Here is a 72,089-nt window from a genome sequence, read left to right on the forward strand (position 1 = left end):
GAAGACTGTTCTATGACATTGTAACCATTTGGGGTCTAGCCTTGTTTCTGTAACTTACTAGCTTTGTGATCTGTTTCTTTATCTGTCAAATGCTGATAAAGCCAACCTTAACTTATGTTGCAAGAACCGAATGAGGTGCCACGTACAGGACACTTTGTATCACCCATAAAGTGTCATACACGCATTAATGACTGGTATTATTGCTTCTACATTGTCCCCTTAATTTATAGGCATCCTCTTTCTTCCACTCTGCTTTACCCAGTCTTTCTCATCTTAGCTCCCTGCAGGTCCCATCCCTCTCTTTCTATTTCTGCCCCCATTCCACCAGCATTTGGTCTCTTAGTACTTTACTTCCTATCGTACCCATATTCTAATTTGTGTTTATATTTTCTCTCCCTTTGTCTGTAAGCTCCATAAGGGTCAGGACCTGTCTGAGTTACTCCTCATATATTCCGTTTCACAGGGCATCTCACATGGTCTCATTCTTTGCTTGAGCTTTGATCTCATTGATGTGGATACTTCCTGTACAAATAAGCAGATAGCAGCCTTTCTCTGCCTTCATGATCTGTGAGACTCTTGTCCAAGTCTTTCTGGAAATCCTCCATAAGTGGAGGATCCTTCATAAAGTCACCAGATATGCTGAGTGTTTTCCTCTATATCTCTTGACATTTCAGGGAGTCCACCTATCACACTATGATTGGTTCACCTCCTTTTCTCCTGGAATGCCTCTTTGGTGGTATCCTTAACACTATTTCTTCTGGACAATCCTTCATTAATAGTAAGTTCCTCAACACGTACCTCTCCTATATCTTTGGAATGACCCTTGACTCTAATCTTGTCATATTCCATAACTCAGCCATATTTCATCATTGGGAAAATATTAAGATTAATAGAAGCTTTTGCTTCAGGGAGAAACTTGAAGTCATCAAAAGCATCATGCAGTTTCCTCAAAACAATTTAATCAGCATCTAATTTTTTTAGGAACCCAATTAATTAACCTTCTGTAGCCTCTGCTCGAGGTACATGTAATGATGAAACAGTTCTAAGCGTTATTCCTCTACTTATGATACCTAGAATTTCAATGATATAGAGCAGGGCTTCTTAAACTTTTTCCACTCAGGACCTCCTTTTGCATTTTGGCAGAGTTTGTTGGTGTTGCATGGCTTGAGAGCATGCACAGTGCAAAATGCACATGCTTTGTGTTCAGAACTAAGGCTGCAGTAAAGTTGGGCAATGCAACCTGGGCAAGCCCTATCAGAAACACCTCGGATTCATCACATATTTGATTTTTAATTAATTTTTGTTCATTACACATTCAGAAAACCTTATTGTTGTTAGACCCCATATGGGGTTGCGACCCACAGTTTAAGAAGCATTGATATTATAAAGAACTCCTAGGTGAGGGAACTTTTATTTTTATTTTGCAACTTATAGTCTTAGAGAGTTGTGTAGGGGCAGTGAGAAGTTATATGATGTGCCCGGGGTTCACATAGCCAGTAGGTATCTGAGGCAAGATTTGAATCTGTCTTCCTAGCTCTGAGGCTACTTCTCTATCCACTGCACCAAGATGCTTTTCTTGATCATACAACCTAGATAATGCCTTTTCTAGATCATAGTCTATACAACAGGAATTGTCCCTCCATTGTTTTCCCTATGTGTAGACTTAGATCAAGCTCTCAATTGATTCTAGGTCTTATTTAGGAGGTTCTACAGTGTTCCAGATCTCAATGCAACCAGCACAGTCATCTGCTAATAAAAGCACCTGAAGGATCTTGCCATCTATAAAGTATTCGTCTTCAACCTGAACTCTGAGCTCATTCCTCAATTATAGTGCAAACACTTGCGTCTCACTTTATGGTATTAATAGACAGGGAGTTGTCAAACAAAGGGTTCACTCTACTAGTACAGCCTTTGACAACCTAGAGTTAGCCCCATGCCCCAAGGAGGCACCAGAGGAGGATTTTGTTATAATAGTATATCTCATTCTCCAAAAATTTCCCAGTCGGCATCCATGCTGGGATGTGATGGGACTTTTATTCAGTACATGGTAATTTCTTGTATATATTTGTTTGCATGTTTTCTCCTCCATTAGAGTAGAAGTTCCCTGAGGATGGGGACTATCTTTTACTTCTTTTTGTATCCCTGGCACTTAGCACAAAGCCTGGAACATAGTAAATGTTTAATAAATAAGTGATTGAATGTTTAATAACTGTGGAATGAGTGACTGATTCAATGAATATTGAATGAAACTCTTGTCCTACCTCCTCCCTGAAGTCTTTGTTGTTCTTTCACCCTCCTACGGCATGTATTATCTATTACATCATTAAGAACTGAGTTATAGTTGATCATATTATTCAGTAATGGTCTGTGTGTATTAGTTTTAACTGGATTGTAAGCTCCTTCTGGATAAAGACCATGATCTGTGTGTGTGTGCATGTGTTTGCCTACATACATATATATACATACATATACACACATACCCATATACACTACATATATTATATATACATATACACACATATATTAATAATAGCTCCTGTTTGTGTAGTACTTTAAGGTTTACAAAGTATGTTCCTTCTCCATGGCTTTGTAAGCTAGGTTGGATTTTGTTATCTTCTCTGTATTGATGAATCCAAGATCTATGAATTCAGCCCTAGTCTCTCTCTTGAATTGCCACTCTGCATCACTGACTTCCTTTTGTTATGGCACACCAGATATCCCAGAAGCACTTCAAACTCTACATACCCCCAAATGGAATTCATTATCTTCTCTCCGCCCCCCCCAAAAAGGACAACCCTCTTCTGAATTTGCCTGTTAGTACTTGGATACCACCATAATTCAGTAGTTTCAGTCTTGTCTGACTCTTCATGACCCCATTTGGGGTTTTCTTGACAGAAACAAGGGAGTAGTTCATCATTTCCTTCTCCAGCTCATTTTACAGATGAGGAAACTGAGTCAGATTGAAGTGACTTGCCAGGGTCCTCGAGCTCTCACTCTGACTCCCACTGTATGTACAATCTGTTGTCAAATCTTGCATCTGTCCCCTTAAAGCTCTTGTCATCTCTTGTCTGGAATGTCACATTTGTGTACTCATTAGTCTTCTTGCCTTAAGTTTCTTCTCTCTTCAATCTATCTTGCACATGTAAGTAATTCTGACTATGTCTCTTCTCTGCTTAGTAAACATTGGCAGTCTCCTTTTGCCTCTAGGATCAAATAGCATTTAAAGACTCCAAACTGTATTTCCTCCCCTTATTTACACTTCATTTCCCTTCATGAATTCTTGGATTTAGCCAAACTGGACTTTTTTGTGTTGCTCACATACAGCACTTCCTCTCTCTACCTTTGCATAAATAAGCTCTCTCCTCACCTCCTGGCTCTTAGAAGCTCTCCTTTCCTTCACTTCTAGGGGCACCATCTACATCTTTCCTCAGCCCTCTGCTGAGAGTGCAGTGGCCCAGAATTACCTTGTATCTATTCTGTTTCCAGTTTTACTATGCCTACACACCTATTTTCATATCTTCATTGGCTTGATTAAAAGTTCTTTGATGAAAATGTACTCTCACTTTCATCTTGTATGCCTAGTGCCAGGAACATAGTAAATACTTAATAGATTTTTATGGATTTGTTAATTATTAAGATTGATTGGGCAAGCTTTTATCTCCATTTTATAACTGAGGAAACTGAGAATCCAAGAGTTGAGGTCGTTTTTTCATTACTGTGTAAAGCTAGGACTTTTGCCCATATTTTCTGATTCCATATCCAATCCTTTAGAATATGCTATACTGTCAGGCAGAAAATATATGCTGTTAATATCTGTCTAGCTTAGGAGTAGGATAAATGGGGGTTGGGGTCAGAGTGGAGGGAATAATGTATAAAAACTTGGAGAGACATAGTTTTTGGGTAATCATTTTATTAATCATGCAAGCAATAATTAATAGAAAGGGGAATCCACTCAATGCTTGTATGCTCTTGGGAGAGTGGGCTGTCCTGAGGGTAACAATGGACTTCTGATTGATTAACAAATAATGAGAGAATGAATATATAATGAGAGGTGGATGGGGTACATGACTAATGAGGCACTGGGGGATGTGCCTGATTATGTCACTTCTAAATGATCTCCAGCCTTGGTGTGTTCATCTTTCATTGCCAAAGAAGACCATGCCATCAGAGAAATGATGACATGACTTGTACTTGACTTTGTTTTTTTGAGTGAGGGAGGGCTGTGCAGGTCACCAGCCTCACTTCTCCTCCAGAACCATCTGAATCCAGTGATCAGATATTCATCAGATGACCCAGGATGAGGCAATTGGGGTTAAGTGACTTGCTCAAGGTCACATACCTAGTGAGTGTCAAGTGTCTGGGGGGAGATTTGAACTCCCAACTCCTACACTGGTACTCCATCCACTGCACCACCTAGCTGCCCTACCAGCTTTGGACAATCTAGATAAAGGATCTATCCCCACCCAAACCTAAATAGATTACACTGGGCTTCCCAACCTGAGTGGTCTGAACAAGACTGAGGAGAGTTAATCCAATCCCATTATCAGGAATGTCCTTCACATGCTGGTTTAGCCTAGTATATAATGATGATAGAAAGGGGGAAAAACCTGGATCTCCCCAGTGATTGGTTATTTAACAATCATTTCTCTCAGGGGTTAGGATTGTGAGGGAGGGGAGCATCTCCAGTCATCCTGATCTATGTCTGGTCACTGGACCCCGATGGCTCCAGAGGAGAAAGTGAGATTGATGATCCCTGTTGCATAGTAGGTAGCAGTTGCATTGAGCCTTAAAAGGAGCTGAGGATTTTTTAAAATATTAATTTTTTTTATTTTAGTCAGAATTCATTTCCGTAAGATTTTGAGTTCCAACTTTTCTCCTCATCTCCGCCCTCCCCCGGGGAGCTGAGAATTTTAAGGGGCAGAGGTGGGGAGTGATGCATTCTGGAGAGAGTGCAGCCTGCATAAAAAACCTGTGCAAACAAAAGTAGACAATCTGCCGAGCTCAGGGAACTAGTAGGGCAGTTTGGTAGGTGATCTCAGAGAGTTACTAGTTGTGTGAGCCTGGGCAATTCACTTTACCTTATTTGCCTCAGAGAAGGAAATAGCAAACCACTCCAGTATCTCTGCGAAGACAAACCCAAATGGGGTCATGACGAATCGAATATACCTGAAAAAACCAAAAAGTCTGAAAGTACTGAACAATAACAGTGGCAAAAGTGAACTAAAAGGAATATTGTAAAAGAAATCTGGAATTTGGTAGTGGTGGAGGACTTCAAGGGCCTGGTTGAGGAGTTACTATTTTAAACACAAGGGGCAATAAAAAATTACTGGAGATTTTCAGGTAGAGGAGCAAGATGGTCAGAGCTATGCCTTAGGAAGATTCTTTGGCAGCTTTGTGGAGGCCAGATCAGAGTGGGGGGGGCGGGGTGGAAGCCAGGAGATCACTTAGAAGGCTGTTAGGAGAGAACTGATGAGTTGTTGCTGTCTGTCCATCTTCCTAAAGAGGACCATGACATCAGAAGGATGATGCCATGACTTACAGGTGAATTGGATTAAAGTGAGGGAGGGTTGTGCAAGGTTACCAGCCTCACTCTTCCTCCAGAGTCATCTGGGTCTAGTGGCCAGATATAGATCAGGATAACTGGAGATGGACCCTAAATTGATGAGTATATGAACCAGAGAAGTGGCCAAGCCAGTGAGGAGAAGGGAATGGATAAAGGAGTGATTATGAAAGTAGAAATGGTTAGACTTAGCAATTTATTAGATACATGATGGGGGGAAGAGGGAAGAGTCAAGGGTGACTCTGTGGTTGTGAACCTGAGTTACTAGAATGATTGGTCAATGATTTATAGAAATAGGGAAGTTTAGAGAGGGTTATATTTGGAAGAAAGACAGTGTTTTCTCCTTTAGATGTATTGAGTTTGAGATGTCTAGCAAGCATTTGGAGATCTGAGATCAGTTCAGGAGAGAGAATAGGGCGAGATGTTTAGATTTGGCAGCCATTTGCATAACTGATCCTGTGGAAAAGTCATGAGATGACCAAAAGACAGCCTTGGGAGACATCCAAAATTAGGGAGTAGGAGATAGAGTGATGAATCAGTTTCAGTAGGGAAGGTAGAGGCCTGATTAGAAATGATAGAGAGTAGGAGGTGAGAAAGTAGAGTGTAGAGTTGTTTTTTCTAAAAGCTTGCTGTGAAAGGAAGACGAAATATAGAATGATAATTTGAGAGTTAAGTAAAGGTTTCTTTTTTTAAAAAATAGTGTTTATTTTTTCTAATCACATGTAAAAACATTTTTAATATTCATTTTAAAATAAAATTTTGAGTTCCAAATTTTCTTCTTCCTTCTCTCTCCTTCCTCCTCCCTTAGACAGCAATTTGATGTAAGTTTTATATGTGCAATCATGTAAAACATATTTTGATATTAGTCATGTTGTGAAATAAGAAATGGAACAAAGAGAACCACAAAAAAGTGAAAATAATATGCTTCGGTCTGCATTCAAACTCCATCAGTTCTTTCTCTGGATGTGGATAGACCTTTCCATCAAGAGTCTTTGGGAATTGTCTTGGATCATTGTACTGCTGAGAAAAGTTAAGTTATTCACAGTTGATTATCATAAAATATTGCTTTTACTTTGTCAAGTAAAGATTTCTTAAGGACATTTTGCGAGGGAGCAAAGGAAGGAGCCAGTGGACTTGGGGATCAGTCAGTCAGACATTTCTCAATCTCCTACCACCTGCCAGGCAAGTACCAAGCCGTAGGGATATAAAGAAAGGCAAAAGTCAATCCTTGCCCTCCAGGAGTTCATAGCTGAATGGGAGAGATAATATGTAAAAAACTATGTATCAACTAGCGATATACAAGAAAAATTGGATATAATCAACTGAAGTATGGCACTGTTAAAGAAGAAAGAGATAATATTTGAAGAAAGTTTCCTAACGGAGGATGGGAAGGGATAGGACTAAGACATAAGTGGAGGAGCTGGTTGACCTTGGTAAGGAAGAAGGGCCCTATTTTCCTCAAGGCCAGAGGAAGAGTAGAAGGTGAGGTACAGGGGATTTGAGATGTTAAATTGGGAGATGAGGGAGTTCAGGGTGCATAGATGGCCTTGATTTTCCTAGACAAATATGAGGTAACATTCTCTTCTTGGAGGGAGTGGGAAGGGGCAGGAGCAGGAGACATGAGGGGAGATGAAAAAACATATGATGGAACATTATGGTCCTTTAAAAAAGGAGTTCTACATGAGGAATTTAGAGAAACTTGTATATGATAATGCAGAAGCAGCAAAGCAAAATTAAGAAATTATATGAGTGAAAGAGATTCCCTTCAGGGGATTCTCCTCTCCACATTGGGAGCCTTTGTGGGGAACCTTGACAGGAGATACCTGCCTATGGAGCTGTGGACACACCTGTGCAGCATCTGGAGCTTTCAATGAATCTTGAAGTCTCATCCACTAGGAATAAATTGCCTTATTTTTCTGGACTTCCTTTTTTTAGATACACATTTTCTTTTTTATTACACGCTTAACAAATACATGCATTTCAAAATACAAGAGGAACTGGAAAGAGGATTCTATATAAAACTTTGAGCTCTAGTTGTATACAGTTGTTTTTTTAGTGCATATTAAAATGAACATGGTAGTAATAAAGATGACTCATGTTCTCTTCTGAACTTCTACTTTCTTCTGTGAATTTCATGTTTGACACTTTTTGTTTCTTCCTTTTTTTGTATCACTATCACCAGCTCCCCCTCCTTTGTAGCAAATAGGTATAGGCAAGAAAATAATGGTGATTCCTCGAATTTATATAACACCTACTATGTGCTGATCACGTTACAAATTTTATCTCATTTTATCTTCATGACAACCCTGGGAAGCATGTGCTATTTTTATCCCCACTTTACAGTTGAGGAAACTGGGGTAAGCAGAAGTTAAGTGATTTGCCTAAGGTCATACATTAAGTAGGTGTCCAAAGTGTCTTGAGGTAGCTAGATTACATGGTGAGACTGCTGGGTTTATAGTCAAGGAGACTTTAGTTCAAATATGACCTCAGATACCAGTTGTGTGATTTTGGGTCACTTAACCTAAGTCTTTTAACCTTTACTTGCCTCAGTTTCCTCATCTGTCAAATAGAGATAATAATAGCACCTGCCTCCCAAGGCAGTTAAGTGAGATTATAATTGTAAAGTGTTTAGTACAGTGCCTGGCATATAGTGTTATATGAATATTAACTATTATTTTTATTATTAAACTGATACATTTATTATTTATTTTTAATTTAAAATTTATAAATAAATTTATTTTATTATTACTAAATATTATTATTAAAGTAATAAAATTTAATTTAATTATTAAACTAATATAAATTCAGGTCTTTCTGCCTACTGTAGGCTCAACACTATGCACTGCATCAATGAGCTGCCATGTTGGCTACATCTGAAAACATATGTCTCATCCTACACCTCTACTTCATTATCTTTCTGCCAAGAGGTTGGGGGTAAGGGGCATGTTTAATTAATTGTCTCTAGAAGTCTAGATTGGTCACCATATTGATCAGAGTTCAAAAATCTTTCAAAGTTGTTTGTCTTTATTGAATTGTTATTCAATAAATTCTGGTTCTGCTCACTTCAGTCTGCATCAGTTCATACAAATCTTCTCATGTCTCTCTTAAACAGTCATATTTGTCATTGCTCAAGGTAAAAATAATATTCTATTCCATTCATGTTTCTTCTACATCACCTCTTCAAGGTGGGCTGTGGTGTACATACATTACTCCAATAAAGCAATGGCTATATCGCTAAAGGCTGAATTCAGATCAACTGCAATGAATAATTTTGGTGAGATTTTAGGAGATGAGGAGGGAAGATAGGTTCCGAATGTAGTATAATCATCAGACTTGGTTGTTTGGTGGTTGGCCATGCTTATGATAGACAATAAGCTCCTTGAGGGCAGGGATTCTTCACTTTTGTCTTTGTATCCCCAGAGCAGGCACATAGTAGGCACTTAACAAATGCTTATTGATTATTGGCTGATTTGCTTTGTTACAATGGAGGCTTAAGTGTTCAGTATGTTGGAAACAACAATAATGTTAAAAGAAACCCAAAAGACAACAATTAAAAAAAGAAAGCAAAAGACTGGTCATGGGAAAAGTGATGAATTTGGAGTGGAAAGACCTGAATTTGAACCCTGACTCTATGAGGTCCCAACTAGGAGACCTGGGGCAAGTCACCTCTTTGAAAATTGATTTCCTTATCTGTGAGAATTTTGTGAAATTCAGAAATTTCTTTTTAAATTCCAAATTTTTGATGTTGGGGCCTCTGGCTCCCCTATCTTCGCTCCAAAATCCTAGATACCCTCTTTAGATAGTGGTGATTTCCTCTCTAAACTTGGTTGTTACATGCCCAAAACTGTTTTCTGTTTCCACCCTCTCAGCTTCTTTTTACAGGAACCAGAAACAAAATGTTGATAGAATTAATTCCCCCATGTGCTCCCCTCTTCCTCCCATGTAAGTCGATGCATGTGAGGATATTGCATGCATATTTTTGCAGTGAGCCACTTGGGTTCCTTCTAGTTCCAGCAAAAATCCCACCTTCTATGGGAAGCCTTTCCCAATTCCCCTTAATGCTGGTGTTTTCCCTCTGTTCATTATGTCCAATTTATCCTTTCTACAGTTTGTCCACAATTGTTTGCATGCTGTCTTCTTTTAGACTATGAAGTCCCTGAGAACAGGGATTATTTTTTGCCATTCTTTGTTTCCCTAGGACTTAGCGCAGTGCCTGGTACATATTCAGTTTAGTCATTCTAGTCATGTCTGCCTCTTTGTGATTTTCTGGTGTGGTTCGCCATTTTCTTCTCCATCTCATTTGACAGATGAAGAAACTGAGGCAAACACAGTTAAGTGACTTGCCCAGGGTCACATAACTAGGAAGTATCTGAGGCCAGCTTTGAACTCAGGAAGAGTTTTCCTGATTTCAGGCCCGGCCCTCTATTCACCTGGTAGATAGTAGGTACTTAATAAATGTTTGTTGACTTTTAATCTACTCTTGCTTCCCTCTGGGAGTACCCATTTTGACATGGAGAATCACATGGGTTCCAACTCTCAGGAAGTCACATGTCTTGGAGGTGGGTTGGAGACGTGGCCACTTCTTTGGGAGGTTTTGGCTTTGGGGTAAGAACCTGTCTCAGGGTTGTGAAATGACTGACCAGAAACTCCAAAGAACAAGGTGAGGAGGACCAGTTCTACTAGATGGAGTTCACCACCTGATAGGTGTTTCACTTTGTCATCAATGAGTCATACTGACAAAATTTTTGTAGAGGGCTTTGGCCCACATTTTAGGGAATCCTGTTAAAGAGGAGGACAGTTCCTGACCAGCAAATAGCCCCAGTCCTCAAAAACAAAACAAAAAAAACCAAAACCCTGCTGATTAAAGTATTTGCTGATCTTGTTTTAACTAATTTGCTCCTTTTCCAATTCAAGAGGTCCCAGACCAGGTTTTACCCATTCACTTATTCATTCATTTGTCCATTAATTTATTCAACAAATACTTATTTAGTGACTACCAAGCATTGGGTTAGGTGCTGGAGGTACAAAGACAAACATGAAAAATGCCTGTCTTCAAGGCATGGATCCTGTATCTTTGCCTGTCTCCCTCCCTCTTTCCCTTCTGGAAATCAGGGCTGGGAGGGCAAGTGAGCTGGAGAATATGGAATAGAAGGTGGTGGTGATGATGATGCCCTGAGAGAATCTGAGAATTCTATGGAATAAAAGTTTCATTTTTCATCCCTTCCCCACCTCCTCTGCTACCACTGCAGTGGGAGAAGAGTCTCAGACACCCTATCTCCTGTATTGTATCTCCTCTTTCCCCCCATATCTCCTTCCTATCTCCTCCTCCCATCCCAGGTCTGCCACCTTCACCCCAAGCAGGACTGAGGCCCCTTTCCCTTCATTTCATAAGATACACACGGTTACTTCCTTCCCCTCTGTCACAAGCTGGCCATAAGAATCAGAGAATGGTAGCGACAGAAAGTAGAACACAGAATAGAAGGGACATTGGAACAAAGAATTTCAGATCTGGAAAGGATTTTGAGGGATCATCTGGCCCATCCTCCTTTTACAGATCAAGAAACTGAATTTCCTTAAATCTTTGATCTCAAACTCTCCATTCTCTCTCAAGCCCAGGGTGGGGATCTGTGGGCTGGAAACCATATGTAGTTTAGGATGATGAGACTATTGTAAATAAAGGATTGCCAGATCCTACTAGTTACCATGGAATGACTCAATGACCTCTTCTGGTGTCTCTACCTACCAGTAGCCACAGTATTCTAGGCTGACTCTTGCCTCCATGAGGCAGCAGTTAAAGATACAATCTCAGATTCTTATTAGCTGTGTGACATTGGGCAAGTGACTTAACTTCTCTCTGTCTCAACTATAAAATGGAGATGTCACCTACCTCCCAAGGTCTTTGTGAGTATCAAGTGAGATAATATTTATAAAGTGCCAGGTACATGTTAGGTGCTCAATGAATGCTTGTTCCCTTTCTTTCATGTTCTCTGTCCCAGTCCAACCAATGCTATTATTTTTCTACATGGTATAAAAGGGAAATTGAGATCCCGGGGCAAGCAGGGACTCAGGAGTTTTGGTCCCCACCTAAGTGAGGTCTTTTCTCCTTATGTCTCCTCAGGGATCACAAGATAACAGGTTTTATAAGTGAACAGATATTGTAGTCCTGCTCCTCTCATTTTTCACTTGACAGATAAGGAAACTAGGGTCGCGAGTGAAATGGCTTGAAATAAAGTGCAGCGTTCTGCCAAATTTAGAGCTTATCCAAAGGCCAGCTTTTATCCTTTTGTCAAGACCTAGGATTTCTTTGCTGCAGGGAACTCCCTCTATCAAAGCAGACTGGCCATTTCTTCTGCAGCCCCTAGAGGGTTGCCTCAGGGTACCTGATTATGTGGATATAACCTGGGTCCGGAAACGGATCAAAATATAATTAGGAAAGGCTGAATAAATAAAAACGCGGTGGGACCCAGATAATGTGAATTTACGGTTTTCTAAGGGGGTGCAGCAGCGCTCTGCCCGGAGCAGGGCAGGCACTTAGCACGTGCTTGCCTAAGGACTGACCGCGCACCTGGGGACACCCAGACACGCAGAGGAAGCGGGGAAGGCCGTGGAGCCTCCCGCACAGCTCCCCGCAACGTTCTATGGCTGCGCGTCCCCAGGGTCAGCGCAACGCTGTAAAATATTCCCAAGGATAAGCATCGGAAGATGGTCCTGTGACCATACACCCGGTGATCTTTCCGTCAGCCTCTAGGCTCCTGAGTGGTTTCGCAAGCCCAGGGTGCGGGGAAGACCGGGGTCGCCCCTTGGACCCTGGGGCTGGGGGCTAGCGAGCTGCGAGGGCCAAGGATGCATCGATGCTCTCAGTACTCGACGTGTGCTGCCTACTCTTCCTCCCTCCCTCCCACCTCCCGGGGGGTGGGCTCGGGGGGCGGGGTGGGGGCGTGTCCGTCGGCGCTGATTGGCTGCGTGGCTGCGGGCGGTGGGGTTAAGCGCGTCGCGGGGCCGGGGCCGGGGTCCCGCTAGAGCGGCCGAACCCGAGCTTGGGGCCCCGAGCCCGAGGCGGAGGCAAGCCCGCCGACCTTCCCCCCACCCGCCTGCCAGTCATGAGCCCCCGGCCGCCGGGCACCCGCCCCGGCCCTGCACGGCCCCTGGTCCTGCTGCTGCTGCTGCTGCTGCCGCCGGTGCCCGCGTCGGGGTCGGCCCAGGTGCCGCCCCCGCAGCCCCCCGCCCCGAGGAGACCCCCGGTAGTGATCGGTAAGATCGGGCACAGGGCGCCAGGCAGGCCCCCGACCCTCCCCCGGGCCCGGGGGCGATCCCCGCCCGGCCACCGTGCTCTGGGCCCTGGGGCCCCGCCTCTGAGTGCGCCCCCAGCCTTCTCCCCCTGCCCCCTTATTATTTGTCTCCAGTCTGGGACCTCCTCCTGTGTATCCCCTTCTCATGCAACCGCCTTCTCCTTCCCATCCCCCTCCTTAACCTTCCCCGCTCAGGGTTCCCCATCCTCCCGGCTCAGTGTCCCTCTTCCTCCCTGTGCACCCTCTTTACTCCACACACTCGGGGGCCCCGCTCCCTATGTATACCTTTTTCCCCTTCCAGTGTACCCTTGAGACCTCCCCGCTCAGGCTTCCCTGCCCTTAACCTTCTCCATTCAGGGATGCCCTCCCTGTGCACTCCCTCCTCCATATTCGTCCTTCCTCTCCATCCACCACCACGTGTCCCTTCCTTAACCCTTTTGACTCAGGGTGCACCCCCTCCGTCCTCCCCGTGCCCCTGCTTCGGCTCGAGGCCCCCCTTCTTCCCCAGATCACACTCCTTCCTATACACCATCCAGCTGTCTTCCCCATATATCTCCCTTCTCCCCATGCCCCCTTTCTCTTTCCTCTCGCCCCCTCTTTGCCCCTCTTCTCTCAGGCCCTCTCTCCTTTTCCAGTTTCCCTCTCCAATTTCCCACTCCTGCGAACTTGTCTCCCTCTTTATCCTACCCACTTCACCACACACCCACCCAACCCCAGAGGCACCTTCCTTCCCACAGCTCCGGCATACTGACTCTTCATCTCCCCTCCCCCTCCCCAAAGTACCCTACCCAATGCTTCCTCACTCGGAGACCCAACACATACTTAATGTCATCCTCCACTAACAGTCCCCCTGCCTTGATGGCCCATCCAGTGCTCATCCACCAGCAGCCTCCTCTTGTCTTACTCTGCTTTCTGTACTTTACACTCTCACCCCCTTTACCATTACCTCTGCTCACCGTAGCCATTTGGTCTTTTTCTTGGGGCCAACATCTCCAATCTTTACTGCCTTGACCTCCCAGGCTAATCTACCCCCTATTTACTCCAGGGTTCCTTTTCTCCTTATAATAATAATAGCTGTCATTTATGTAGCCAGCACTAGACTTTTTTTTTTTCCACTTTAGCATTGTTTTTTCCAATTGCATGTAAAGGTAGTTTTCTACATTCACTTTTATAAAATTTTGAGTTCCAAATTCCCTCCTCCCCCTCAAGACAGCAAGCAATCTGATACAGGTCATATATGTACAAACATATTGAACATATTTCCACATTAGTCATGTTGCAGCAGTAGACTTCTTATCTCAATCTTTACTTCCATGGATAGTTGCCACACCATTTTACACATAAGAAAACTAAGGCTGCTTGGAATGTAGGAACTTGCCCTGAGTCACACAGCTAGGAAGCATTGAAGACAGGATTCCACTGACTACTTACTAGCTGTGTGACTCAAGGTAAGCCACTTAACCTCAGTTTGCCTCAGTTTCCTCATTTGTAAAATGGGGATGATAATAAAAGCAGTTACCTCCCATATCACTGGGATACCTTGAAACTTAATATCACCCCCTTCCCCCTGCTGTGCTCCTACTATAACCCAAGCTGTGCCTCAGTCCTCACTGTGTTCTGCCCTGGTTCCCTTGCTTTTTCCTTACATGGTTGTACCTCCTTCCATTACCACCTTTGGGTCCCTTCTGGTAACTGCCCCTTCCAGGTGCCTGGCTCCCACCCTTGTCCCCCAGTCTGCTCTGCCTTCCCTGTCTGGAGGGAGGGGAACATTCCATAGCCCATAAGCCATCATTAATTTAGATCAGGAAAGGGCCTCTTGACATCATCCCTCATTCACTACTGCCCCTCATACCCTCTTTCTTTTCAGCCTCACTTTTGCCCTAGACTTCCCTCATCAGATTCTTCTCCATACTCTTTAGTGCCTTCACCTTTTCCATTTCTTGCCCCTTCCTTTCTTTAATACCCCCCATAAAAGGGCGGAAACTGCTATAGATTTGAAGTCAGAGGACCTGGGTTCAAATTCTAGTTCTGTCTGACCTTAAATAGATCTGGGCCTCACATTTCTAGTCTGTAAAAATGAAGGTAGGGTGGGGGTGGGGGTGGGATGGGGAGACATGATCAGTTCTCCAAGGGTTGGAGAACAACTTGAGGGTTGTTTTATGGGTTTGTTTCTTCACAGCCCTTATTATTTGTCTGCCCTTTGACCCTTGGGGACCAGTGGAAGGACAGGAGAGGGCTAAGGCCAAGCCTTTTTTTCTTGCCTTCCTGTGACTTGCCCTTCATGGTCTTAGCCAGAATGGGATGACTACTGAGACCCAAGGCTGGGGCCTGAGAGGGCAGAAGGGGAAGGAATGGGGTCAGAAGTTGCTGTATGACCAGATGATATTTATAGCGAGGGAAAAGGGCTGTACCAAACCCTTCCTCCCCCCATCGATGGTATCTGTCATTGTGGTTCTCTTTTCCATTCTCCTGGGCACTCATGGGGTAGGGAGGATGTTCCTCATCTCAAAGAGTTGCCTTCCTTTCTTCGTTATGACCTTGGTTTTACTTTGCAGGCTCTGCTGGACAAAATCTAGCTATGTTTGCTTTCTTTGCCTGCTCTTTGACAACCATGATTGCTATCTGAGATAATTTGTTTGAGACAGGATCCCAGGGTCCTTAGTCAAAATGACTCCATGGGCTTGTGGTTGACCCTGGTCAGTGAGTCTGTGGCCAGGGAGGAGAGATCACAGGTTTGGAGCTACAGGAGACCTTAAAAGATCATCGAGGCTTATATGCCTTTAACACAGAATTTTGTGTTGTTATTCGGTTATTTCAGTCATGTCTGACTCTTCGTGGCCCCATTTGCAGTTTTTTTTTGGCAGAGATACTGGAGTGGTTTGCCATTTCCTTCTCCAGCTCATTTTACAGATGGAGGAAACTGAGGTAAACAGGGTGGAAGTGACTTGCCCAGGGTCACACAGCTAGTAAGTGTCTGAGGCCAGATTTGAACTCCAGAAGATGAGCCTTCCTGATTCCAGGCCTGGCGATCTATCTACTGTGCCACCTAGCTACCCTAATATACAGAAACAGGCCCAGAGTTGTTAAATGACTCACCCCAGGGCACAGAGTGTCATAGTCAGGATTCAAACTGAAATGACCAAGCCAGAGCTCTGTCTACTGTGCTGACCCACCCACCTCCTGATCTCTGTCTTATTAAGTCCCAAGTGTCTTTTGACCCTAGGATCTTGAATCCTATGTGGGCCTGTTAAAATGAAGGATCCTTTCTGCAGCAGCCAAAGCCCCAGACGCAGGATGATCAAGCTGTTAGAATAGTGTTGATCTTTTAGGAAGGACTGACAATGAGAAATCTCCATTCCTGTTCTTAATAAGCCCCTCTATGCAGCTGGCTGCTGTGTGTCAGTAAGAATTCTGGGCTTTTATCTTTGAGATTGCTGATTGCTATTTCTGTTTATTTTCCATTCCTGTTCAATCTTGATAATGCCACCCTGAGAACCAGGCATTAGCTGCAACTCCGTCTGTTTGTTTGGCCTTGGGGGTTACAGCAGAGGCCCCCAACTCTTATTACCTGAAGTACTTTATACCTTTTATGCTAAGCATAGTTTTCGTCCTGTAGTTTAAAAAAAAGAGTAGCTATAGCCCAGAAGGGTTACTCATCAATCACTAACAATTGAGTGTAAATGAGTCTATCTGGAAAGAGAACTGCATGAGAATTCTGGAATTTGAGGTGGTGGTGGTGGTTGTTTTAGGGATGGAGGTAAGCTCATTCTTTCTTCCCTCTCTGCTCTGTGGGACTGGGTTCTGTGATTTTACCATGTCCTATAGTAACTGAATGAATTTCCTTCCTTGGACTTGTGCTGAGGGAGAGGACTGAACTGAAGAACTGAAGAAATAGAGGGGAGTTATCCATCTTTATCTTTCTCCACATGATCCTGGGGAAAGACTGCTGAGGCCAGAAGGGAGAAGGGAGCTATATGTGATAAGCATATTTATTCTGTGAAATACAGGCATCTAGATTGACCTATATAGTCATTTTAAAAAAATTCATTGATATCTTCTGTTTTTATATCATGTACATTTATTTTCCTGTATATCCTCTCCCTTCCCAGAAAACCATCATCCCTTAAAACTGAGAAGAAAAAGAGAGGGGAAAAGTTCAGCTAAACTACTTTTTTTCAGTTGTTTCAGACTTTTTGTGACCTCATTTGAAGTTTTCTTGGCAAGGATACTGGAATGATTTTCCCTTTCTTTCTCTAGTTCATTTGACAGATGAGGAAACTGAGGCAAACAGGGCAAAGTGACCTGCCCAGGGTCACACAGCCAGGAAGTGTCTGAGGCTAGATTAGGAACTCGAGTCTTCCTGATTCCAGCCCTGGAACTCTGTCCACTGCATCATCTAGCTAGCTGTCCAATTAAACTAACCAACAACACATTTGAAAAAAACCCTGACACCCATAGTTCCCCACTTTTGCAAAGAAGTGGGAGAGACAGTCTTATGCTTCATCTTTGGCATCAAGCTTAATGTTTGTAATTTCATAGCATCCCCTTTTGATGGTTTTGTAGCGACAGCACTTTCTACTTACGTTCTTGGATCATTGTGTATAATTTTTTTGATCTCTGTCCTAAGGCTTCCTATGTTTTTTTGTATTCATCATAATTCATTATTTCTTACAGTGCAACAGTATTCCATTCCATTCACGTAACAGTGTTTTAGCCATTCTCCAATGATGGACGTTTCTTTGCTACTACAGAAAGTGCTGCTATAAATAGTTTAGTGTATGTGGAGCCTTTTTGTCATTGATTTTCTTGAGCTATGAGCTTAGTAGTTCTATACAGGCTTTCACATGGGAACTCTGTAGGCACCTGGCTGGATTTCACTTTAGAAGGCATAGATTAGTCCCTCTGTGAATGAGTAGTACAACCTACCACAACTACAAAGGAAAAACTAGAGGTTAGGTCAGGGAAATCTGGAAGGAGCCTTAGAGATCATCTGATCTGGCTCCCTCATTTTGAAGATAAGGAAACTGGAGACCAAGAGATGCTGGCTAAGTGACTTGTCCAGGGTACTACACAGCTGGGATTCAGACTCAGGTCTAGTGAACCCCAATCCCATGTTCTTTCTCGTGTGGCATATTACTCATTGGGTGACCAAACCTGCTGTCCCAGTGAATGTCCCAGTGACTTCTTGTCACAAATGACTTCTAATTCAGAGGAGAATCCTACACAGTTACAGAAACTTGGCAGAGCAGCCCTCCCTACTTCCTAAAGCAAAAGTACTGACAAAGTATCCTATGAGTATACAGTAGCTGTTCAGAGGAGGGTCAGAGAAGTAGGAAAACAGTGAGTTTGACTTTGATACATTTTTTCTGCCTTCAGTTGGGTTTTCCTGGTGACTCCAGACTTGAAGACTTAACTGCCCTGTTGACCTTCCTTCAGAAGGCAAGAGTTCCATGCCTCTGCTTGTCTCCTCAGTAAATGTGCCCTTGAACAGTTAGTGGTTGGTGAAGCTTATGGGGAGATGAGGCAGCTTCCTTTTTGGAAGCTATAGATGAAGATTAGACCTCTTTGGGTAGTACAGCCTACCATGACTCCAGAGGAAACTCTGGAAGGGACCTCAGAGAGCATTTGATCTGGCTTCCTTGTTTTGCTGTTGTGTTTCTCCTTCATTCTCGAAGAGGACCATGACATCAAGATGACATGACTTGCAGTGGACTTTGATTTGAGTGAGGGAGGGCTGTGCAAGGTCACTAACCTCTTTCTCCTCCTGAGCCATCTGGATCCAGCGATTAGTTATTCATCAGGACCACTGGAGATAGCCCAGGATGCAGTGGGAGACCCTGGCCCTTTTAGGCTTAGGTCTTATCACAGTCTTACTGTAAGTGAGATACACCCATTCAATGAATAGGCTTCTTTAAGTTACTAAAGGGATGGCCCCTTTAATAAAAAAAAAAAAATCAAACTGGGAGAGGAAGACCCTCAGGGTTCCTGGGTAAAAGAGAAATAATTGCTATTTAGTGATTACATCTACTCTGTGCTAGTTGTATGGGGACCTGCTCTTCAGTCTGTGAGCTCCAGTGGGATCAAGCCTTCCTTATTTTACAGATGAGGGAGATGCTACATTAATGATTTGACCAAGGTCACACAGCTGGGATTAAAACTCAGGTTCTGTGAATTCACATCCTGTACTCCATCTCCTGCGTCCTGTGACTTGAGGGAGGAGGCTCAGTGGTGAGGGCTCAGGGCTCTGTTCTCAGGATCTTGCCCCATTCTCCATCCCATGACTGATTTAGTTCATTGAGTACTGCCACTAAAATTCAAGCTCTCTCAGCATCCTTTGTACAGCCCTCTCTCTTAACTTTCATCCAGTGACAGATTCATGCTGGATGTGGGAAAAGCTGACAAAGTCTCTTGGATTCATTTTTTAATCTGCTAAAAAAGTGGTGACTCTGACTGTGGTGTAGGGGAAGAGGGTAGTGAAGAGTTGGACTTTCTGCTTGTGGGCCTCCTTTAAATAGAAAAAAGCTGCAAGCTACCCTATTTGTCTCAGTTTCCTCATCTGTAAAATGGACTAGAGTAGAAAATGGCTAACCGCTCTAGTATTTTTGCCAAGAAAATCCCAGATGGGCTCATGAAGAGTCAGACGTGACTGAACAACAGCTAAAACATACCTGACATCCATTTCCCCATTGCTCAATTTCAAGATTACTGTTTACCATGACTCAAAGTCATGCTCTGATAGTGGAAGAATAAAGGCACTAAAAGATGAGCCTTTGTTCCAGGGAAAAGCTGGACTGGGGGGAGGGGGTGTTGTCATGAAAGAACTTGGTATTTTCTAGGCAGCCCAGCCTACTCCTGACCTCCTGTTCAATTCTCATCGTCTCTTTGCTGTGTTTATCCATCCCCCCAGTATATACTGATGAATGAGCTTATCACAGTCTAGACAGCAGCGATTCATGTGCACATAGTTAGACAAAACTTGGTATTAGTAGAAAGTTCAGCCCAAACAATGTTCAAGGAACAACCTATTTGAGAATTTTCTAGGGTATTTTGTGTCTTATTTCTTTGTGAAGAAATTTTTGGCCGTTACTGAGGAAGGATTAGGACACAGAAATCGTAGAATCCTTTGGTTTGGGTTTGTTTTCTCAAAATTTTATTGGTGCCTTATTTCTGGATATCCTGACTCCCCACTCCCAGTGAGCCTTTTCTCCAAACAGAATGTATAATCTAAAAAGGACCTATACTTATAAATCATCACTCTAGAGTTGAAGAAATGGGTCCAGAAAGGAGAAGTGATGTGTCAAGGACCCACAGCCAGTCAATGGCAGAACCTGTTGGAGAACACAGGACTCCTGGAACATAGGAGTCCCAGGCATTTTCATTTTTAGTGCCATTTATGAGCAGTCAGGTTTGACTACATGTTGATAGTTCAGACCTCCTTGGGGAGAGGCCAGAAGCTGTTGGTAACAATGAGGGCTTTGGATCATAGCTCTTAATTGTTCTTCTGGGAAGTTCAGCCGTGGCTGAACATCACCCCTAAATGTGAGTTTAGCCCAGCAAGAAGCTCCTGACTCAGTGACAGAGAACTTGTCAATTGCATGCTCTTCTTTTCACCCTTTCCCTAAATCTTGAAATGCCGGCAATGGTGAAACTCACAAGGTTTCCTTTTCTTAGAAGGAATCTGTTCCAAGCTAGCTGGTGGGAGGTAGAAGGAATGTTTGTTACTTCCAAATAGTCTTCCTCTGCTTTCTTAAAGAGGTTCTCAAATCAGTTCTGAACCACAGTTACTGCAATGCTGTGCTAATTATAATTGTACTCATTGTAAAAGCTGCTTGCAGCACCCCTCCTCTGGATCATCCTCAACATACCCTTTGGGTAAAGCTCACTGCCCTCTTAGTCCACCGGAGCTGAATTTATTGGTGACAAATGTGAGTGTATGAAACTGTCAATGTGGAGCACCATCTTGAGTTAGGACTGCTTCTAGACCTTATACCCAGAACCTTCTCCCTCTGGCTGCAGAAAGTACCATCTGTTATGGATAGGAGTACTTGTTGGGTTTCTTTAGCTCAAATACTGCCTCTTCCTAAAAGGTTTCTCAATCAAAGTTTTACTCTTTCTAAAGTCTTATTGTGTTTGTTTATATCAGTCTGCAAAGATTTACTAAGTTGGAGGTGGGGATAGGGGAAGGAAGAATAAAAAAATTAAAACTGGCCTGTCCTTAGAGTTTACTCTCTTTAACAGAGCAGGCTTTTATAGGTATAAACGAAAATCTGGCTGGTAGATTCTCTTTGGAGGGAAGGGCTGTTAATTGAAAAATGGGTAGGAATGGGAGGAAGCAGGGTCTGAAAGGTTTCAGAGAAGGTGGCTCTTGAGCTCAGCTTTAAAGGAATGATGAAGAGAGAGAGCATTTTAGGCACGAGACATGGTTGTGGAGATGGACGGTAGAGTGTTCGTTATGTGCAAAAAAAACAGCAAGAAAGCCAGTCTAGTTAATGCACAGAGTACAAGGAAGATAGTCATATGGAATCAATCAGCTGTCATAGGTCAAGTTCTAAGCAGTGAAGCTGGATGTGGTTTACTGAAAAGAGGGCTAATGCGATCAAGATTTGTGACTTATGAATATCACTTTGCAAGTTGGGTAGAGGAGAAAATAGAGTGGGAAGAGACCAGATTCTGGGAAACCTAATTCTTGGAGCTTTTATGAAATAGATCTGATGAGGGGATGAGGGCCTGTGCTAAGGTGGTTGCTGTGTGAGTCTGAATGAAAGAAAAAGGCATTACTGAGCTCTCACTTGTGTGCTAATCACTATTACATACTGAGGATTTGATTATAATTACTAGATGATTACTAGAAGTGCTGTTTCCCCAGCACTTAGCCCAATATCTGGGACTCATCTGGGCCCTTCTGACCTGAGGGGCTTATCTTCTAAAGTTATATCTTGTAGCATTTTAATACTGTCCATGAAGTTTTCTTGGCAAAGATACTGGAGTGGTTTGCCATTTCCTCTCCAGATTTATGCAGGCAGGTAGGGGTTAAGTGATTTGTCCAGGGTCACACAGCTAGTAAGGATCTGAGGTCAGATTTAAACTCTGTTTTCTGAGTCCAGGTTCAGGACTCTATCTGCCTGGTGTCTGTCCCAAGGAGCTTAAATAAATGCTTATTGACTTAGTACAAAAGCAAAGGTAGTTCCTGCCTTCAGACTTGGTTTCTAGTTGGGGGAGACCATACACTAGGAAGGGGCATTTGGGTGGGTAAAAGTTAGACTTGACATACCCAGAGCTAGAACTGTGGCCAGAGCTTATATTTGATGACAGTCCTTGGTTCCAGAATTGAAGGGGAGGAAAGGGATAGAAAGGGTACCTCAGAGAGGTTCAAGTGACTTGGCCTACGTCACACAAATGGTAATTGTCAGAGATAAAATTTGAACTCAGGGCACTCAGTGTCCAACTTTCTTCTCTAGATTGAATTGCTTCTCCAGGCCAAGCTGTGGAGATTCAATAGATAGTGTACAGGTAGAATTGATAAGATTTGGCAAATAATTGGATGTATGGGGTAAGTGAGAGAATCCCTCAGGAATGGATCTGTTTTAGGTTGCTATTAGTTATCTTTTGTTTCATTCGTGTGTATATGTGTGTGTGTGTGTGTGTGTGTGTGTGTGTATGTTTGCGTGTGTGTTTGCATATATCTTGGCCCAGTGGATAGAGCTCTCTTCCTGCAGTCAGGAAGATCTCAATTCAAATTCAGCCTCAGACACTTACTGTGTGACTCTGGGCAAGTCACTTAACCCTGTTTGCCTCAGTTTCCCCATCTCTCAAATGAGCTGGAGAAGGAAATGCAAACTACTGCAGTATCTTTGCCAAGAAAACCCCCAATGGGGTCACAAAGGGTTGAACATAGCTGAAAAATGACTGAACAAATACCTCATTTCACCAGCAAGATTGCTAGCTATTTGGGCGCAAAGACTGTGACTTATTTACTTTTGTTTCTTTTGTGCTGCCTAGCCCCGAGCCTTAGTGCTAGTAATACCCAGGAGCAGTAAGTACCCAGTAGTACTCCTTACTTGTTTGATACTGTAATTAGAGGCTTTGACTTTTAAGGGGGTAAGGATATGCCAGGGCAGAGGGGCTGAGCCGTTCTATTGTTTTATAAAAGAGCTGGACAGAACCTTGAATCATTGAATCAGATATCTCTATTTCACAGATGGGAAAATTGAGACTTATTCAGGGGAAACCCAGAGTCACATTTATATAGTAAGTAGAACCAAGATTTGAAGTCTTCTGAGTCCATATCCTCATCCCCTCGTTCTGCAGATGAGGGAACTGAGATGCAGGGGAAATGGATGACCTGTCTGAAGTCAGTATTGATGGTCAGTGACAGAACTGAGTTCTTTCTACCTTATACCATGGTTGTTGAATACAGATGGGTATCATTCAAGGTGACACAGTTTGATTGAGGTAGTTGTATCTTTCCCCTGTGTGTTGACATAGTTCCTTCTTCATATCAAGTGTGTCACTGCCTCAAACCTGGGCAGTGGGCAACCTGTTTCCTGAGACGGGTCATAGGTTCTGGTATGTGGTCCCTTAAGTCGCCATCTCTGAGGTCCAGGCCTCTGGGAACATGAAGAGAGAATTACATTAGAAGAAAATTTCCTGGTCTACCTTCAACCACGGTAGGTTTTGACTTCCAACTGGAACAGATATTAGAACATGCCTCTTGGGTAGGAACCTAGGACAGTGGAAAAAGAGCAATGGGGCTCCCTGTTTTAGCTAGAGGTTTAGCTGTGAATCCTGAATCCAGGTCTTTCTTGACTGCGTGACACTAGGCAAGCAATTTTCCCCATCTAAGCTGCTATCTCCTCATCTGTAAAATGGGGATATTTCTATCCTACCTTGGAGGATCATTTTGAGGAAAGTGCTTTGTAAACCATGAAGCTCTATAAAAAATTGACATAAATTGTGGTAGTAGTTAGAGTAAAGGCTCAATATTCGTTTAGCTTGCGCAGGAATCAAATGATTTGGGAACTGGTTTTCCTTTAATCACTTCCCCCTTTGGTCATGTAGCTGTAATGCAACATATATTTTATAGCATCTTCAAAACCATATTTAAATGGAGAAATCTGAGGCACAGTGGAAAAGGGACTGGCTTGATGTCAGGGCATCTGGGTTCAGATTTGCCTTTGATGTCCATGGACAAGACACTTAGCTTCCCTGGGCCTCAGCTTCTTCATTTGTAAAATTAAAGTATTGGACTAGATGGGTCAACTTTCTGAGCTTATGAATAAAATATTTATTGAGCATTCCCTGTGATCATAGAATTGTGTGCTAAGCAGGGGTGTGTGTGTGTGTGTGTGTGTGTGTGTGTGTGTGTGTGTGTGTGTGAAGTATGGAGGCCCTTAGATGATCTATTCCAAGGTATTTTGTAGAGGAGGCTGGCCCATAGAAGTTAAATAACTTACGAATACCAAAGATAGTTTAGGAGCGAAGTTGGAGTTCATCTGACTCCAAAAGTCAGTGCCCTTGGTTTTTTTTCCCTCACTTAATAGTATTTTATTTTTTTCCAATTACATGTAAAGACAGTTTTCAACATTCACTTTTATAAGATTTTGAGTTCCAAATTTTTCTCCCTCCCTTCCTGTTCTCCCCTCTCCCCCAGGCAGACAGCAAGCAATCTGATATAGGTTATACATGTACAATTATATTAATCATATTTCCCCATTAGTCATGTTGTGAAAGAAGAATCAGGAGAAAAGGGAAAAAGCATGAGAAAGAAAAAACAAAATGAAGTAAAAGTAGTATGTTTCCATCTGCACTCAGACTCCATGGCTCTTTCTCTGGATGTGGATGCATTTTCCATCATGAGTCTTTTGGAATTGTCTTGGATCATTGCATTGCTCAGAAGAGCTTAGTCCATCATAGTTAATCATTGCACAGTGTTCTTACTGTGGACAGTGTTCTCCTGGTTCTGCTCACTTCGCTTAGCATGAGTTCATGTAAGTCTTTTCATGTTTTTTCTGAAATTGACCTGCTTATCATTTCTTATAGCACAATAGTATTCCATTACATTCATAGAGCACAACTTGTTCAGCCGTTCCCCAATTGATGGGCATCCCCTCAATTTCCAATTCTTTGCCACTACAAAAAGAGTTGCTATAAATATTTTTGTATATGTGGGTTGTTTTCCCTTTTTTATGACCTCTTTGGGATACAGACCTAGCAGAGGTATTGCTGAATCAAAGGGTATGCACAGTTTTATAGTCCTTTGGGAATAATTCCAAATTGCTTTCCATAATAGTTGTATCAGTTCACCAACAAAGCTTTAATGTCCTAATTTTCCCACATCCTCTCCAACATTTATCATTTTCCTTTTCTGTCTTAGTAGGCAATCTGATGGGTGTGAGGTGGTACCTCAGAGTTGTTTTGATTTTCATTTCTCTTACCAATAGTGATTTACAGAATTTTTTTCATGACTATAGATGGTTTTAATTTCTTCATCTGAAAACTTCCTGTTCATATCCTTTGGCCATTTGTCAATTGGGGAGTGACTTGTATTCTTGTAAATTAGTCAGCCCTTCTTAAGGGAAACTTTGTCATTATGCTGCCTTTTGGAGACAAAAGTCCCTGAACCATTTACTACTAACTTGTGTTCAAGGCTGGGTTTCCATGCTGCTAGACATGAAAAGAAGTAAAAATATGCACATGATTCAGCCACTGGTGAATTTACAGACTTGGAAAACTAGACATTATATCTCTGAAAAGATAACTAAGAATATGCAACACTTTTTTATGTTGTTGTTCAGTTGTTTCAGTCATTTCTGATGCTTTGTGACCTCATTTGGAATTTTCTTGGCAAAGATACTGGAGGGTTTTGCCATTTCCTTCTCCAGCTCATTTGACAGATGAGAAACTGAGGCAAATAGGGTTGAGTGACTTGCCCAGGGTCACAAAGCTAGTAGGTATTTGAGGCTGGATTTGAACAGGTATTCCTGACTCCAAGCCTGGTGTCATGTCCACTGTGCCACTTAGCTGCCCCAGTCAAGGATACCCAGGGTCTGGAGATGATGGAGTGTCTTGTTTGAGGAGGCTGGTATCACTGGATTTCAGAGAATTAGGGGAAGTAAGATGTAAGAAGACTATACAGGGGAGGAGGAGGGAGCAGGTTATGAGGGGTCCAGCATGATTTCTATTTGGCCCTGGTGGCAATAGGGCACCTATTTATTTATTGAGTCAGGGTGGGGGGAATCTCTGCTTGAGGAAGATCACTTTGCTAGCTTAGTGGCAACTGGACTGCAGTGGGGAGAGACCTTTCAGCAGTACCAGCAGTCTATTGCAATAGTTCAGGTAAGAGGTGATTGAGGGCCTGTAACTCTGGAGGTGAGAGTGCTAGAGGAGAGAAGGGAGCATAATTGCAAAGATATTATGAAGGTAGAAAATTGATTGCATATGATGAGGGAGGAGGGGCAGGGGAAAGAAATTGAGAAAGTAAAACATTGAGAATGACATGTAGGTTTTGAGCCTGGGTGACTGGGAGGAAACTAGAAAGATTGGAGGGTTTGGGGAAAAAATAGTGAGTTCAATTTTGGATGTGATGCATTTAAGATGACTGGGATAATCAGTTCAAAAATATTTAATATGCAGATTGGAAGTCAACAGAGAGTTGTTAGGGCTGGACAAATAGAACTCAGAGTCATTTGCATAGAGATGATAATTGACTCCCTGGGAGCTGATGAGATCACCTAAAGGAAGAAGAGATGACAGTCCCAGACAGAGCCTTGGGAGACATTGGGCAAGACCTGGATGAAGATCCAAGAAAGCAGACTGAGGAGCATAACCCTGGAGGGTGAAGGATAGTGTCACACCCCAGAGAGACATCAGAAAGGATGAAGATTGACAAAGGCCATTCGATTTGGCCACTGAGAGATACAAGTAAGGTTAGAGAGAGCAGTTTCAGTTGAAGTTAGACTACAAAGAGTTAAGAAAATGAATGTATGTCTAAAATTCTTATTAATAATTGGATAGCTCATAAGAAAGATTGGGGTATACCTGAGTATGATATGAATTTAAAAAGTAAAACTATTTAGGAACAGCTAAAAGAGTAATTATGTTGTATAAATTAGGTGCAAGAGGTAGAATCAATACTTAGGAATTAGATGGGGGAGGAGGGCTGGTAGTTCTGGTAACTTTTTATCAGAATGGGTTTAATTTAAGAGGGGAAAATACCTACGTACATATATATTTAGAAAAGTATGAAAGTCTTCTAAATTCCAAAGAAATAAAATGGTTGGAGCATAGAGAGGGAGGAGAGGACAAGGGAAGGGTCTTTAGAGGGGAGGGTAAGGGAATAGGTAAAAGAGGGGTATAAAAGTGTCTTTAGTTTTATGAGAATGAGAAGATAGGGGAGGGATCCTTGGAGGGTGTTAAACAAATAACAGGAGGGCAAGGTAGTGGGTAGAAGTAAAGTAGAGGGTTGGGGAGGGTGAGTAGGAAATAAGAGATACTCACAAACATTAAAGATCAGGAGAAGAATTTGCTTGGGAAAGTATATGTCAATATATGCATATATATGTATATGTGTATGTGTGTGTGTGTATCTATAACAATAGAGAAATATATCCAAACTTAATTGTAGCCTTCTTGGGGGGGAGGTGAAGGGGGAAAGAAAGAACAAAGTAAAGTGCACAGCAGAGAACAAAAGAATTTCCAAGGAAGCAGAGGAAAGCTGGACAGTTCTCAGTACAATGTGTATACAGGCTTTCTTGAAATGAAAATTTATTGTTACATATTTCGAATCCTCTCTTATATAAGTTCTGCTATGCACATGACATGCTTTTTTTTTCTTTCTTTGTATTTAAGTTTATGCTTTGTTTTTGTTTCTTTTCTCTATTCTGTATTTGTGTTCTGGCCTTTGAAAGATTAATATGGTACAAAAAAAATAAAATATAAAAGAGAGAAAAGAAAATGAGAGAAAATGAAATGGAGGCATAAATTATAGAAGTACTTTTCAAAGAAAAATTAGTTACAAGAGAAAAGAGAGCTTTGGAGGAGAGCTAGCGGGGATGGATGGGTCGGTGAGATTTTGAGAACAGAGACACGGGCATGTTTTTGGGTGGTAGATAAAGAGCCAGTAGACAGGGTGAGAGTGAAGATGAGTGAGAGTGGCAATCTGTCAGAGCAGAAGGGATGGAATGGGATGGCTTGAAGGCACCTCTTTTTGTTGAGGTGGGGTAAAGGAGGAGATGTCAGAAGGCATCTGAGTGATGGGAGATGAAGAAGAGAGGAGAAAAGGGAGCATATGACAAATGGCTTCAGTTTTTCTGTAAAACATGAGGCAGGATTCTCAGCTGAGATGGGAAGTGGAGGGGCCATGGGGAGGTGTGAGGAGGGATCAGATGGTTTTTGAGGAGCTGCTGTGGAGAGTGGGATAGTGTTGATAAGGATTGCCTAGGTGCAGTGAAGTCCAGTTGAGGTTGATTTACTATAAATTTATATTACACAGTCAGAATGATTGGGGATGGTAAAGGAGGAAATGGGATGGAACGGGATCACTTGGGTAGATAGAGGAGTTTGCCTTGGCAAGTGGCAGGGCCAACTCATCATGTGAGCCAGATGAAGGAACAGATAGTAGCAGAAGGCATCTGAGTGATAGGAGGTGAGGAGGAGGGGAGAATATAGAGAGCTATCTAGCTAGCCTCTGTTCTTTTCCAGGCAAGGTTCTCAGATGAGAGGGTGGAAGAAGGGGGAACCATGGGAGATTTGAGAAGAGGTGAAAAGATTTATAAAAGCCATTGTGAATGAGAGAGTCGTTTACAGAGATGTCAAAGAATTATCTTGCTGCAGTGAGGGCCCAGTTGAGATTGTATAACCTAAGTTTGTAATGGACTCCAGTCTGCACGGTTTCATGATTTTCTCCAGCTTCGTTTAATAATTGAGGGTCCATCTCTGTGTGCCCTCGTATGAAGGTAGGAGTTGGGGAGGAGAGAAAGACTGGGAGGTAGACTTTAGTTTCACTGAGGAAAGAAGGGGTGAGTTCTGAATGTTGATGGACCTTCAGAAGCCACCTGCATCTTCACTGGATGATAAATATGGATGGAATGAACCTCAAAGGACAGGATACTGAATAGTGTGGTAGGGGAAGAGCCTAGAAGGGGCAAAGGTGGGGAGCAAGCAGTAACTCCCCCCACCACAACCAGTGAGCCTAGGGGTGGGTGAAAGGTCAGCCTGAGCTAGAAAGGGTGTCCAGGGAATCAAAGAAAGGGCACAAGCATTTATTATTAAACACTTGCTGTGTACCAGGTACTGTGCTAAAGTGCTTTACAAATATCTCATTTAATCCTCACAACAACTTTGGAAGATAAATGCTATTACTATACCCATTTTACAGTTAGGGAAACAGAAACCAACAGGTTAAGTCACTTGCCCAGCGTCACAACATTAAGTGTCTGAGACTGGCTTTGAACTTGGGTCATTTCTGACCCCAGACCCAGCACTCTCTCCTCTGCATCACCCACCAGGCTGTGTCCGAAGAGTCCAGGTCTCAGTGAATGAAGAAGATGGGGGGCCCACACAAAAAGAGAAGTTTAAGATGGATGCTAGTTGGTTTCAAATGATGGGGAGCTTTGGGGCGGGGACCTGGAGAGAGGTAGGAATAAGGGAGCAGTCACTTGGAGGCAACTCATGGAAACAATGGAAACCCAAGCCCAGGTCAGAATCACTGAATGATGAGGGTATGAAGGGATGGAAGTATGTTATCAGGTAGGGTAACATCATCTGTGGAGGTTCAGTGGTGTCAGAGTGAAGTTGTCCCAGGGCACCAGATTCATATAGCTGGAAAAGGGGGTGGGGGCAAACAGTGCCTTGAAACAGAGTTAAATGGGTTATTAGGCTGCTCTGGAGTTGTAGGTAGCTTACAAGGGTGCCTGGAGTGGGATGGGATGGCAGCCCCGAGATAGAAGCACCCCTCAACAGCATTTGATGAGAATATTTTCACTAGTCTCTCTTGCGTCTTAATCCCATATCACCGATTACCTACTAGACACTTCAAAGTGAATGTTTCATAAACATCTTAAAGTCAAAATGTTCCAAACTGAACTAACCTTTTCTCCCTAGGATAGGATAAACATGTGACCTTGGACAAGTCATTTTTACCTTTCTCTGGCCCCAGCATTCTGCCCATTTCCTGTCAAATGAAAGGTCTTAGAACTCAAAAATTTTATGACCTTACGTCTCATATGAAGATGATGATCTCTGACCAGTAGAAATGATAGTTGATATATAATGTGCTTTAATGTTTGTAAAGTGTTTTTAAATTGGTTTCTACAAGTCTCTGAGGATATAGATATGCCCATTTTATAGATGAGTTAAAAAAAGTGAAGTTTCTGGCTCATGAGTGAACTATAATGCTTCTAGACGGCTTTATGGAGGAGGTAGGATTTGTATGGACTTAGAAAGCTAGGTAGAATTTAGGTATATAGAGAATGGAAATTGTAATGGAAATGTTATTCTACACCAGGAGTTCTTTTCTTTTTTTTTCTTTCTTTCTTTCTTTTTTTTTTTTTTGAGACAATTCGGGTTAAGTGACTTGCCCAGGACAGCTACTAAGTGTCTTAGGCTGGATTTGAACTTAGGTTCTGATTCCAGGGCTGGTGTTCCATCTGCTGTGCCACCTAGCTGCCCCATACCAGGAGTTCTTGACATTGTTTGTGTCATGGACCACTTTGGCAACAATCAGTAGAGGAGTCTACTTATTTTACTCTGCAGGATGGTAAGCATGGGGGACCGGTGTCTATTATGTGGCAAAGAAGATGGCACACTCCAAGGCACCTTAAGATCTCTTTTGTTAAGTTCAGTGATGGAGTAAGGCAGACCAAACCGGAGAATATGTTAGATCATAATTGCTGGCTACTGTATGCCGTGACATGCATGCTTGTCATTTCCTACCCTCGTCAGTCACATCTAGCATACTTTGGGGTAGATGGCTCCAGATGGTGCAAAACAACCAGCTTGGTCTGGGCAGGGCCAGGTAAGCGAGCACCTTCCTGTCGGACTAGCTCAGTTGGCTCAATTTTGCGAGCAGTTGTTTGTTCAGTTAGCTTTGTTCTCTTTCTCAGTGACAAAACACAATCTTAGACCAAGGCACTACCTCACCAATATTTGCGGTTAACCTGTAGAAGTGGGATAGAGATGGAGAGTAGAAGGACGGGATTAGTCAACCTGTCCTCTTGCCCTGGACAGAATAGCTCCATTGCTGTGTGATCTTGGAGGGCTATGTAATAACTTCTGCACCTCAATATTCCCATCTTTAAAATGAGGGATTGATTAAAAAATTTTTTTGTTAGCTATTTCAGTATAATTGTTCACCTTTGTAATCATGTGTATTGTAATCATATGAATTTAAAAAACATGGTTCTGAGAAGGACTCCATAGGCTTCCAAAGGTGTTCAGGACACAAAAAAAATGATTAATAGCCCCTATTCTAGATGAGTTTACCTCCAACTGATTTCAGCTCCAAATGAAATTAACTTAGAATGTCCACTGGTGGAAGGACAGAATCCTGGAGCCCAGTTTCTGAGTGTACCTACTTGCTAGGGTAGAGACAGCTTGACTCAGTAATCTATTAAAGACAATTACAAAGTGATAATCATGAAAACAATCTGGTACTGGCCGAGAAACAGAGTGGTGGATTAGTGGGATAGATTAGGTATACAATATTCACTTGACTCAACCTGATGGGCAGGGACTATTGAGAGAATAAAATGAAATATTATCTTACCTTCATTTTGAGGGACTTGACATTGTATGGTAAAAGAGGCTTTCATGTATATGGTAGCTTTCTATAACACTTCCTACCTGTGGCATATTCAGGGCAGGTATAACTTCTGAACCTCAATTTCCTCGTCTCTAAATTTACGATAAATGATTTTCCAAAGACATAAATGATTTCTCTAGGGCTAGATAGGACCTCTAGATATTTTGGGCCCTCCTGTCTTAGAGTGAATGTCAGTGGCAGCTGTTTCTCTTTGGAACAGCAACCCTGAGGGTTTTTCCCTCCCAGCTTGATTTTTCTTTTCTAGTTAAAGGGGCCATCCCTTGACTGACTTCTTAAAGGGGTCTATTCTTTGAAGGGCATTACCTCACTCTAAATGAGTGCCTGAGAAGGCCTTAGCCTAAAAGAGTCAGGATCTCCCATTGTATCCTAGGCCATCTCCAGTCGTCCTGATGAATATCTGGTCACTAGACCCAGATGGCTCTGGAGGAAAAAGTGAGGCTGGTGCCCTCCCTCACTCAAATCAAAATCAACTTCGAGTCATGTCATCATTCCCTGATGTCATGGTCCTCTTTGAGAATGAAGGACAAACAGAAGGACTTTGGTGATTCTTTTGACTCCAGTTTCTGCCCTTTCTATACAAACTGGTTCTGTCTAGCAGAAAGTACCTGATCACCTTATAAATGGTATTGAAATGCCCTATTTCCTTCCCAGATCAGGCAAGCTGAAGTTCCTATTTCCTGCGGATGGTTTTGCTCTACCTTCTTGGGCAAGGCTGTCACTTGAATGCCTTTTGACCTGCTTAAGGCTAGGAAATTGTACTTTTGGCACCGTTGTGGTCCTTTGGGAAAGTTGGAAGAGAGCCCTTCATGTGTAGGTTTGTGCAAGTCAGGCTTAACACCAGGGAGGCAACTCCTTCTCCCTCCTTCCTCCTTCTGGGTAGACTTTTGCCAAAGGGATTGATTGCACATTCACAGTGCATGATCAGTGTATATGTAAGGTTTTTGGGTGTTGAGAAACACAAGCTCAAGAATCCTTCACAGACACTGGTTAGACCTTTCCCCCTTGGTCAGTTCATTACCCATTGGATAGAGAGGCTTTTGCCTCAGTAGTTTTTTCACAGTGATCTTGGGTTTATCACCTAATTTTTTGGCCTCTGTTTTTTCGTTTGCACATGGGGTGGCTGGGATTGGATGTGTGGCCAGATAGGCTCGATGAGCCTTTTCTGTTTTTAAATATTGTATTGATGCTTTTTTTTTAAGTGTTACTTATTTCCCAATGACTTCCACTGACCACAAACCCTAGCAGAGTTATAGTTTAAAAAAGATGAACACATTAGTCATGTCTGAAAATACACGTGGCCCTTGTGCCTTTGCCAAGAGGAAGGAAGCGTGTTTAACTGTGGAGACTGAGTACTGGAAACTGTACTGAATCTCTTAGGCATTGAGGGTCTGTCCCTTTAGTGATGGGGATTTAGCGGAGGTTGGCTGTGCTTTGTTTCAGGGGACAGATGAGGAAACATCCAAAGCTCCCCCTCTCCTGCCTTCTGTTTTCTTTGTTGCTTTGAGGAGGCTTCTGACTGGGGCTTATCAAGAAGGGATTGTGGAAAGGCTTCAGTAAACCAAACAATTCAGGTCCCAGAGTTGGAACCCAAACCCAGGCCTTCACACTCCAAATAAATTGTGTAAGGAGCAGTGAAATCTCATTTGATCCTTCTGATGGGCCAAGGTTAAATGACTTTCCCAGGTTCATACAGCTAGATAGTGTGAATCTGAATTTGCAAAATGATTAAATGTATTCAGCTGAGTTATTAGTTCCTAATCTTTTTGTCCCTAGTTTTAGATTTTAAATTTTTATCATTTTTTACCTGATGTCTTTGTTTTTAAAGCAATCTTGTTTCCACCTGGGTGCCTATTTTCAGTTATATTTGGAAACAAGACATCAGCAAAAGTAACCATTACAGACCTGTTTCTGACAGGTACATTCTGTATTCTGCATATACTGTCCGCTCATGTGCTCTGAAGAGGGGAGGATGTGTCGAATTTTTTTACCCTTCCATGGGGCTAAGGTCGGTCATCACAGTGTTCGCTTTCATGTCATTTGTTGTTTTTTTTTTTTCCAGGAACGTTGTTGTGTATCTTGTTTTCCAATCAGTCAATATTTATTAACTATCTCCTATTTGCCAGGCACTGGACTAAGGGCTGAGGATACAAAGAGAGGCAAAAGACAGCCTTGCCTTTGAGAAGCTCCCAGTCTGATGGGGGAGACAACATTCAAACAAACATATACAAAGCAAGCTGTCTGCTGGACAAATAGGAAACAATTAACCGAGGGCACGCACTGGAATTAAGAGGGGTTGGGCAAGGCTTCTGAAGGAAGCCAGGGAGATCAGGAGTCCCTCTGCATTTGGTGTGCAAGCTAAAGATCCTCTTTTTACATAAAAATTTCATGGACCCTACATCTGTAGATTAGTACCTATCCAGAAAAGACATGACAACAAAAAACTGTAATTCTATAACTCTTTTAAATGACTTGGTATTTTGTTAATTGCGAAATCTAAATACATTTGAAAATAGTAATAACACATGTGGGAGACAGTCTGCAGAAGGTACATTTGCTTATCGTATTGAGTCATCCTGTATGTTTTGTTGGTTTCTGATAAAGATTAGGATTACAGTGATCGGTGTTTCTAGGGCCCTTGTGAGGAGGGGCCTGCTAGCCAAGAGGATTTCTTAGGCCCCTTCCAGCTTTAAGTTTTGTTGTCTTCTAAGTGAGCTTTTAGTAAGACATTTTATCTACCAGTCTCTCCATTTCTTAGAACCTTAAGTGTCTGAAGTTAAGAACTTGAGTATTTTGCATTAGTAACATGCTTTGCTTTGTTTGGACTTTAAAATGTATTCTCTTCCTTTAAAGTTGATACCTGGCTCAGGGGGGAAAGCTGGAGACACGTGGGCTTGGCACCTGCAAAACAAAGCAAAGCCTGTCTTTTCCAGGAGTCTTTTAGGGCCATGTCTAGAGCTGGCTGTATATGAATTACAATTACTCTGTCTTTTGGACCTTAGGGAGAAAGGTGATTTTGGGGTATAACTCTGGGAGTAAGCAAGTTATTTCTGGGAAAAGTCTCTTCTCGGAAATATAGGACTCTGCACTGATAGAGAAGGAAAGAACTTGGCATAGCTGGTGAACACGGAGTCTGCCAACCTTGGGGAAGCCCCATGCCCCAGTGGTATTTGTCAAAAGGGGGTTTGGACTATAATTAGGTTGGGTTTGTGATTACCTTTGCTACCTGTCTCTTGGAATTCCATAGAGCATTGAAGGAGGCTTAGTAAAGGACTGACTGCTTTTTTCTTGCTCTCTATTCACAGAATGATATAATAGAACACTAGACCAGGAGTCAGATTAGGTGGGGTCTTGTCTTAAATCTGCCTCTTTAAGTTGTCATTTCAGACAAATGAATAGAAAGAAACCCTGAGAAGGGGAGTCACCCTGTTAAGTATATTCTCCCAGATGACTGTCTAGCCAGTATGTATGGTAGGCAAGGCTGGGCCATCTGTAGGGGTGCTTTTGGAGATGGAATTCTGGCCTCTTGCCCATGGCTATAGCTTACCTTTACCACTCCCGTAGTCTCATTTACCAGACAACATCTGCTGGAAGAAAGCGAGGTGATTGTTTCTAGAGTAAATCAGATAATTTGATAACCTGAAGCCTTCTTGGTGGGAACAGGAATACATGGGAACAGGTATCCTATGGGGAACCAGCACATGGTGAACACTAGGACAGTGGAAAGATTCCTGCTAGTCACAAGTCCTGTTATTTGACCTTTTTTCTGATCTTACAAGGTGGCATGTGCTGATCCATCCTAAATGGAGCCTAGTGGCTCCTGCCTTTGATGTATAATCTTGGGCTAAGCTTTAGTTTTGATGAGGGTTGGAAAGAACAGGAGGAGGACCCCCCCAAGACTGGAGTACAGGGACAGGTCACCTGGAATGAATTTGAGGACTCAAGCATTCTTGAAGTCAAAGTGGTAGAGATTTATTGTTATGCTTTTCAGTGGGCAAGAATTCTTCCGGAACCTGAAAACTTAGAGGGGTACAGTTAAAGTTTATATAGGATATTCTATAGTAAATCATGTGCCAAATATGTTAACTAGGTGATTCAGGGTGGGATTAGGGAGTGGTTAGTTCTTAAAGGAACATACACTTTTGGTATCTACTGTGCAGGTATTTTACGAAGATTTCATCGGGAAATAGCCCAAGGAAAGGGCTACATGGAGGTGTGGTTTTAGGCCTGAAATGTCATTAAGTCAGCTAATGATCAGGGCTGACTGAGGCTGCTCCCATCAGTGTCTTGTTAGACAAGGCTAACATAAAGGAGTATACGTGTGCCTAAGTCTAGGATACATAGGATTGGTCAGTGAGTAGTAAATATCTCTCTGACCCAGTACACAGCTGGTTCAAACTAATAAATTCTATAGGTGCAGCTGGCTACCGCATCAGGATCAGAGATCTAGGGCAGGCTGTTCTTAGACTGGGGAGAAACTGCCTGGGATAGTGTTTTGAGGCTAGGGAGAAATGTCATTTTAAAATTGGGATCCAAGCACAGGCGCCCAAGGGCCCCACCAGTTTCATTATCTATAAAACTAGGGAGCTGGGCCATATAACATAGAAGGTGTTCCTTTAAGTATTTATACTCTGTGGTCTTTGTTTGTGAAGGTCTGTTAGACAGTATTTAATGGTAAGGACATTAGATTTGGCTTCAGAAGGACTAGATTCACATCTTGCCTCTGTGAGCTATGTGTCCTTAGTAAGTCACTTTTCCTCTCCAAACCTCAGTATTTCCTCATCTGTAAAATGAGAGGAGGATCCATTATAGCTCTAAGTCCTGATTTGTCCCATTATATTAAAGTGACAAGCATATTAGGTAAACCATGGCCTGGGAGGAGAGTTCAGCTCATCAGCAACTCCGAAACTACAGAGGGAACTGAAGTAATTCTAGCATAGAGTCCCATTGGTCAGTGTCCTAATGGTACATGATTACTGGAACCATTCTGCTGTTACTGGGCATCTCACACTGTGCCTTTTTCTTTCTTACAGTACCTGGTGACTTGGGAAACCAGTTGGAAGCCAAGCTAGACAAACCTACAGTAGTCCATTACCTTTGCTCCAAGAAGACGGACAGTTATTTTACCCTCTGGTTGAATTTAGAACTGCTCCTTCCTCTCATCATCGACTGTTGGATTGATAACATCAGGTGGGCCTCATTCAGACCTTTGGCTGGTACAGTGGACAGGCCATTTACTTCAAGAGTTCACCCCCATAGGGAACAACCACCTGATTCTGTTAGGGAAACCTCTGTTCTAAGGCTCTTTTTAGGCCTTTGCTAATCCCATACTGGAGCAATCAAGGCGGGGGCAAGGTGGCTCCAGATGGGGACCATGAACAGCTTGCTCTGAGCGAGCTTGCTTTCTCTCCTTCCTTCCTTCCTTGCTCCCTCCCCTTCCAGTGTTTGGCTTTGGGAATGTTTTTCTTTCTTTTTAAGAATTTCAATCCTGAATTTAACTAATGCCAAATCATACTCAAAGCAGAACAAAAAATTAGGACCATACATGAATTGACTTTGGGGTTTTCAAATTGTCATTGTGCAGGCCTCAATTTCTTATGAAATGGTATCCTCAAAGGGGATGCAGGTATATTGGATGTGAAAGTGTTTCCCCACTGCTACTCCAGCCTTGCCTCACAAGGGGAGGGACTTCTGACTTCCCCAGCGAGCTTGATGTTCCTGCACAAAAGTCCCCAGTGGAATATCTCATTTTGGAAGTGTAGTGCAGTCTGATGCAATCGTTAGTCTCAGAAGGCAAAATTACTCCAAGCCTCCTCTTCATTCAGTACAAGGACATGGGAGAAAATGGTACTGTCTTTGCCTGCAGGTAAGGGTCTCTTGAGACTGAGATGTTGATAGTCACATGCCTTTCTTTCTGATACTAGAGAGAGCCATTAAAGGACTTATCAGATGAACTTCACCATGTCTTAGGTTCCAGGGGTCTAGTCAAACGACTAAAAAAATTTCCTCAGCCTTTCCCCTCCCTTACTGCCAAATGTGGTATCTGTAGATGATAAAACAGTCCAGAGAACACATTCATGTACAAGCTTTGCTCACTGATTACAGAAATGGTGCCTGTGATCTGACCTTGCTATGGCGGGTTACTGGGAGCTTCTAAAATTCTTTTAGCCTCACTGGCTCAGCACTAGTTTTTTGTTAATGGCTGATGGGAATGAAATTGTAGTGAGTTCTAAGCCATTTTCAGGAGTAAAAATATTTGTACTTCATGGATTTTAAAAAAAAGTGATGATTTTTTGTGTTCTAGGGTACCTTCCACCACAACAGTTTTATCTTCTATATGAATGATCCTTCCAGGTCTTCAACCAGATGAATTTGGATGCAGCCAAGAGGAAGGAGAATGTACAGAATTTAGTGTCAGGAGAACCATATTCTGGTCACACTTAGTGGGTGTGTAGTAATAGGCAAACACTTAGTAGCCCATCTGAGTCCCATTTTCTTTGTCTGCAAAATGGGAACAATATTTGAACTGTCAGTGTCAGAATTTCCATAGCCTGTCAAGCAGAAACTTGCATGACATTGGACTGAGATCATATAACTTTATTTCTTTCATCAAGGATGAGTGTAGGGAATATCTTCTTAGTTGGCTTTGGATCCAAGCTTCAAGGCTCAGGACAAGGAACATTCTCTTCTTTGCCCCCATCCCCCAACAACTCCTCTCCCAGTTTAGATGTACAGCATAGATGGTGTTACTTGTTTTCTAGTTCTGTAATTCTGCTAAAATGTGGCACTCGCTTCTGGGACTCACACCTTGCAGCTTGAACTAATGATGTTTCTCTCCTTGATGGTCATCAGTTTGGGTTTCAGCTCATTCTCAGTAAAAACACAGGGCCACAAGACATTTCTCAATACCTGGCATTTTGTTGGAATGCTGGAGTTTCTCCCAGTACTCTGCGGGGATGGGTTCCAACAACTATTGTCCTTTCTCTATGCTGAATCCTTTCCACTAGGGGTGGGAATGGTTATTGTGACCTTTTATGGAAGGTAATAAAAGAGCCTATGTTAAATTAAGGCAATTCTCTAAGCATCCTTGAGAGGTCTCAATAACAATAGCAAAGCAAAGAAAGCTTGAATGAATAATATGTTAGTTTGTAAATGAGAGTGTGGGACTTGAAAAATCTTTTGAGTGCCTTCCAAGTCTGTGGTCCTAGAAATTGATAAAACTTTAAACTTGATGGCATTTCAGACTTGTGACAGTCATCTCCATTTGTTCTTCACCTTGACCTTCTGAAGTAGACAGGGTAGATATTAGAATCACCGACTAACAGCCCTGGAAATGACTTTGGAGATAATAGACTTCAGTTCATTTATTTTATAGATGAGAAGTTAGGATCCCGGGAATGGAAGTAACTTGCTCTAGGTTATAGAAAATTAGTGGCAGAGACAGGGAGTATTGTGCTAGAAACTCAAATCATTGGAAGGAAGAGTAGTAGCACCTGAGCTGGTCCTTGAAGGAGAGGTCATGCAATGGAGATGGAGAAGAGGGGGAAGGGGTAGTCCATTCCAAACATGTGGGGCATGGCGTGAGCCAAGGTACAGAAATGGCAGTGGGGGATGGAGAGCAGTTTGACTGGAATGTAAAATGTACGAAAGATTAATAAGACAAAGTTGGGAGGGGGAATTGGATTCTCAAGGCCTTCACATGCATTCTACTTGTCCAGGAGATCAATGTTGGATGGCAGAGGTGGTTTCTAAGCAGTGGGTCTCTTTATTGCTGCATTTGATTTACATTAGTTGCACTTCTTTAAAAAAATGCTGATTGTTGCTTTTTTAAAAAATCCATTTCCCATTTCAACATGAATCAGCCCTTGATGGTTTGTCATAGCCTTCTTTCATTTTTTCTACTTTGGTATTGGTTTGGATCTTTCTTCTAACAAGTCAGTGGTCTAACTATAAATAGACACCTGATTGAAAAGAGGATTATTTTACATTTAGATGACCAGCAGTTAAGTTAATATTTATAGACACCTTAAATATTGGATTTCATAGGACCCTCTGCCACTGGAACTTGAGACTGAGGGACATTTGGCTTCTCTTGGGTTTCTGTGCCAAAAGAATCGTGAGGTACAGGCAGCCCACTTCACTTTCTTTCTAATTATACAGGTCCTAGTTCTCTGCATCCATTCCACTCAATTTCTAATTATTTCATAGTATTATACTGGGGTGTATGTGGTGTTCAGGAGATCTAGTGCCTGTAGTGTGAGGACTTGCCCAACTCTTTTCAGAGCTGCTCATCCCTCTTTAACAGATAGGCTAAACTAGGTTGAGGGTAATCAACAGACCTCAGTCTTGTTGGTGAAGTAGCATGTGAAGACTTTTGCTGGTGGAATGGGTGGGTAAGAATGATGGCATGAAGGTGACTGGAGTAGGTGCTGTGGAGTGCTTCGAGCTTGGTCATATATGGAAGATGCCAAGGTCATCCACTGCATCCCACACCATTGCCAGTCATCTTGACTTTTGTCCTGCCACTGCACTTCAGTGACTCAGGAAAAGAGAGTGAGGCACTTAAATCTAATTCATGCACAGGTCAGTAATCACCCATGATGTCACTGGGCCTCTTCAACAAAAGGTAGACACCAGCAATATTCATGTACTTTGAGTTACTTAGCCATTCCTCAAATGATGCAGGCCTACCTTGTTTCTGGTTCTTAGCTATAACAAAAAGTACGCCATAAATATTTTAGTACATGTGAGATCTCCTGTCTCCTCTCTCAGGCATTGCTGGGTCAGAGGTATGCCCAGTTTAGGGATTTCTGGAGCGCAGTTCTGTCTACAGTGCTGTCTACAATGATTAGGCCAATTCATTACGTTTCTTTAGCATCACCATTGCCAATCTGACATGTATCATCATTGCTAATCTGACATGTGTGAGGTGGAATCTCAGTTGTTCGGTTTGCATTTCTGTTATTATTAATAATTATAAAATTAGTAACTAATAATTTGGAATATTTTTCATATGATTGTGGATAGCTTGGATTTCTTTGGCCTTTTCATGTTCTTTGTCCATTCGTATACTGGGGAATAACTCCTGTGCTTATATTTTTTTTCTTTTTAAAAATTAATTTCTACTGATAGCCTTTATTTTTCTTTACATCACCATAGTTTCCATTTCCCCCTTCCCTATCCCACTGATACATTGGAAAGACCTACACTGTGCAGAGAGCCATCCCTGTGGGTTGGGGGTGGGTTGGAAGAATCTTCTATCTCTTAATGAACCACATGTGTTGGTAACTTTGCAACATTCACTTTTGATATTTGGGGATTATTCTTCCACTGGTTTTTGTAGTCACTCTGTGTATCATTTTCTTGGCCCTGCTCACTTTGTTCCGCATCAGGTCACGTATATTCTTCCATGCTTCTCTACATTCATCACATTCACCATTTCTTAAAGCACAATAGTATTCCATTACGTTTATGTACCACAATTTGTTTAGCTGTTCACCCAGTTCATGGGTATTTATTTTTATTTCCAGTTTTTTACTTTTTCCACAAAGAGTGCTGCTGCAAATATTTTGATGTATATGGGAACTTTCCTTAGGGGTGTAAACCTCATAGTAGAACCTCTGGGTCAAAGGGTATGGACATTTTAGTTGCTTTATATAACTCTGAATTGCTTTGCAGAATGGTTGTACCATTTCACCATTCCACGAACAATGTATCAGTGTGCCTGTTTTCCTACTTCTCCAACATTGATTATTACCATCTTTTGTCAGCTTTGCCAATTTGCAAAGGTTGCAAAGTAAAATATATTTATACATTTTGGATATAAAAACTTAATCAGAGAAGTTTTGGTTGTATAATTGAAAATGTCTTTTCAAAAAAACATCTCCTGTGATTCCCTTTGGCCTTGGTTTGGTCTCTTTCTTCCTCATCCACAGCCATCCTGCTCTTCTCATTTGTTTATAAAATATGACCTTTTCTACGTAGGCCATGTATTAATTTGTAATTAATTTTCAGAGAATTTATAGGTGCCTTAGCATCCCAGTCCCCTCCTCTAACTTAAGTTGTTTTCCAGCGGAGAATAGTAAGAAGCAGAAATGAGACCAGAAACCAGGTTTTACATCCAGTAAGTTGCTTTAACTTCACTTTTCTTTTCACATTAATGTCCCATTTTCTCTCCTGCCCTGAGTCTGTTTCTTCGGTTTCTTTTGGGGTAATGCTTCCTTTTGAGCAACCTCTTGCTGGCTCAGGAGCAATTGGTTCCTTTTCATTATTATCTCAGCATGGCAAAGGGGAACTTGTGTATGATTGGATTTGGCTACAAGCTCTTTGAGAATGCCTGCTTGACCTGGCTATGCTCAGTGACAAGAGAATCCACATTTAAACTCTTGTGTTGTGAATTTCTCTTTAAATTTTTGATCCAATGAAGCAAGAACACAGCATTCCCTTTTGGCCAGAGGTTCTGCATTCAACTAACCTGCTCACTTCATTGTATCAACGGCAAGGAACACATTGCTTTTTTAATGTGACATCTTTCCGATACTTTGTGGCTTTTTGGATAGACATGCTTGTAGCTTGATCAGTATCCCAGGTCTTCTGGCATCCAACTCACAGATCTGAACCCCTGGATGTGTTATCTTGTGTAGCTTTCTGGATCAAGAGAATACTTCATCCTTTTAAATGATTAGCTAGAACAGCTCAAGGGAATAGGAAGAGCAGGGGCTTCTGGGAGACTTCCATCCACTCCTTTGTAACCTCTGACAGCTAAACAAAACACACAAGTGTCAGCCCCAGGAGCTTCATAGTTCGTGAATAAAGTTAACTCTTTAGAGCAAAGGACATCCTGAACCCAAATGAGCTCAAGCCTCTCCCCATTTTTCTTTCAACCCTTCCTAAGTGCCTTGGAGGGAGAACACAGAGATCCCCATGTTAGGACTGAAATTCAAGTCCTGAAGAACATTCATTCCTAAAGAGGCCTCCAAATATGAGGAAGGCCAACATTGCTATAATAAGTACCATTATCTCTAGCTGTTGTATCTCTTTTGCGGCCAAATGCCAAAAAAAAAAAAAAAAAGCTTATCTGCACTAAAAGTGTTGCTTCCACTTTTAAAAAAATTTTATTTGCAGTTCCAGATTCTTTCCCTTTTCTACCCATTGAGAAGGCAAGAAATACAAAACCCATTAAAAATGCAAAGTCATATAAAACAAAGTTTCTGCATTAGTTATGTTCTGAAAAAGAAAGTAGATGCTTCAGCCCCTACTCTTGAGTCCTGATCACTTTGCTGCCTGGCAGTAGATGGCGTGTTTCCCCAGGAATCCTTTGTAGCTGTTGTAGATCACTGTGTTGATCAGAGCAGCCATTTTTTACAGTTGTGTTATTGCTTTTACCATGTAAAGTGTTCTCTTGCCTCTGTTCACTTCACTTGGCATCAGTCCTAAGTCTTCTCTTGGTCTTTCTGAAACTGTCCTGCTCATCACTTTTTATAGCACAATAGTATTCTGTCACATTCATATACCACTTGTTCAGCTATTTTCTCTGATCAATGAGCATCCCCTTAGTTTCCAGTTCTTTGCCACCACAAAAAGAACTGCTATAAGTATTTTTGTACAGATGGATCCTAGTGGTAGTGCTGGGTCAAAGGGTATGCAGTTTTATAGCCCTTTGGGTATACTTTCGAATTGGTCTCCAGAATGGTTGGACTAGCTGACAGCTACACCAAGAATGCATTAGAGTACCTATTTTTCTCACATTCTCTCTCTCCCCTCTCCGCTATCATTTGTAACTTGTCTTTTTTGTCATCTTAACCAATCTGTCGGATTAAGGTGGTACTTTATAGTTTTAATTTGCATCTCTTTAGTATTTAGTGGTTTAGAGCATTTTTTCATAATGCTACTGAGAACTTGCATTTCTTCCTCTGAAAACTGCCAATTCATATCCATTGACCATTTATCAATTTGGGAATGGCTTTCATTTTTATAAATTTGACTCAGTTCCTTATATTTTAGAAATATAGTCTTTATCAGAGAAACTTGTTGCAAAGATTTATTTCCCAGTTTCCTGCTTTTCTTCTGATTTTAGCTGCTTTGGTATAATAATAGTAAGCACCTTGACATATCCAGGATGACCTACTAGCATAGGTTCTTAGATCTGCTCTTCTAACAGGAAAGCAACTTTGAGAGGTTAACAATCTTTAATTACATTCACCAACAGAGAAAATGCAAGCAGAGAAGCAAAGACCAACAGACAAGGCTTCTAACTATCTGACCATAAGCAACATGTAGATCACAGATCAACAGAGAGATCCAACTGTCTGACTGTTACATACATACATACATGCATAGTTACCAGAGAAACACCAATTTCTGGGTTTTCAAAGCTGGCACAGGGACTCCTTAATGGCTACCCAGAGTCTCGGCACATGAACCTTCTTCCAAAGAGTAAGCCTCAAAGCAAAACCTCATCTCAGTGTGTGTGTGTGTGTGTGTGTGTGTGTGTGTGTGTGTATGTGTGTGTGTGTGTAATATACCTCACCTTAGAGTATATGTGTATATCTCTTATTAACATTACAATTGGTTTTGTTTGTGCAAAAACTTTTCAGCTTTATTATGTAATCAAAATTACCTGTTTTACTTTCCATGAACACCTCTCTGTCTCTTGTTTGGTCACAGACTCTTCCTGTATTCATAGATCTGATGGATAATTTCTTCCATGTTTCGCTAGTTTACTTTGTGATATCACCATTTATTTCTAAATCATGTACTAATTTTGAGCTTACCTTGGTGTGTGGTATGAGATGTTAGTCTCTGCTTAGTTTCTGCCAAACTGCTTTCCAGTTTTCTCAGCAGTTTTTGTCAAAAGTAAGTCCTTGCCCCAATAGTTGGTATCTTTGGTTTGTCAAGCACTAGAGTAGTATGCTTATTTGTATCTGTATGTTGTTTATTCTGCATATCAGAATATTCTGTATAATCTGTTCTACTGATCAGCCTCTCTATTTCTTACCTAGTACCAAATTCTTTTGATGATTATAACTTTGTAGTGTCATTTGAAGTCTGGTGCTACTATTCCCACTTCCCATTTTTTTCCTTAATTTTCTTGACATTCTTGATCTTTTGTTCCTCCAGATAATTTTTATGTTTTTTTTCTCTAGCTCCATAAAGTAATTCTTTGGTAGTATGATTGGTATGGCACTAAATAAATCAATTTAGGTAGTGTTGTAATTTTTATTATATATTGGCTTGGCTTACCCATGAGCAATTAATATTTCTCTAATTATTTAGGTCTGTCTTTATTTGTGTGAAGAGTGTTTTGTTATTGTGTTCTTCCCTCTTTTTTATAGTGTTGTCTGTACTAGAAAGAGTTGTCTCCATTTCCTCTAACTTCATTCACTATTCAACTCTTTGCAGTGTAACTTGGTCTTATCACCCCACCCAAAACTGCTCTCCAAAATTACCAATGATCTCCCAATGACCAGATCCAGTGGCCTTTTCTCAACGTCCATCTTTCTTGACCTCGGCAACATTTGATAGTGTTAACCGCCCTATCTTCTTAGACACGTCTGGGAGAAAGTATCAAGAAAGACATCCCAGAGATACCCATCTTCTATCTCTGTGACTTTAATACCCTCCAGTCTAGAATGGGATGCTTCTTTACCTGTTGTTAGAATCTCTGCTTCCCTTCAGGCTTAGCTACCTCCTCAGTTCAGACTTTCGCTCATCTCCCCACACCCCATTTCTCCGTGTATGTGTGTGTGTGTGTGTGTGTGTGTGTAAATTTTGTAGACATGTATAGCTAGGTCCTGATTATTAAGAATAATTAATTTTGTAATTGCTTGAATTATTTGAATTCCCACAGCATATTTATATTAGGTTGGAAATAACTATCGTATCTTACATAATTGTAACTTCAAATTGTGTGGATTTGAATACAAAGGATCACTTCAGAGGCATTATTTGCAATTGTGGAATCTAGTTGTACTTAATTTTATGTATTATCTCTCCTAAGTTCTTTGAGGGTAGGGATTGTTTTGTGTTTTGTCTGGATCTCCAGTGGTGTTTAATAGATACTTGTTGATAGATTGAAGTACAGAGCCTTAGAGGTGACATATCCCAGTTCTGGTCTGTGTGCTGTTGAACATCTCAATCATGACAGGTTTTGAGAATGGATATTAGGTGCATTTAGTTTCAAAGCCTTCCTATTACATTCCCTGCTTATTGCAGTATTGTTGGACACTTTCAGGTAGTTAAATATGTATCTGTTGTTTTGACTTTTTCAACAGGTTGGTATATAATAGAACCACCAGGACCACTCAGTCCCCAGATGGTGTGGATGTCAAGGTTCCTGGCTTTGGAGATACCTTTTCTGTGGAATACCTTGATCCTAACAAAGCTTCTGTTGGTAGGTAGTATCCTGTCCCCCTGGTACCTCCCTCCTGATTTTTCCCAAGCATCTAAATAGAAACTGCTCATCATTTTTTTTCTCATGAGGATAAGACTGGTGGTATTGAAATCCATGTTTCTGTGGTTTACAGAGCACTTCCTCATTCATTCTCACGTGGTTCTTACAGTGCCAAGGTGAGGAAGCCAGCTGTGATCATCCCAGATGAGGACACTGAGACTGATTTGCCCAAGGTCACAGTTAAGAAGTGACAAAACTCCAGGCTTCTGATGCCGTGGCAAAACCTTTCTTTATACAACATGCTGCTGTGTATGCGAATAAATCTCAAGTCAGAGATTTGACTAGACCTTCTCCATGGCTCCCTCTCCCTGTAGAAACAATAATAACAACAGTTACAATAATAATAATGAATTGTACTGCTCCCCAGAATGAGGCATCAGATCTATATCTGAGCGGTGGTTTTGGTCTGGTTGTCATGTAATGAACAAGCCTGCCCGTATAAGGCATTGTTTTATTTCCATGAGGGACACACAGTGTCCTCCCTGAAGGAGGTTAGTCTTTAGGGAAGCTAGTCATAAACACACGCAAAGGTTGGCTGCTAACACAGGTGTTCCTTGGCTGATAGATGAGGATTCCTAAGGTCTGAAGTACTGTCAGTTTGGAGCTAGGAAGGGATTGGTGTGGTTCAAAGCAGTCTGGGAAGATAGAGAAGACAAGGTGCCAGACTTTTAAGGAATGCCGAAGATAAAACCAATTTTCCCTCCTTTCAGGGCATACGAGGGTGGAATTCCTCCCCTTTGAGTTTGCAGGAGGCAGAGGGCTAGGGCCAGGAGCACTGTACTGGGAATCCCAGGGTTTGAATGCCAACCTGGTGGTTCACTGGTTGGGTGACCATGTTTTTGCCTTTCTTAGTATCCCCCACACTCAATACCTGCGTGATACAAAGAAACCCTTATTAAATGCTTGTCATTGGACCGACCTTTGACAGGGCTATATCCTGTCATCTTCTAGAAAAATGCTGTGGAATCCCTGACCCTCCTAAAATAGAATGTGTTGAGTTCTTAGCATTGATTACAAGCTGGAAGGAACCTTAGAGAACATTTCCATCTCTTCTCTACTCCCGTCCCCCCTCCATTTTTGTAAATGAAGGAGAAAATGGACACTGAGAAAAGGGAAGTCATGTTCCTTGATCTAGGAAGGCCCCTGATACTTGGGAATTGTGGATCAAAGTGGAAAAACCACTGAACCTGGAGTCAGGGATCTTGGCACACCATGTGAGGGACTTTGGGCAAATTACCTTTTAAGGTCTCCTCATCTATAAAAGGAAGGGGCTGGACTAGCTGGCCCCTAAGGTCCTTCCTTGCTCTAAATCTATGTGCTGCCTGTTTCCTTGAAGATGCTGTGGTTTATTGAGAAGTACTGTGGGGCCTTGCCTCTGGAATAAAAGTCAGCTGATACTTTGCTGGTATCATGTGATTTCCACACACCAGATTCAGAGAGTTGATGATATGTTCTTGTGAAAAGGAGAGATTTTTTTTTTCTGTCATAAGGCAACTTTTAGGTTTTTTCTTTAAAATAATTCTCAAGTATTGACCAATCCATGTGGTGACTTCTCAGAACAAAACCTTATATTTTGAAAACTGGAAAATCATCACAGAATGAGAAGGGTATGCTGAGTAATGAAGCTAGAGGATACCTTATCCAGTCATCTAGGCCAGCATCTGAGGATTGGATTGGTTATGGGCCACAGCTAGTAGAACCAGGATGGCGAGGGGAGAAGGGGACTGGATTTTGAGTCAGAGAATCTGACTCAAAAGAGAATCTGGATTCTCCTCTTCTGGCTCTCCCACTTAGTGCCTGTATGGTCTTCGGTAAATGACATAGTTAGGTTAATATCTTTGTAAATTTTAAGTCTTTTGTATAAAACCAAGGCTCCCTGACTCCTTGTTCTGGAACCCTTTCTATTGTACCACTCTACCTCCCCAGCAAGCTTTGGAACTGGGTGCTAAGGCAGTACATGGTGGTGATTAGGTGAATTTTGGATTGGAATAATCTTCACCTTAATCTCCTATAGTCATTTCTAACTTGATTTCCTTTTTATTTTGGGGATTTTCTGTGGTTAATCCTATTTTTTGGGTGTTTTTTATAGAACATGGCAGCCAGTCTCCTCGAGCATGCTTTCCAGGAAACAAAAAGGGATTATGGTGGGCCACACACAGATGTGCTCATTCCAGCTTTGTGAGGATACATAGACTTGCGGAATCATGAATCTAGAGTTGGAAGGCACCTCTGAGATCATCTCTCTAGCCTAGTCCATCTTCTTTATTCCGTAGAGGAGGAAACGGAAGATTCTTATGTTTTTAATGTCCAAAGTGCTATGTTTCCTGCACAGGGTGATAGCTGTTCGATCAAATGAGCGTAGGCAGCATTCTCATGTTCTCTGGCATCAGATCAGGTTCCTAGGTGGACTGTGACAGTGAGTACCAGGAGTCACTCACTAATCAATTCTGTGCTGTGTCTGACCTTCACAGGAGCTTATTTCTTCACTTTGGTAGAGAGCCTAGTGGGCTGGGGTTACAGGAGAGGAGAAGATGTCCAAGGAGCTCCCTATGACTGGCGAAGAGCCCCGAGTAAGTGCTGTTGACTTTGAATGGATGACATTTGCCTGGGGTTTGTGTGTGATAGAGGAGGGATGTGTTCCTAAAATAAGGCTGGGGTGTTACCAGTTCTGTAAGAATCCCCTGAACCTGAGTCACTCTATTGTAAGCTCTTTTATGTTCTGTTAAAGGGATGAAGGCCCTTTCAGGGAAAGGCAAAAACTGTCCCCTCGTTGAATTTGTCTTTTCGCCCCACTTCTTCGGTCTTGTCCAAAAGAAAATAAAATTAGAAAAATGGATAAGAAAATCCCCTACCTGTCATCTCTTAGTTTTGTTCAGGCCCTTACAACTCCAGTTCTTATAGCCAGCCCAATGGAAACCCCAAGTTTTCATCTCAAATCTTTTTTTTTGTGGAGATTTTCCCACTTTCTCCAATCTGCACCTGGCTCACTTTCTCTCCTAGATGAAAATGGACACTATTTCCATGCCCTCCGCAAGATGATTGAGATGATGTATGAGCAGTATGGAGGCTCTGTTGTCCTCATCGCCCATAGCATGGGCAACATGTATACACTTTACTTCCTCAACCAGCAGTCACAGGACTGGAAGGACAAATACATCCATTCCTTTGTGGCGTTGGGCGCTCCCTGGGGAGGAGTGGCCAAGACCCTGCGAGTTCTAGCTTCAGGTAGGTTCCTCCTGGGAGAAGGTAGATTCTGGGGACAAGGGTGGTCTGGGGTCCTGCTGTGAGAGGGAGAGGTCATGAGGAGAATCAAGACCTTGTCTGTCTGTCATCCCTAATTTATAGAATCGGAGTATTAGTATCGCCCTCTCTTTCGTACAGTAACTATCCCTGGGAGTCCATCAGTCTACTTGGCTGGGCAAGGTTTCAGCTTTCTATTTTCTTTAATGTCTGCTTCCTGATTGTCTTTCCGAAGGGAAGATCTCCCAGAGATCCTGCCAGCCTCTCTGCTCTCAGGGGAATAAGGAACTAGATTCTGCAGCAGCAGCTGTGAAGGTGGCATGTGCCTGTTGGACTGGCCATTCACAGTTGTTGTCTGCAGCCTCCTCAGGTCTTTTGTCTTTCCTTCCTTGTGTCAGGGTAACTGAGTCAACTAGAAGCCACCTGCCACGTTGTTTATGATGAGAGGCGGGGAAAGGAGGGAGAGAGAGAGGGAGGGAAGGAAGGAGAGAGAGGGTTTTCAGCTTTTCCAAAGTGAAGTGTGGTTCTCTCCTAGCCTGAGCAGTACTCAGGTATGACTTGATCAGGACAGAGATTTTTCCTGACCTTTTGTTTAGTCTAGAATAGCATTTCTCTTGATGACGCTGTGGCCCAAGCCAAGGATGAGGTAATGAGCTCACCATTCACTGAAGCTGCTAATCATTTGGAGAGAGGCAGTGTTGTGGAAGGCGTGAGTTCAATCCCAGACCTGGCAATAGTTTGGGATTACAGCTGGGTCACTTACTCTGTCCAAGTTTTCACTTCCTCATCTATTACAGGAAGATCATAGCAGTGTTACCTCTCCATGGGTGCTGCCAGGGCCCTGTTAAATAATCCTTGGCATACTAAATAGAGTGTATCTTCCTGAACCTGGATTCATATCCTGCTTCATTCCTATGGTGGCTGAGTGGGTATCAGTTCCTCTTGCCAAATGAAGGACTTCAAAGCCCTTAGGCCCTTCCTACTCATGCAGCTGATTTTACAATGCCTGTCAAGTGCTCTGCAAACTTGAAAGCACCATATCTATGCCTCCCCTGAAGAGAAAGTCATCTCCAGGTAGTGATTTTCATTTGCTGCTATTGCTCCAGAGACCCCAGGGCTTATCTGCAGGGTTAAAGAGTGTACCAAAGGGCCTTTTGAGATCAATCCTCCAGTCTAACCTCCTCTCATTTCACTTTGAGAGAAAGGATGACCTGGGGCAAAGGAGTAATTTACTTAAATTTATACAGCTAGGGAGTGGCAGAACTTGGACTGGGATATGGAGTCTGGTGCAGTCTGGTGCTCTTGCCACTCAGCCTTACTTCCAGGAACACTACCCCATGTGGCTTTAAAGAAATGAGACTCATTGATTGATCTCTATACTTATAGAGAAGAAGGGATGTAAAGCTTTTGACAGCAGCAGTTATATCACCAGGGGTTCCTGAAGCGGGAGTGTATCCTCTGAAATTATTTTCCAGACCAGTAGCCCTTTTTTCTTTACATGTTTATGTTCCACATCTCCAGGAGACCTTCTGGGCATAGTTGTCAGAGTTGTCAACTTGCCTCAGTGTCTTCATCTTTAAAATGAAGGCATTGAAGAAGGTATTCCCTCGGGGCTCTGTCAGCCCTTGTGTATGACAATTCCATGCTTTTCCTCCTCCCAGGCATTTATTTAGGAATGGTGTTCTTTGCTGTTCTTCCTGAACTTGGGTTCCATTAAGCAACCTTTAGGATACTGGACTATTGAAAGTCTCCAGTAATGGGGCCAGGGTAGCGTAATGGAGTGGTTGTTAGGAGTTTGGTTCTCAGAGGTAGATGGGAATCCCAGTTGTAGGTCTTTTGGGAAGTCAGTTTACTATCCTGTACATTATATTCCTTATTAAAAATAAAGAGAAGTAGAAGACCTGAGGTCTCATTCAGCTCTAGAAGCTATGAACATGAACTTGGGATTCCCTGGGCCACTGCCTTGTGAGTCAGCAGTGACACCTGGTGGCTTTCTATGTCACTCCTGCCTCTAAAGTTCTTCATGGATTGCGTGGTTGGAGAAAGGCAGAGAGTCTTCAATACTTTCTTCCTTGAGTTCAACTCCCTTTGGATCTCAGTCTAGCCTGGGATTCTGCCATGTGCCTGAGGAAGCACTGCGGTGAGAGCTCTTGTCATGGGTTTTCTTGTAGGGGTGGCTAACCCAGAGCAATCAAAGGCCAAAGACAATGACTAATGGGAAGTGAACCCTCCATGACCCTTCTCTGCAAGGAGAAAGGACTCATTTAATACAAACCCACACTCTTACTCCCCTCTTGGTTGATCTGAATGAGTCAGTAGGTGTTTACTCAGCCCAGCACATTTCTGGATCTTCTTAGGGAGCTAAGAGCTGCTTAGTAGGCAGGGAGAAGAGTCAGGTGGCAAGCCATAATGAATAACCAAAACTTTTACCCTCCTACAGGTGACAACAACAGAATTCCGGTCATCAGCCCTCTGAAAATCAGAGAGCAACAGAGATCTGCTGTCTCAACCAATTGGCTACTTCCCTACAATTATACTTGGTCTTCAGACAAAGTCTTTGTGAGAACCCCCAAAGCCAACTACACCCTTCAGGACTACGAGAAGTTCTATAAGGATATTGGCTTTGAGGATGGCTGGTTCATGAGACAAGACACAGAGCCCTTGGTCTATCAGATGACACCACCTGGAGTCCGGCTCCATTGCCTCTATGGTACTGGTGTCCAGACCCCAGACTCTTTCCATTATGAAAACTTTCCTGACCGAGACCCCAAGATCTTCTACGGTGATGGTGATGGCACAGTGAATGTGGAGAGCTCCCTGTACTGCCAGAAGTGGGTGAACCAGCAGAAGTACGAGGTGACCCTGTTGGAGCTCAAGGGAAATGAACACATTCAGATGCTCTCAAATGGGACGGCTCTTTCCTACTTGAAAAATGTTCTCTTTGGTTTGTGATGCTGTTTCCCAACAGCCTCCACACGCCATCACCCTGGATGCCTTCCCTTCCAACTCAATGAGGGGGAAAATGCTGCCTCACTATCTTGAAGGTGTTTGTTTTTAAATCAAGGTTTTAAACTGGGCCTTCCTCTACAGGCCATGATTTGTTTTGCCATTTTGATGTGAATGAGGTCTCTGCTCTGCATCAGTGATTAGATTCTCTTTCCTGGCCTTATCATCCCATTTGGTTGGCTTTTGGGTCAAATCCACACAGTGAGCTTTGTTGATTTCTCTAAAGTGAACAAATCTGATTATTAGTAGAGCTGTTTGTTGAGTGGAGGCAAAGAGTTTAGTTTCAGAGATCTCTAGAAAGGTTTCACATATGTGTTTTCCAACTTGTCTTTTGGGTTCTATTTTTATTTTAAATTCTCAGAAATGTAAAGAAGACCTTGTTTTGGGCATAGCCTGAGTTTGACACAGTCCAGGTGTTGACTCAGCTGACCCTACTTCAAGAGAAGAGAGGAATCCAGCCCAATCATCATTGTGTTGCTGGTGCTGTTGCAACTTCAGGCTTCAGGCCTCTTTTTCAAGAGGGAGAGAGAGGGGAGGGACGACCATACTGCCAAAACCAGTCTCCAGCTCTTGGCCAGCAGCCCTTAAGACCTGGGACGTCCTGACTTTTACACAACACAACACGAGTGGCCATTCAAGGCTAGCTTCTTTACTTTTGTCTACTTCTTCAGAGCCTCCCTTCCTTTCCTGCTACCTTCTTCCTTTTCTTCCCACCCTTCCACTCCCCAAACTTTGGATTGGATAAAGCATCTGTTCTTCTAGGCCCCTGTGCATGTGGTTTACCTCTCTGCTTTTGGCCCAGCAGTTACACATGCCCTCTGCCCTTTCCTTGAGTTGTAAGTGGAGGATCTGCTTGCTGCTATGACATTTTGTGCACCCTAAACTTTGATGTGTTTCTCCCCCTTTCTATTTTGAAAGGCTGTATTAACTGTGTGTTACTGCCAGACTCTGTATTTTCTCAGCACAAAGAGAGAACTGTAGCGCTCACTCAGCTTCACACAGTGTGGTTTTTAAAAACTTCTCTGGGAAGTATCCCGTCCCCTGGTGCTATTGTTTTATAGATTGGGGATCTAGGGAAAGAGTTTTATGTTTGTACCAAAGTAATTAATTATCCATGTACATTTCTGAGTTTTCTGGGCAGGGGACAAACAGACAGGTCACTGGTTTGATCCCTTTATTATTTACCATCCAAGAGGTTCTACCAACATGACAGGAAGAATGGATTCTAGTTCCTGGATGAGATTTTAGGTACTTGCATTTCTGGGCTTTAGTGGTACTTATACTGAATCCTCCTCCTCAATCCATGAACTAGTCTTATGCAAACTGTATATCCTTTACCCCTCACTGTCAGGTTTCTTTAGTTCTTCCTCCCATGACTATGTTCTAAGGAGACTTTGGAACCAAGTGATAATGCTGCTTGTACTGCCCATAGGAACTGGTGATCTCTACCCCCTACCTCCCTTAACCTCCCATAAGACCACTGCTGTATTTGTATAATTTAATCATTGTTTAGCCTGTGTTATGAGAAATCCTATTGGATCTTAGTCTCCAGGCTATTTCTGGATCCTAGGCATAAAGGCATAAATCAAGGCATAAGGATCAAGGCATAAAACTACTCTTGTTATCAGGTTTAGTTAAGGGTTCAAGGGTCAGTTGGGCCCAGAAAATACCCCTTCTCAGTGATCTAGGACTTATGTTTACTCCCTAAAAAGGGAATTCCCAGTTCAGCTTACAGACAGCATCAGGATTTTCCACTCTCCATTAATTTCCTTAAAGCTGGATCTTATGGAAGAAAAGGTGGGGGTAGCATTGGTTTTATGATGAACATAACCTCTCATGCTTTATGTGCATATTTACATATGTAATTTTCAGTCCCCAGACTAATATAATGTGGTTTAACCCAGGAAGGAGGTGACAGATGAAGTAGGGTCAAGGTTTCTGCTTATAGCCCCATTTGTGAAGAAATCTAGGAACCTAAAATTCTATCTTTTGAAAAATGCATGGTGGCTTCCTCCCTTCCCTGGCACATCTCCTATTACTTCTACTTCAGCCTAACCTGTGGCCTCATCACCTCCTTTAGATTGCTGGCATTCCTAACCCAGAACCTGTTCCAAGTATTTGGATTGACTTGCCAGGAGCAGATGATTTCAGACCCTCCTAAACTGGCCTGACTTCTAGGTGCTACCTGATTTCATGAGTCAGGAAGCACCTAAAGACTCCCCAATTGGTTGGTAATTGGCCAGGGCCATTATCAAGAGCCTGAGTGATTCCCATGTAATAGGAGAACTTGGGTCTGTCTCCAGGGCACCAACAGGGAGTTTGCTTGGCGTGCCATCCACAGAGATCCAGAGTGCCACCCTTTGTCATCCCTGTGTAGTTAGTGCAGGGGATTTTTCAAATGTGTGCTAATTTGGACAGGTCAGTGTTGTTTTTATACAAGCTACAATCTAGAATCACAATGCAGATCATGTTTTTGAAGTAAATATTGCAGTATTTTTAAAAAGAGGACTGAGATGTCTTGACATTTCATGACCACTGAGCTTGAGTTCAAGTAAAAGAAGTTGTCCACTCCATCACAAACAGCTTAGGTTTATGTTTTTGTTGGTTGTTTTTCCCCAAGGGGGAAAAATTGCAATTTTCTTTAAAAAAAAAAAAAGCAACAACCCTACAGAAAATTTTTTGAGGACCAAATGTATTCTCCAACAATAAGATTGAAGAGGAAATCTCCAGCTCTAATCCTGAGGAGGCTAAAAATACAACTGCTGGGAAGAGACCCTGTAGCAAACCGTGCCTGCCATTGGCTTTGACCTCAGATACCACAGTCAGTGATGGCCCCAGGATGGAGTGGGGCCAGGGCCACCAAGGACCCAGAGGATGCCCTGGAGTGAATCCAGGGTCTGCTCCAAAAAAAAATATCAGGGAATGTTTTGCCAGGACTTTGCTGCTCTATATTTTAACAGTATTTTATATGAAATCTATTGGATTTTATTGTATATCATGCTATATGTATATATATATATATAATGTATGTGTGTATGTGTGTGTGCTTATGTGCATATATCTTTTGGTTTGAATGACTGATTTCACTGGGAAATTTTGCACATGTGTACCTTGAGACACTTCATGTATAGTAATAAAAGTAAATCTGATAATGCAAGGCATCTCTTAGTCAAATTCAAATCTGTTTTAATCATTGGTTATATGCAGGCCCAGTGCTGGGAATTATACAGGGGGGTGGGGAAGGAAGGGGAGATCATGGTCACACTCCATTGTTTCCCGCCCCCAAAGTATGTGTCACATGTTAACCATGTTAACCATAGGGGTACTAAAGGAGGGGTGGAGGGGACCTGACTTGCTCTGCTAATAGTCTTTCTATATCATAATTTAATCAGATGAGTTAATTGTTTGAAAGAAAAGAAGAACCTGGTCCTGAGAGGACAGGGTGCAGTACAGATAGGCTTCAGTGGAGAGGACACTATTGGGGAATAGTTAGAGTCAAGCTGAAAACAAAGCCCCTAAACTTGGAGCATGTTGCTGGCAGGCTTTTTTTCCTTTCCCTTACCACTCCATCATAGTCCACAGTCCAACTGTGAGAGAGAGACAACGTGCAAAAGAACTATATGAACAAGTCATATACAGAATAAATAGGAAATAATCAATAAAGGAAAGGCACTAGAATTTAAGAGGATTGGGGAAGACTTCCTGTAGATGAGCTGAAGGAAACCAGGAGGTGGAGATGAGGAGGGAGAGCATTCCCGGCTTGGGGGCACAGCCCTTGAGTTTGGAGTTTGGGGAGTGTTTTGTTCAAGGAACAGCAATGAGGCCAGTGTTTAGACATAAGAGGATGTGGGAAGGTATAAGGTTTAAGAAAACTGGAAAAGTGGGGGGTGGGGAAGGAGGCTTGGTGATGAAGGACTTTTAAGGATTTTCTCTTTGATCATGAAAGTAATAGGGAGTTACTGGAGTTCGTTGAGAGCCCTGGATGGCATGGTGAGACCTGGAATGATATCTACCCTGTCTTAGGCACAACTCAGGTACCAGTTCCTCCATGAAGGAAGCAAGACACCCTAGGCCCTGGATGAATACTGAGTTCTCCCTAAAATCTATCCATATTGGCCTGGTTCTTCCCTTTACTATTATCACATTCTCCCTTCTATCAGTCATGTGTCCAAATAGCTCACCTCATTAAATTCCTTAAAAACTGATAAAGGTACATTGTAAACTTCTATATATTCTGTACAGAAGACAGAAGCCAGGCCAGATGTTGACATAAATATAAGAGAGTCCTATGGTCCTGCCAGTATGAATGTGAGGAATATTGAGTCTCACAATGGACTGCTGTTAAGAGAAACTAAGGACAACAACAAAGCATTTTTTTGAAAGTCATAAGGGGAAAAAACTGAAAGTCTAGGGCCTTTGCATGAGGTCCAAGGAACTGACAAAGAGAAAAGGTACATCTACTTAATTCTCATTTTGTTTGCAAAAGTCATTAAATGGCCACAAAAAATAACTTACTAGAGATTGGTGACCAACGTAAGTAATGTGATAATAAGAGCTCCTAACTGCACTTCATGAATTCAAGTCGACCTGAAGCAGATGAATTACATCCTTGGGTCCTAAAATATTGGCATGGGTTGCTACTGAGTCACGACCTTCAGTGATATTTGAAAGATCATGGAAAACAAGAGAGGTGAACCATGCAATTGGGAAAGGACAAATATTAGCTTCATTTTCACAAAAAGGAAAGAGAATGGAGCCTGAAAACTATAGACCAGTAAGCTTGACTTTTCCCAGGAAAATTCTAAAACAGGTCATTAAGAAATGGTTGACAAACACCTAGAGATTGCTAGGTGGTGCAGTGGATAAAGATCTGGACCTAGAATCAGAAAGACGAGTTCGAAACCAACCTCACGTACTAGCTTTGTGACTCAAAGCACAACCGCCCAGCCACTAATTCTTCATTGGTAAAATGGTTGTTGTGAGGATAAAATGAAATGAAGTGCTTTGCAATCCACTTAAAAGTTATATAATAAACAACAGCTGCTAGAAAGGGAAGCAGTAATTAGAGCTAAATAACACAGAGCTTCCTTGAAAATGGGGCATACCAGAATAACCTTTCCTTTTTTGATATATTTTTGTTTTGTTAAATATTTCCCAATTACGTGTAAAAATTTTTTGACTTTTTTTTAAAAAATTGAATTTCTAAGTCCAAAAGGCTATTAAACTATGCATATATTTTGATCCAACAATACTACTATATTACTAATTCTGTACTCCAAAGAAGTTAAAGAAAAAGGAAAAGGATCTTTTTGTACAAAGTTATTTATACCAGCTCTTTTTGTAGTGGCAAAGAATTGGAAATTGAGGGAATATACATCGATTGGGGAATCAATGAATAAGTTGTGGCATATAACTACAGTGGAATAATATTGTGCTATAGGAATGGTGAGCAAGTGAATTTAAAAAAATCTGGAAAGACTTCTATGGACTAGTGAAGTGAGCAGAATCAGGAGAACACTGTACACTGTACACTGTAAGGAGCCACATTGTGCAACGATCAACTAGGATAGACCTAGCTCTTCTCAGCAATACAGTGATCCAAGACAATTCCAAAGGACTCATGATAACAAATGATATCCACCTCCAGAGAAGGAATTGATGGAGTTTGAATCCAGATCAAAGCATACTATTTTTCTTTTTTTAATTTTTTTTAATGTTTTCTTTCACAACATGACTAGTATGAAAATATGTTTAGCGTGATTTTACATGTATAACCTATATCGCATTTCTTACCACCTGAAAGAGGGGTACATGGGAGGAAGAGAGAGAATTTGGAACTCAAAATTTTTTCAAATGAATGTTAAAAACTTTTTATATTAATTGGGGAAAAAGAAAACTTTTTAAAAAATAAAATTTTGAGTGGCAAATTCTCTCTCTCCCTGCCACCTCTCCCCTAATTCCTTGAGAAGACAAGCAATATGATATATATTTGAAGCCATGTAAACCATACCTTTCCTTTTTTGAAAGGGCCACTAAACCAGAAGATGAAGGAAATGTTGGCAATAATTTGCCTGTTTTATTTTTAATAGTATTTTTAAAATTACATATAAAGACATTTTAACATTCTTTCCCCCCCCAAAATTTACTAATTTATTTGTTTTCAGTTTTCAACAATCACTTCCATAAATTCCAAATTTTCTCCCCCTCCCTCTCCAAGATGGCATGCAATCTTATATGGATTCTCCACTTACATTCCTATTAAACACATTTTCACAGTAGTCATGTTGCATAGAAGAATTAAAACAGATGTGAGAAGCCATGAGAAAAACAAAACATAACAAAGAAAATAGTCGGCTTCATTCTGTGTTCTGACTCCATAGTTCTTTCTCCGGATGTGGATGGCATTTTGCATCATGAGTCCTTTGGAATGGCTTTAGGTCCTTGCATGGCTGTGAAGGGCTAAGTCTATCAAAAACAGTCCTCAAACACTGTTCTGTGTATAATGTTCTGGTTCTGCTCACTTCACTCAGCATCAGATCATATAAGTCCTTCCAGGTTTTTCTGAAGTCTACCTGTTCATCATTTCTTATAGCACAGTAGTATTCCATTACATTCATATACCACAACTTGTTCAGCCATCCCCCATTTGATAGGTATCCCCTAGATTTCCAGTTCTTGGCCACCACAAAAAGAGCTGCTATAAATATTTTTGTATATGTGGGTGCTTTTCCCATTTTTATGATCTCTTTGGGATGCAGTCCTGGAAACAACATTCTTTTTTAAGTAAAATTTTGAATTCCAAATTTTCTCCCTCCTTCCTCTCCTTCCTTCCTAAGATGGTAAACAATTTGATATAGGTTTTATATATATATATATATATATACATATATATATAGAATATATATATGTACAATTATGTAAAATATATTCCTTATTAGTCATGTTGTGAAAGAAAAAAACAGAACAAAAGGAAAAAACTATGAAAAAATAAAATGAAAGTAGTATGCTTCAATTTGCATTCAGATTACATCAGTTCTTTCTCTGGAGGTGGATAGCATTTTATATCATGAGACTTTTGGGATTGTCTTGGAATACTGTATTGCTGAGAAGAGCTATGTCAATCATAATTATCATTGTATAATGTTACTGTTACTATGTACGCTGTTCTCCTGGGTCTGCTCACTTCCCTCAGCATCAGTTTATATAAGTCTTTCTATTTCCAGTTCTTTGCCACCACAAAGAGAGCTGCTTTAAATATTTTTATACATGTGGATCCTTTGGGATGCAGTTCTAGTAGCTGGGTCCAAGGGTCTGTACAGTTTGATTGCCCTTTGCACGTAGTTCCAAATTGTTCTCCAGAATGACTAGATCATCTCACAACTCAATAAACAATGCATTAGTGTCCCAATTTTCTACTCGAGTTTTAGCAAAGCATTTGATAAAGTATTTCATGTTCTTGTAGAGAAAACGATGTATGAATTAGGTGACAGTACAGTCAGGTGAATTCAGAACTGGTCAGATGTCCTTACTCAGGGTAAATGTTTTAATATTGCCAGATTTTTACTAGAATGTGCCAGGGTTTACCTTTTTATTCATTACTAGGATAAAAGAACAGATTGTATGCTTATCAGACTTGCAAATGAACTGGAAGGGATAGCTAACACCCTGGGTGACAATCAGGATCCAGAAGGCTCATCAGTAAGCTGGTCAGTGCCCGGCACTGTGCTAAATGTGGGGATAAAAGAAAAGCAAAGGACAGTCCCTCCTTTTGAGGAGCTCACAATCTGATGGATCTAGTGGATCAAGCTAGAGTGGTGGACTGAATTTAATGAGATTCATTCAATAGAGATAAATGTAAAGTCATCAAGACTAGTTTGATGTAGCAGTCAAAAGAACAAATTCAGTTTGAGGGGGTTTCCCTGGCTTTCAGGAATATGGTGGGCAGGGGTGGGGGGTGGTACAGTTTAAAAGCCTCATTGTACTTTGCTTTGGTCAGACAAATGTAGAGTTGTGTTTGGTCCTGGGTGACATGGTTGAAGGTGGATGTTGAGCAAATGTCTGGAAGAAGATAACCAGGAAGGAAGGACCTTGAACCCGTGACACATGGGTCCTGGCTGAAGGAGATGGGCACATTTAGTCTTCAAAAATTTGAAGAAAGCTGTTATTGAGTGTCACCAAGAGTTGGATAAGACTGAAAAACTACATAACAGCAGCAACAGAATCATTGGTGGAGGGAGGATTTATTACAGGATCCTAGGAGCAGACTGGAAGGAGCCTGATGGTGTCTAGCCTCCTCCCTTGCCTTTGTGACCAGTGAGGAGGTTGAGAGGGACTTACTTAGAGTCTTCGTTTTTGTTGTCATTCAGTGCTTTTGGTCATGTCCAACTCTTTTTGACTCCATTTGGGGTTTTCTTGGTACAGATACTGGAGTGGTTTGCCATTTCCTTCTCTAGCCCATTTTATAGATAAGGAAACTGAGGTAAACAGGGCTAAGTGATTTGTGTGAGAGTCACAAAGCCGAGGCCAGATTTGAATTCAGGAAAATGAGTCTTCCTGACTCCAGGTCCAGTGCTCTATCCACTGTACCACATAGTTGCCCTATCTAGGGCTATGCAACTAATAATGATCTGAGGCAAGATTAGGTCTAGTGATCTATCTACTACACCATGCTGATTTGTTCTCTGACTGACTCCAACAAGGTGAATGTTACTTAAGAGACAAATTAAGCATGAAGTCAGGAAAACTTCCTAACAATGAGAGCTGTTCAGATATAAAAAGAGCTTCCTCAAGAGGTGGTGGGTTCTTCCTCTTTGGAAATCTCCAAGTTGAGGCCAGATGACCATTTGTCTGTTATGTTATAATGGAGATTCCTTTCGTGTTTATGTTAAGTCAGCTGGCTGCTAAGGTCTCTTCTGGCTCTCAAATTCTGTGATTCTGTGATCTAATTTGATTTTTTTCTAGGAATCTTCAAACTAGACATTTTAGGTAAGGCCTGTGTCATGTGTAGCTTTGTACCTGTGGCACCAAGGATTTGAAAGGGGCCTTGGGACACAGAATGTTAGAGGGAAGAGAAATTCAATGGCTTCATTTCACAAAAGAGGAACCAGTCTGGGAAAGGGAAGTTGATTTGCCCAAGGTCACACAGCTAGTGATCGACAGAGTTGGAATTTGAACCTGGGCCTTCCCAAGCAATTTCTGCTACATTGCCACTCAGTACAGTGTGGATAGCCCTGAAGAGGGAAAGGAGACAAAATGGACATATGTTCCCAAGGACTTTCCTGAAGGAAGGAGCCCACAAGTCTGTAGATAGGGATAGAATACATCTCTAATTTGACCTTCTCCACTCAATAAGTCAACCACAAGCATTTATTATGTATTTCTTGAGTGCAAGGTGCTGTCCTAAGCACTGGGCAGGCATATGCATACAAGCAAAAAGGCATACCCTGCCCTCAAGGACCTTATATTTTAATGGAGAAAGGCAGGAGCTAAAGGTCCAGAGGGGGACCACGAAGGTGTATTAAAGGGTCGGGACTAGTCTGGGAGGGGAGTTAAAGAAGCATGACTGACCTGCACAGTTCCTCAAAATGGAGCTTCTTGGTTCTTGGTTCTGCACCAATTGGAGGAGGGGGCCACGGGGACAGAGGGATTTTTCAAGGTGAGAAGGCTTCTGGGAAATGGAAGAAAAGACCAGAGAGTCTTTATCAGAGCTGAGGTAGGAGTGAAGGAGTGAGGTTTTATTTCATTTTTAGGTTTATAAAGCCCTTGCCTACATAATCTCAGCTGAAGCTCATTAAGGGTCATCATGTCATATAGATATCCATAGTACCTAATGTCAGTCAACCGGTAAGCCAATAAACATTTATGTGCCAGGCACTGGGTGTCTTATGAGATATGAGCACTTAATACAAATTCATTAAATTATTGGAACTCACTGAGGAGGAAAGTGAGGTGCAGGAGTGACTTGTCTGGGGTCACACAGCAAGTGTCAGAGGGCTCAACCTGGATGTAGTGGTTTCTGTAATGGGACTGAAGGCTTTCTGTGGAGAAAATATGTCTTTGCTTAGGCTGGGAGCAAATTTACTGGTATGTTGGGAAAATGCTGCCACGTCTTAGATATGACTTGTATCCTGTTAATTAGCAATAGTAAGATTTGCTTATTCACATGTGTTAATTTGTCCATCTAGAACAAAGAAGAGATGTCCATCTCTCCCCAGCATTGAGCATAGTGATGATTGCTTGTCCTGGATGGTGCCAGGAGTGTGTGCATCCTGAGCTAATGCTGCTGACATTTCTTCCTCTAGGGGTAAGGGGCAAATTGGGTCATTCAGTGCCAATTACTACATTGACTTGTTCTATGAGAAGTTTTTTTTCTATGTTCTTTACATCTCTCCTGTGACACTGCCACCACCATCATGGTACAAGCCCTTCATTCCCTCACCCCTAGACTATTGCAACAGCCTGTTGGTTGGTCTCTCTGACTCAAATCTCTCCCCATTCCATTCCATCCTTACACATCTTTCAAATTAATCTTCCCAAAGTATAGATCTGACCCTATTCAACAAACTCCAATGGCCTCCTGTTATCAACAGGATCAAATATAAAAGCCTCTGTTTGGCTTTCAAAGCCTTCCATAGGCCGGCCCCTTTCTACCTTTCTAGCTGTCTTATAACTTCCTCCCCTCCATGCACTCTCTGACCCAGTGACACTGGCTTCTCCTTGCTGTTTTTCTCACAACACACTCCATCTCCAGATTCTGGGCATTTTCACCAACTGTCCACATATCTGCGTCTTTCTTCAAGTCTCAGCTCCAGTCCTTTTGCAAAAAACTGTTCCGTGTTCTCCTTCATCTTAATATAGACTTTCTGTGACCACTCCCAGCGTATCTTGTATCTGTCTTGTTTGTACATGGTTGCTTCCATGTTGTCTGTCCTATTAGACTCCTTAAAGGCAAGGACATAGTGAGCTCTTTGAGAACAGTGACCATCCTTTGCCTTTCTTTGTTTCTCTAGGCATAGCATAGTACCTAGAACATAATAAGTAATTAATTAATGCTTGTTGAGTTGAGTCTTCCCAGCTGGATGAGCCTACATGTTCCAGAATTCAGGTTGATGGTGCTCAGATATCTATATATTCTTTCTCCAGTTAAACAATTCCATTTGTGATAAATGTGCCAAGTAGTTCCTTTTCCCCAAAGCCCAAAAGAATCCATTTGATCTGTAGATCAGAGGCAGGTCAGTGGTGCAGTAGATAGAATGTTTGGCCCAGAATCAGGAGCACCTAAGTTCCAATCCACCCTTAGATATTTGTCATCTGTGGGCCCTTGGGCAAGTCTCTTAACTTCTGTTTGCCTCAGTTTCTCTAACTGTAAATTAAGGATAATAACAGTACTTATTAGGGTTATTGGATCTAAGGAGATATACATAAAGCCTGGTTCATAGCAATAAATACATGTTTTCTTCTTAACCTTCTCTGTGTCATGGACCTATGACAAGACAATTTAGATTCAGGCTTCTTGCAGCCACTGTGATAAAGGGAAAGACTTTGATGGGAAGAAACTCTGGCTCAGACTTCGTGCCAGTACTATGATAAGGAGAGGATACTGCCCTAGTCTCTGTTTTGAGCTTCTAGACATTTTTCCAGAAAACTTTGTTGTTGTTTGATTGTTTTGGTCTTGTCTGAGTCTTTGTGATCCCATTTGAGGTTTCTTTTTTTTGGCAAAGATACTGGACTGATTTGTCATTTCCTTTTCCTGCGCATTTTATAGATGAGGAAACTGAGGCAAACGGTGACTTGTCCAGGGTCATACAACCAGTAAGAATCTGAGGTCAGATTTGAACTCAGGAAGATGAGTCTTCCTAACTCCAGGCCCAGCACTCTGTGCACAGTGGCGCTATCTAGCTGTCCTTCCTGGAAGCTAGAGAGCCACAACACTTGTAGAATCAGGGCTGCGAAAGAAGCCACAGCAAGTCTTTTGACTAGCTGGCAGGTGTCCTTATCTTGCCTCTACTTTTTCCAGATGTGTACATATCCTTATCTCTCTTTCCTACCTTCTGTGAAATTCTATTTTTCTATGCTTCTTATGTATTCACATTCTATATAAGATTTTTGAAGCAGATGTATGATCAGCTTCTGGGTGTGTGATCCCCTACCACTCTGCCTTTCCTCCTTCATCCTCAGATGACTGGAACTCAGGTGTGAAAGGGAGTGAGGAGTGCTAGTGAGGAGAATTTCTGGTGTCTTTGTCCCAACTGGGTGGAGCCAATATGTCCGAAATCATTATGTCGACCCTCCTACCCCATCTACTTCCTGGATCCTCCTTGGGAAATTCCCCCTGAGTTATTTTCAGAGAATCAAAGACATACTCACAAGAGAGTTACTTCTCCTAAGTTGGTGGGCTCAGTCCAGGGTCTTACGGGAAGAGAGACTGTAAGTACAACTTATCTGACTACAACCCTGATGTCTTTCCCCCCCAACCCCTCCAACTCCTGGCTGAAACTGGGACAATAAAGATCCCTTTGGAGTAATCTGACACTCCCCCAGCCAGGCTGCCCAGTGGATTGTTTGGGGAATTTCCCAGTCCCTGTTTACCTCCCTCTGGGCTCCAGGCTTTTGGCTGAAGGGACCAGCTGGGTGGGTGGAGGAGGAGCAAAGGACCAGCCCAGTCCAACTTTATTCTCTACCCCACCTCTCCACCCCCATTCACATGACTTCGTTTATTGGTTCTAGAATGGTGTCCTTTCTCTGTTTCTTCCTTTCAAATATTGGGAGCTGTACTGGGGAATCAAGGAAAAAATGGAAACGGAGTTCTCAGGCAAGATGAGGCAGGGAGGGGGAGGGCAGGGATTGGAGATGTATTCCTGCTGGGGAAGGGTGGGGGCCTCCCTTCCAATGTTACCAAGGAAATTTCAGTGGAAAGCTGTCATTTTCCTCTAGGACCAGGGGGAATGGGGCATGTGTTGTATGGTCCTCTTTCCATGGTTGGTTTTAGTAGGGGCAAACGCAGAGAGACATGTGGGAAACCAACCATGAGCATACCAGGGATGCCACCCTTGGGCAGAGTCTGTCTGATTGATGGAGCAGAGCTGAAGTGGGTCGAGGGTTGCATCCTTCTCCCTCTGGCTGCCTCACGGTGCTACATATAACATGTCCCCAAATAGAATAACGCCTTCGCTTTGTAGCTTTAGAGTGGGCAAAAGGTTTCCATGTGGAGAGTTTCTTTATTCCTCAGACTCCCCCTGTGAGATGTAGGAGGCTCCAGCGATTTAGTGGTTTGAATATCAGACTCTTCCTGTAACAGTCTGTGGGGATCATACTTGCCCTGTGTTTTGGCTCCACCCCAGAGGAAACTGGCCCCTTCAAGGGAAATGAGTCATATTCCCCAGTCATGGGATCTGGGGGCGGACTTGGGCTCCCACTCTCACCCCCTACTTCTCCAGGTTTTCTGGGTGCCGATCCGATCCCCTGTCTCTCCTCATACAAGGTGAGTCCATTTCCTTCCCTGCTTGGGAGAGAGGGGAGGTCAGGATTGATATTTTATTCTTTAGTCCCCATCCTCAGAACTCTCTGTTCCTTCTTTGAAGAAAACACTTGTGATGCATCCTCCCCTCCCCTCCCTATTACTAGCTCTAGTACCCAACCTTTTAAAAAATTATTCATCTCTTGCTTTTCATGTCCTTTCTCCTTCATCCCCAGAGAGCTATTTCTTGTAACAATGTATAAAAAAGAAAGGGAAGAAAGCAGTTCAAATGTAAGACTAGCCAGCCAATCAGCTGAGCTTGATCACGTATGCGATGTTCCATCCCTATAGTCCCCCACCTCTGCAAAGGAGGGGAAGAGGTACATTTTCTTTCTCCTTTGGGGCCGAGTTTTATCATTACAATCACACAATTTTTATTTATTGTTTTGTTCCTGCCTATTTATATTGTAATCATTTATTTATTGTGAGAAATCCTTGGCACTTAGGGCACAGCAGTATTCTATTATATTGCTGTTACCACAGATTGGTTAGCCATTCCCCAGTGGGTGGGCATTCTCTTTGTTTCCAGTTCTTTGCTACTACAAAAGGTTTTGCTGTAACTATTTTGGGGATACACTTCTCTTCCTATCCTAGACCTTCTTGGGGCATAGTCTGGCAGCAGGATTTCCCGGTCAGAGGCTATTTTAGTTCATTTCTTCAGCATAATTCTAAATTGCGTCCCTGGATGGATCCATTCATAGCTCCACCAGCAGTGGATTTGCGTGTCTGTCTTTCCAAATCTCCACCAACTTTGACCATTTCTGTCTTTTGTCATCTTTGCCAATTTTCTGACTCTAGTTTCTTTCAAAGAAGAGATTACTGTATTGAGTTGAGGTGTAGAGGAGATAGCACTGACTTGGAGTCCTAAGTCCTGGCTCTTGTCACTTACTACCTCTATAAGGAGGAGGGAATAAGCATTTATATAGTGCCTACTGTATGCCAGTCATTGCACTAAGCACTTTTGGAAACCTCTCATTTGATTCTTACAACAACCCTGGGAGGTAGATGCTCTTATTATCCCCACTTTATAGTTGAGGAAACTGAGACAAATAGAGGTTAAGGGACTTAAGTGACAGGGTCACATAGCTGGTAAGTATCTGAAGCAGAATTTGAACTCAGTTGTGCCTGCTCTCCATCCACCACTCCACCAGCTGCCACTCTCTGGGCCTCAGATGCCTGCTCATTAAAATTTAGGGATTGGAATAGATGATCTCTGGAGCCTTTCTCATAATTCTGAATTGTGAAATGGGGGGGAGGTGTAGTGGAAAGACAATTTGGACTTGGGAGCCTAGGAATGTGAATTCCGACTCTGTTACACACTAGCTGTCTGACCCTGGACAAGTCACTTTGATCCTCTGAGACCCATTTATCTAACCTGTAAAATGAAGGTATTGGACTAAATTGTCCCCTCCAGTTCTGAGATCCTGTGCATGAAAATGTCTGTCAGTATAAATGTTCTGTGAATCTATTACCTTATAGATAGAACTTGGTAGATTTTTTTTTTTTTTGGTGTAGCTCTGAACTTTATGGAGTAAAAGCAATTTGTGACTGGGGTAGGGGTGTGCTGGCAAATGTTTAACGTCTGACTCCCTGGGGGAAAATGTATGCATGACACATTTTAAAGTTAAATCTGCATCACTAATGTGTTCTCCATCACTTCCTCAAGTCTAGACCAGCAATATAACAAAAAATCAAGCTCTAATTTTTAGCATTTGCTCATTTCTGAGGTGTATATGCTCACAATGAAAATTTAACAATCGGCTCTCCCAAGCCATTACGAGTTGACTCTAGCACACCCCTGGGGCCTACTACTTGTGATCTAAGATGAGGTGATACAAGCTTTTGAACAAGAAAGTTCCTTAGAAAGTTCCATCTGCTCATGTAGGGCTTCTTAACCTGGGGTCTATGAACTTGTTTTTCAAAACTATTTTGATAAGCCTATTTCAATGTAATTGCTTTCCTTTGTAGTCCTATGTATTCCATTTTATTTTTGCATTTTAAAATATGATTCTGAGAAGAGGTCCAGAGACTTCACCAGACTGACAAAAGAGTCCAGGACACAAAATAAGGTTAAGAATGTTAAATCCAATCCCCTTGTTTGACAGGATGAAACCAAGGCACAGTGAGAGCGTCTTGTCTGAGGTCATGTAATAAGGAAGTTGGCAGAGCCTGGGATAGAACCCACATTTCCTGTTTCTCATTTCAGTGCTTCTTTCCTACTACTCTCCACCCCTTCCCCAGCATTTCCAAGGTCTTATTGAGCAAGATATTTTTTAAAAGGATGATGATAGTATTGCTTTTAAGCCTGTGGAATGAAAAAATACATTTAAGCACACACACACACACACACACAGACATACACAGACACAGACACAGACACACAGACACAGACACACAGACACACAGACACACAGACACACAGACACACACACACACACACACACACACACACACACACACACACACACACACACACACACACACCCTCTACTGGAATTGCCACGTTAGAAATTCTTCATAGACCCAGTCATGACCATTAGCTGATGGGGATGGAGGCAGGGATGGAAGGAAATAACTCCTGTAGGAGGTGGGGTTCTAGAACTGAGCTTAGAAGCAAGCTCAGAACCCTGATCAGAGGAGACTGGAGGTCACTAGGTCAGGAGGGTCACTCGAGGATGGTTCTACAGGAATTCTCATGGCTTGCTTCAGTCTTCCTAACACATCCACCCCCATCCTTCTCCCTCTGCAACAAGGAGACTTTTGTGGGTGGAGAAGGGAACTTAGCTGTTAAATCACTGAGAATGGGGGCAGAGGATTTAAGGATAGGATATCAGTGGGGGCTGAGGATTATGGGATACCAATCTGTCTTCTCCCTCCATCCAGGACAGAGCACACCCAGCCATTTACACTAAATCTGGAACTAGAGTGTAGCCCAGGAATACACCCTTCCCCCCATAACCTCACCCCCCAAAATATTGCTTTTCTTCCTCCTCTTAGGGAATCAGGAGGGATCACTATGATCCCTCTTCTGCAACCCAAGATGAACCTGTATCATGACATCACTTCCTTGCTGTCCACCCCTCCATGAGCTGAAGACGGAATCTCTCTCTATGAGTGAGGGGCAGATGGCTCTTATATATACATATATACATATATGTGTGTATAGATACATATATATGGATGTATACATACATACATACACACATATATACATATATGTATGTATGTATGTATATGTGTGTGTGTGTATATATATGTCTGTACCTTTTTTATTTTAACTGGAAGGTACTTCTCTTTGAAAACACTATATGGTGACTTCATCTTTAGCTTTTTCTTCCCTTCATTTATTCCTCCTCCGCTATCCCCATTCCCAACCATATTCCCATTAGTTTTTCCCTTCAGAGAATAAAATCAGAGCCCAAACCAGGGCAGGGCAGCTGGGGCTTTGGCCCAAGCTGACAAGAGGAAGCAGCAGTGTTATGGCCCACCTAAGCCTTACCTCATAGCTCCCACTTGGCTGTGATAGGCTGACACCCTGAAAGTCTCGCTCCCATGGCCCACTTTCCCTCCCTGTACCCCACCCATCTACATCTGCCACCCCTCCCCACCTTACACCTCCTCAACAGGGATTAAGTTTTGAGGGTAACAGGGCTATTGGTTGTGCCAGGCCTGAAGACCTACATCCTCTTACATTTTCATGAGGGTCATCTGGGATCATCAGTGATACTGGTACCCACTGGTCAAAGGTGTATTCTGAGGTATCTCCCATTGACCTTTCTCCCACCCTGATCGTTGAATTTGCACTAGATGCCAGAATTCTTGATTATAGCTGTGGTTAAAACATAAAACCAGATAGTCATAGCATAGAAAAGTGCTATGTGAGACAGAGACAGACAGAGAGAGAGAGAGAGAGAGAGAGAGAGAGAGAGAGAGAGAGGCAGAGAGAGAGACAAATACAGAGTTCTCCCTATGGTCTTTCTCCTCTACTCTGCTTGTTTCTGAAATTTGCTGAGACCCTATCTGGGTATCCTACAGGAATCTGGGAACCTTAATCTTCCTCCAAATGCATTGGGAAAAGGAGGTTTCTATACTCTGTATTCCATCTTTCTTCTCAATCCACCCCTGCCCCCCCCAGTCTTTCCCTCCAGAGCCATCCAAGGATGAAATCCTTGTGGAGAAGCAGCCTGGTCCCTGCCTTTGCACATTATGCAGCCGATCTCCTCAGCAAAGCGAGTTCTTGGTGGAATAGCCAAGAGAAGCTATAGATTCCAAGACTTAGAAAAGAGAGTTCTTGACCCCAAAGCGCTGGGTAACGTTGGATGGATACAACATCAAAGACGTTCTGTTTTGATACTTGATCATGAATGAGGACTTTTCCATCTGACTTAACAGCTGAAGCATGAGTGTTGTTTCCCTCTGTGACAGAGTGAGGGAGACAAGGGACGGTCCTGCTGTTTGCCTCCCCAGCACTTATCAAATAGTAAGCACTGAAATGCTTCACTCATCCATTCTACCTGGCTGCCTCCCTAACTCTCTTCTCTCCACAGCACTTTCTCACTTTACTCTACTTTTTCCTTGTCTCTCCAGGCCTCCCCTAGTCTGCCCCACTGTTTAGTCATCTCAGTTTGAAATGACCAATCTCCAAGGAAGTAGAAGGGGGGCTGCTCATGGATCCCCAGGTGTGGGACCTCTGGGACACAGCTCTCCTACTAAAAGTCCCCTCAAGTCCATGGGAACAGGTGAGCATTGCAAGGGAGGGGAGAGCCAAGGAGCCCCTGAGGGATGGGGATGGACATGAGAATCAAATTATCATCTGCTTGGGACAACTTGGCCTGAACTCCATGGTCACTTCCTTCCCCTCTCTCCCTTAGGGTCTGGTCACCTCTCAGCACTCCATGCACTTCTAATCAATCAGCGGGAGTTTCTCTTGAGGAGAGTCACTGAGGGTCATCTAAATGCAGCCCTGGACGCTCTACGTTCCTGCCAGGCTTTGCCTCGGGCCAACTATGAGACCATCTGCTCGGCTCCCACACTGACTGCCCGAATTCGAGCCCTGTTGGACACCTGCCTCTCCCTAGGGGAAGAGGCCATTCAGGTGGCTCTGTCTGTGCTCCTGGCTCCACCGAGAGGAAGGGTCAGGGGACTGGCTACAACAAGCTATTTGGGACCCTTGAGGGAAGGGTCTTAAGCACTTGGAAGGGTCCAAGGAATCATAGGGCAGTGGACAAGGCATTGAACCTTGAGTTGGGAAACTCAAGCTGAAGTTTTCACTGTTTTGTTCCTTACCTGTTGTGTAAACTCGGGCAAGTCCCTGCCCCTCTGGGGGCCTCAGTTTCCTCATCTGTGAAATGGAGTCATCCTAGGTGACCCCCTTCCAGAGCTTACAATTTTGAGTCTGTGGGTTCTAGGCACAACACTGGCATGGGCTTGGAGTGGCATAGAGCCAGGAGAGAGGAGAGCAGGGATAGGTCGTCACAGCCCTGCTAGGAAAAGAAAGGTGTGGAACCTCCTCTGTTTCTACAGATTGCCTCTACCCATCCTTCAAGGCTAAACTGTCATTTCACCTCCTCAAAAACAAAAGACCTTTTCTGACTCTTCCAGCCCCACTGACCTTGCTCTTTTCTGAGGCAGTGATAGAACAGCAGAAAGGTTATGGAATCCAAAGGCAGAGGGACTGAGTTCAAGTCTGATTTCTGATGCTTTCTACTATGTGATCTCAGTCATATCACTGTACATCTCTGGACCTGCTTCCTCATGTGTAAAATGAAGTATGATAGAAGTAATTATTAATAACCGATTATGAATATGGGGGAAGAGGGTAGAATCCAGGGTTTTTTCCCTTTCTATTTCCTAAAGCCCAGTCCTTACGAAGGACAGGACTGACAGTGGGACATTCTCCTCAATCTTGGGTGGGACCCCACCTGAACTGGGAGAGCTTATTCTGATTAAAAGGTAAAGAGAATCTAATCTAAGTGAATTTTGATCCAATGTTCTAAGGAGAATAGGTCCTTTTGTCTAGATTGCCTTAGGTAGGAGTGGTCTGGCTGGAGATGCGTCTCTTTGTCCAACAGTGCTGACATGATCAGAGCCCCCTCCCCCCCCCAATCTCATTAGATTAAGCCTACCTCATTAGAATATTAGTCCTCTCATTAATTGTTAACCAATCAGAGTTGATTTCTACCCATCAGAAACAACCTCTTTTTCCAAAG

The 72,089-nt window shown here is 42.4% G+C and overlaps 1 protein-coding gene and 1 long non-coding RNA gene across 6 annotated transcripts in view; both read left to right on the forward strand.

Annotated features, from left to right (window-relative positions):
- The first annotated feature begins 12,529 nt into the window (after positions 1-12,529).
- Positions 12,530-55,525, forward strand: PLA2G15 (phospholipase A2 group XV). Its single transcript, XM_072636152.1, has 6 exons — positions 12,530-12,811; positions 36,700-36,856; positions 45,940-46,058; positions 48,590-48,688; positions 49,119-49,343; positions 51,799-55,525. Exons 1-6 carry the CDS (start codon positions 12,661-12,663, stop codon positions 52,308-52,310), a joined length of 1,263 nt encoding a protein of 420 aa, XP_072492253.1. The 5' UTR covers positions 12,530-12,660; the 3' UTR covers positions 52,311-55,525.
- A 9,169-nt stretch (positions 55,526-64,694) lies between these two features.
- The window catches only part of LOC140521281 (uncharacterized), an 8,279-nt gene continuing 884 nt past the window's right edge, over positions 64,695-72,089 (forward strand). The window contains exons 1-4 of one of the 5 annotated variants that reach the window (XR_011972866.1): positions 65,208-65,844; positions 70,016-70,360; positions 70,468-70,619; positions 70,752-72,089. The exon at positions 70,752-72,089 is cut by the window's right edge and continues 884 nt beyond it. This is a non-coding gene — a long non-coding RNA (uncharacterized lncRNA). The other 4 variants (XR_011972867.1, XR_011972865.1, XR_011972863.1 and 1 more) reach the window with 4 other exon arrangements.

Source organism: Notamacropus eugenii, chromosome 1 (genome assembly GCF_028372415.1).
Source record: "Notamacropus eugenii isolate mMacEug1 chromosome 1, mMacEug1.pri_v2, whole genome shotgun sequence".
NCBI classification, from domain to species: domain Eukaryota; kingdom Metazoa; phylum Chordata; class Mammalia; order Diprotodontia; family Macropodidae; genus Notamacropus; species Notamacropus eugenii.

Coding starts and splice junctions, on each gene's coding strand:
- PLA2G15 (XM_072636152.1), top strand. CDS start 12,661: ATGAGCCCCCGGCCGCCGGGCACCCGCCCCGGCCCTGCACGGCCCCTG. Junction 12,812..36,699: donor GAGACCCCCGGTAGTGATCG/GTAAGATCGGGC, acceptor TCTTTCTTACAG/TACCTGGTGACTTGGGAAAC. Junction 36,857..45,939: donor TGTTGGATTGATAACATCAG/GTGGGCCTCATT, acceptor CTTTTTCAACAG/GTTGGTATATAATAGAACCA.